The 72,089-nt window shown below is 39.4% G+C and overlaps 1 protein-coding gene and 1 non-coding gene across 4 annotated transcripts; both read left to right on the plus strand.

Annotated features, from left to right (window-relative positions):
• Nucleotides 1-36,104: 36,104 nt before the first annotated feature.
• Nucleotides 36,105-36,172, plus strand: LOC148015864 (small nucleolar RNA SNORD36). The gene has a single exon (XR_015688194.1). It is a non-coding gene; the product is annotated as a small nucleolar RNA SNORD36 (small nucleolar RNA).
• A 23,289-nt stretch (nt 36,173-59,461) lies between these two features.
• Nucleotides 59,462-68,396, plus strand: LOC148015865 (uncharacterized). Of its 3 annotated transcripts, XM_087663837.1 has the most exons (4): nt 59,462-61,112; nt 63,025-63,118; nt 63,368-63,563; nt 65,868-68,396. In XM_087663837.1, exons 1-4 carry the CDS (start codon nt 60,705-60,707, stop codon nt 65,893-65,895), a joined length of 726 nt encoding a protein of 241 aa, XP_087519963.1. In that variant the 5' UTR covers nt 59,462-60,704; the 3' UTR covers nt 65,896-68,396. The 3 variants fall into 3 exon arrangements, 2 of the variants coding, with proteins under 2 accessions (XP_087519963.1, XP_087519962.1); XM_087663836.1 differs by lacking the exon at nt 65,868-68,396 and having other exon boundaries at nt 63,368-65,861; XR_015688045.1 differs by lacking the exon at nt 65,868-68,396 and having other exon boundaries at nt 59,462-62,940; nt 63,025-65,861.
• The last annotated feature ends 3,693 nt before the right edge of the window (nt 68,397-72,089 follow it).

A 72,089-nucleotide genomic window follows, 5' to 3' on the forward strand; every position in this document is an offset into this window, starting at 1 on the left:
GAAGTATCTTTTTACCATTTCAGAAATACAAGATTGAGGGATCCTTCCTCCCACCTATCATAAGGGTGTGTACCTATATCCACCATAGTAAGAGGTGAGTATCTTGTTGCAGTATTCATCTTTGATTCTCAGCCATCCATGGCAATGCCTAGCCACCTTGGCTATGTTTTCTTTGGCATATTTGGTGTATTCATGTATTTTCCAGTTATTTTCTTTGTTATGAGAATTGTCTCTTTTACATTGGTTTTAGAGCATATACTTTGATCCATGGAAAGTGTCATTTTCTTGGAGAATTTAGTCATTGTGGCAGGAACCAATTAACTGGAGCACCAAGATTTGGTCACAGGGTTTGGTACAGTTCAGAGACCGTGACTAGTCAGAGTTCTCTGCAACAAGCCAGGACTAATTTTGATGGCTTCTTTAAGAAGATCTTGAGGGAGATGGAGGTTCTTGGTTGAAATAGCAGGACATGGCCAAATGGAGGTCCATTTTGAAGGCTTTTGACCCTAATTGAAGTCTAAGTGGGGTTACAGTGGTTAAACTAAGATTACTTTTTGGGGCTAGCTTCTCTTTCTTCCTTCTCTCAAGCTTTCTTCAAGCTTTCATGGTGGATCTTGGCTTTGAACTTCTCTCAGTCTCTTCAAGAGTGCAAGTAACCTACAGGGCTATAATCTACATGCTATAAGCTCTTCATAGAGTGGCTATATGCCTTCTGATCAACACAATCATCCAAGAAGGATAGTAGGCCGAATTAGTGCAATTTGCACTGAATTTCCTGCTCCCTTCCTCCATGATTCCATCAGTAAATGGTACCAGCTATGGTTTGCACAATCTATAATCATCAATCTCTGAGCCTTCAATCTGATATACTCAACTGAAGCCATCCTCTTGAGCATTCTTGAGCTTCCAAACCCTAGCTATGGTAGATTTCATGATAGCATTGAATTTCTTGAAATTTCTTCAAGGAACCAAAGGGCTTTTACTCTAACAAGTATTCGGGAGCTTCCTCAACACTCAAGGGACCAACATTGAAGCCCTTTTGGATGTGAAGCTTCAAAATATAATGGCTATAGAGTCAAAACAATGTAGCAGGCTTCAAGAATCCAATTCTTGGATTATCTTCTTCAATTTCATGGGGCTTGGTGCTCTACAACTCAAAGGAGGTTTGATTGAAGCCACTCCATCAACAATCGGTCTACATTGGAGCATTTCATTAAGATTGTGAGCATTTTCACTCTCTTGAATGCTTGAGTGTATGGTATTTTCATCAATTCTTGACTCTATCAAGAATTTGGTTTCTTCAAGGCTCAAAGCATCTTCTCCTACAAGCATTATGGATATTTCTTCAAGAATTGGATTCTCTTGAATCATTGGAACTCTCTATTGGAAGTAATGCCTATGTTATATGGAAGCAACCATTATGGGACAAAATTTTGCTTTAAGCTGGGCTTATACTTTTCAATTTGGACCAATTTTATGATGGATTTTATGGAGTATTGACTGATTGAGTTTCATCTACCATTCTTCAACAACAATCAATAGGTAATTCTTGTTCTCTACTCTTAATTTCCCTATTAATCCACTTGTTCAAGCCTTCCAATTGTTGAAAGGGAAGAAATTAAGAGTAAATCATTGATGTCATGATCATATAGTACATTACCTAGGGCTGATTGATGTAGTTTACTGATTTCTAGCTCTGTCCATTCATAAATTGATGCCCAAATGATTGCATAGAGTGATTCATTACTCATATTTTGCGCCTAACTTGTACTTGACTTGATTGAGCTAACATTGATGGTAAGTGGGATATTGTAAAAGCAGTGAGTCACTGCAAAGGGTATTTCCATATCCTTAGCTCTTCCAATTTTAGCAAATTTTCCCATTTTCCACTTGTATTTCATCAAAGAATCAAAGGTTTTTTCTGTCTATGCATAGCATCACTCTTTTCTTAGCCTAGAATGTACTTGCCATGTCGATACCCATAAGGAAAAGCGGATGCTAGGTGAGTTGGGAAGACAAAAGAGAGGTGACCCTCCCTTCCCGATTATGACCCTGATGGGGTGCACAACCTGGCATGGGAGGAACTTTGCACACCTCCCGTAGTCTTGGAGCCCACGTACTTTTCAAGTTTAGGTGCAGGTGCATGTACATCCATTTGACAGTGATTGGCAGAGACAATTCAGTTAGATCAGGGAATTACAGGTGTTAGAAGTGCTATTGGCACAAATAAGAACAGTGCATTTCATACTCTTTTGATACCTACAAGGTCACAGTTTTCCACAGGTTTATACAGCAAGTACCCACTATTTATAGGTCATTCTTGAGTCTTAACAAGTGCCCCACCACCCTCTCCAAGTATTTATAGGGGTTTACAAGGTTTATTCTTACACAGGAAACTCCTATTGGTCCAAACATGGCATTTACAGGTTGTTGACAGGTTGCAGAAAACTCCAGGACAGCAGTAAAGATCTTATTACAAAAAATTACGTATAGATCCATTATTGGATCTTGATAGCTTGTTGGATAGAGGGCATAATAAGATTTGATTTGAATCAAAAATTTTAGCGATTTGACATTTGTAGCTCAAGATATTTCAATTTTAGTGACAGTGGTACAAATAGATAGCACTTGGACAGCATAACAGGGACTCACTATTTGTCAGTATTTCACCTAAGACCTTCGTCCCAAGTTGAAATGTCTTCAAATCTGACATAAGCTTCCTTTGGAGCTATTAAGCATCGGGATTCAAGCAATAATTTGGGAGATACAAGGGATTTTGTGACTGATAGTCCATTAGTACTACAACCATTTCCAATGGCCAAAGGCAAAAGGAAAGACCAAGTGATGGAGACTATTCAAGAAAACATTAGAGAGTATGCCAATGAACAAAATAACACTGATGAAGCCCAAAATCAAGACCGACATGATGATGGTGTAAGTGTTGGTAATGCCCATAGTGTACAACTTGGAAATGATGAGAACCAAGCATTCCATGAACATTTTGGTGATCCTGTACTTTCAAATGAGTTACATATGATGAGCATTGGAATGCATGATGGATTTGAACAACTTTCTAAGTCAATGGGGAATATGGAAAAAACAACCAATGCAATGAATGAGAGTATTCAACAATTGGTAAAGTTCATGCAATATGGGTTTGAAAATATAGTAGCAAAGACTATGAAAAATGGGTTCGATGAGGTATTATCAGTAATCAAGGTTCAAAATACAACCTCTTCTCCAAATAGACCCACTAATCTTGGTGAAAATGCTTCAGCGCAGCCATCTAATGTGAAACCAATCATGTCCACTTTTGAGAGAGGAGAACCTTCTACATTGAAGAATACCTATGGTTAACCATCAAAGTATTATGGCCATCCACATTTTAATCCAACACATGAGGCAACTTATGTAGGGGATGAAGACTTAAGAGAAATCGAGAATGAAGAGTTCCATGGAAGATTTGAAGAAAGAAAGTCATTTCAAGACATCACTAACAAAGAGAACACAATCTATGGTCAACCCACTAGTGGACAACATCATTCATTTGGATCTAATCAACAAAATCAAGGCGTCAATGCTTCTAGGCTAAATTTCTTTGGAAGGAATTCAATGCATAGAGAATCTTGGAGACAACCATCTTTTGGACAACATTTTAACAATTCTCAACCCACACATAATGAGAGGGAATACAAAGAGAAAATCACCATTTCCAACTTCAAGGGGAATAATGCATCTCCAACGAAGTTAAAAGAATGGGTAAACAAACTAGAGATGTACTTCACTCTTTTTCCTCATCATGATGAATCTAAGTTCTACTTTGTCGCACTCCATCTTAAAGTGTACGCTCATACATGGTAGAGATACATGCAAAGAGTTGGTCATAATTTTGCTTCATGGGAAGATTTAAAAAAGACAATGTTTGAGGTATTTGTTTCTCCAATGGAAAAGGAAAAGTTGCAAAGAAAATGGTATGATCTTCAACAAAGAGGCATGTCCGTGCGCGTGACTACTCCAATATGTTCCTCAACCTCTCTATCTATGTACATTGATGGAATTGATGATATAGCAAAATTAAACAAATATATCTTTTGTTTAGATTCGGCCCTTTCTTCACAAGTAGGTGCAATGCAGCCCAAGAGCATTCATGATGCTATTCAATATCCTGAAAGTTATGGACAGAAATACATGAAAGATTCAATGGATTTTCAGCCTAAAGATGCAAGGTATTCTTCATTAAATCAGTCCTCTAACTTTGGAGCTTATTTCAGCCAACCAAAGGACACTTTTAGGCAAGAAAACGAGGGATATAACAATCCCAACAGTTATAACGGCAAAGTACCAATCTTTCCTATTGTTTATACCTCAAAATAGGGTGAAAATTATGGACAAAAAACATGGGCAAAATTTTAAAAATATGGTTGAAGCACAACAAAATTTTACAAGGACTGAAAATACACAAAAGGGATCTCAAAACAACACTCACAACAAGGTTCTTTCTAATGATCAAATTCGGGACATGCGAGCCAAAGGTTTATGCTTTAAGTATGGAGAGAAGTGGACACAAGACCATAGGCTAAAATGTAAATCTAAAATTAGCAAGCTCAATTTTGTCATCATTAATGAACCGGATGAAGATGAATGACAAGAGAATCAAGAGGCAAATGTGTTTCAAGTGGATGCAAACCCTATGGTCGAAGACATGCATAATGAGGATGATGGAACCAATGATGAGTTTTATGACATTGTGTATAGCTTTCCTTTTGATCCGGGTGGTTCTTTATATGCCATTTCTCATGATACATGGACCGGTTGTAGGGAGAAAACACCCTTCGACTTGAAGAGCTGATCAATGGCAAAGTGGTTCATCTCTTGATAGACATATGTAGCACTCATAGCTTCATAAATACCAAATATTTACATGGGCTGAAATTGTTACCCCAACAAATATAATTGCCATTGAAATTGTTACCCCAACAAATACAAGTGCCATTGAAATTGTTACCCCAACAAATGCAAGTGCCATTGAAGATTCAAATTGTTACACCAAATATGCCAAAGAAACTGTAGCCAAGGTGGCTATGTATGGAAATGTATTGCCATGAATGGTTGAGAATCAAAGATGAATATTGCAACATGATACTCACCTCTTACTATGGTGGACATAGATACACACCCCTATGATAGGTGGGAGAAAGGATCCCTCAATCTTGTATTCTTAAAATGGAAAAAAGATACTTCACATGTTACATCCCCACCGTTTTATACCAAACCCTAGCATATTCTAGACTAAGGTATTTTATGCTTTATTATAGGGGTAATATTAATCCTCGAAAGACCAAGTTGAAAAAATTCAACAAAAAAAAAGGAAGACACAGTCCCAAGGCAATAGAAAGATAGAGGACAAAGAAGCACTCAAAAAAATCATAAGACACAAAGCATAAGAAAAATTCTAAAATATAGAAGGAAGCATATAAGAATAAGTGCACCTTAATATTTTAACAAGACAAGCACCATACTCATTGTAATTCATTTTTAAAAGAGTATTGGGCTTTCTCTCGTACAAGTTGTTAAAAATGAGAGGTGTAAGCTAAAACCAATGCTAATAGGAAGAAGGAGAAAAGAGAATACTAGAACCAAAAAGAGGATGGCCACCCAAGGAGAGGATAGGGCATGTACGAAGTCTAAAAGTGAATGAAGAAGCCCATTCTTGGTATGTGGGTAAACTTATTCTCTTCTTGCTTTCTTCTTGTCCATGAGAGAGAGAGAGAGAGAGAGAGAGAGAGAGAGAGAGAGAGAGAGAGAGAGAGAGAGAGAGAGAGAGAGAGAGAGAGAGAGAGGGAGGGAGGGAGGGAGAGAGAGAGAGAGAGAATGTGAGAGAGGGAGAGAGTGTGTGTGAGAGCAAGGGACTGTGGAGAATCCCTTCTTCTTCTGTCTTCATCTTCACCTTCATCTCTTCTCCTTTCTTGCGTGCATGGCTATGAAGACCAAAGCTTGGATCTTGGAGATAGATATTGCTTGAGAGCACATCTTGGATCATAGAGCTACCAGTAGATTCGTGAGAGAATATAACTTGATCAGATTCAAAGGTAAGTTCACTATATTTTTGTGTGAAGGAGCGCACGGCTATGTGAGAGGTAGCCATAGCTCTTGGCTTGAAATGCTTGAAGCAATAAGCAGTCCATGGGTCTTGGAAATTTGCTCTCAAGAGCGATAACACAAAGATAGTTGTGTCAAGACAACACATGAGGATCTTGCCAATCTCAATCATCTAGTAAAATATGAGTCCTCGTTTTTATAGTTATGGTTTACATCACAGTATAGTGGAAAAGAGTGGGATGTCAAATCATAACCAATGTCAAGATGACTGAATATGTCCCTACTTATGTCTCCCCCACTTCATTTAAATCACTTATCTTAACACATAACCAACCATTAGAATATAATGCAATGCTACAATGATACATGGACTAAATCATTAATGAGGAAGAGCTTCACATACCCAACTAAATAGGTTTAGGTGAAATCCTTTTACAAATGTCTTCATCTATGTCACCCATGTCAGCATTCAACCATCCAATATGGATGATTACGCGACATGGAATACAATCCAAACTTCTATGATTCACTGTTAAAGAAGCAGTTGGACATCTCTTTATATATAAATAAGTGCTCATACACAATAAGGTCATGGTTGAAATACACACTACACTATCTCTTCCATCACCCCTTTTGCATAATCGTAGGAAGTATTGTGATTGATCAGGAAGGGAAGAGACCTTACAAGATGTTGCAAAGTTGATTCTCTTAGGTGCATTTTTTTAGTGCATTAATGTAGGCTTTCATAATGATATGTAAATGTATTTTCTAATAGGTAATTTTCTTAATGTATTCTTCTTAAATTCTCACTACAAGGTGTTGTTAGATTTTGGACATGGTAGGACAAGGAGAAAATGGCATGCAAGAGAAGGTAACAAAATTACTTATAAGCTGAGCATGGAGATCAAAGTGCATTTGAGGAGAGTATTTGCTATCCTATCCTTGAAGCAATTGTATTGAAGGGAGAGTTGAAACAACTATTGGACTAGGGATTCATACTTCTAGTAACACACCCTAGGGTGCTCCTATTCTTTTCCAAAAGAAAAAGGATAGAACCATTTGGCTTTGCATCAATTATGGAAGACAAAATCAGGTAACTAACAAGAATAAGTATCCCATTTCCTAGAATGATAAGTTGTTGGATAAACTGCAAGGTGCTGTAAGATCTAGGTATTATCAAAGCTGAATCATAGAGTAGGACATTCCAAAATAGCTTTTAGCACTAGGAATGGCCATTATAAATTCATTGTAATGTCATTTGGACCAATCAGTGCTCCCAATACATTGAACAATTGGTCCATTATATTTTTAAGCTATACCTTGATAAATTTGTCCTCACATTCTTTGATGATATTTTGACCTATTCCAAAGAAGAGGAAGATCATTCAGATCATCTCTAGATTTTCTTAGAGACTCTCCATGCAAATAATCTCTTTGCCAAGAAGGCATTGGCTTTATCATCTCAAAGGAAAGTCATACCAATTGATCCTACGAAGGTCAAAGATGTCCTAGATTGGCCATCATCCCAAAGTGGAAAAGGAATCTAAGGATTTTTGGGTCTCATAAGATGGTATAAGGTATTCATCAAATGATTATTTATTGATAGTCATACCTCTCACTAAATTGCTTAAGATATAAGGAAGCATAATAAAGACAATTGAAGAGTAGGTAATCTTTGACAAGCTAAAGGAATGCCTTACTATTTCCCTTGTCTTGAAAACCCTAGATCTCTCAAAATATTTTGAGGTCATCTCTAATTGAGAGTTATGCTGCTTAGGTGTATTCTAACCCAAGCAAGTTACTTAGTAGTGTATTCCTCTCATATGCCCAAATTTTATGAGAAAAATTATGCCACACATGATTTGGAGTTTTTAGTAGTCACTCATGTAGTAAAGAACTAGTGTTATACATGCTTGGAAGAAGATTCACTAGTGAGTGATCACAAAAGCCTCAAATAGATTTTCATGCAGCAAGATCTCAAAATGAGACAAAGGAGTTGGATTGAACAAATTTGATTTTGAAATCAAATACTACTCAGAGATGAATAATGTGGTGGTTGATGCTCTCAACTAAAAATCCTTTCTAAATTCTTTACTCTTGAAGGAACCTCTAAGTAGAGGATTTATTGGAAGTTTAATTTCTATGCAAAGTAACCCCATTCTAAAAGCAATAGTTGCCAAAATCCCCCATGATCCTAAATACCTTAGGATAAAGAGGGCTACGCAAGCATGCTAAAAAACTCTTAAGGAAAAGATGAAGTCTAAGGATTAGTACATAAAAGGTGAGATCTTGTACTATCAACATAGATTGTGCATACCTAGCATCTAAGATCTAAAAAAGAAGAGCTTATGGGAAGCACATGACATTCCACACCCTAGCTATACAAAGATGGAGAATGCAGTAACAAGAAAGAGTTAGCACTAGGTGGCCCAGAATGAAACTTGATGTGCTGAGGCATGTGACTCAATGTTTGAGTTACAAGGGTGTCAAAGTTGAAAGAACTAAGTTGCTAAGAGAGATACATTTGCTTGACATCCCTCAAATGAAATGGAAATACATCAACATGGATTTTGTAGTTTGTCTTGGAGGATATGATTTCATCTTAGTGATTGTCAATATGCTAATGAAGGTAGCATGTGTCATCACTACAAAGACTAGCTTCAATGCATTCAATATTGCTAGGTTATTTATCAAGGCAATGTTTTGACTACATGGTTGCCCAATAGAACTGTCAATGATAGGGATTCACTTTTCACCTCAAAGTTTTGGACTTGTCTCTTCCAAGCCATTTGTTTCCAACTCTATTTTAACACATCCTATCATTATCAAATTGATGAGTAGGTTGAAAGAATCAATGAGATTTTAAAGGAAATTCTAAGGGCCTACTATGGTAGAGAGCCAAAGAAGTAGATTGAGTACTTGTCTCTAGTTGAGTTTACCTACAATGCTTATCTCAAAGTAGTGGAATGAACCCCTTCCAAGTGTTGTATTTGAAAGAGTGCCTATCTTCGCTAAAAACCTTGAGAGTCAAAGCTTCCAAGAGAGTACTAGAAGATATGGAGAAGCAAAGCAAGGCAATCCATCAAGACATTAAGGAAGCCCATGATAGGTAGAAGGCTTTGAACCTCCATAGCTCTTGCTTTTGATTGTGCTCCACCTTTCAACTAGAACTAGAGTGGCATTAAGTGTTCATGGGAGCTTATACTTGGAGCAAGAAGCGCGAGGAGCATGAGAAGTGAAGTTTTTTGCAAAGATAGAAGATTCTAGCTTTTTCTTTGACATTGATGCTCATTGTTTGTACATTGATAGATGTATATGGTCAGGATCTAAATCTGAGTTAAGCATGTGCTTGAGCCATTGAGGCTTGATTTTGGGTTGCAATGGCCCATTTATTAGTGGCTATAAATGATCCAGAATATCTTGTCTTTGGATGTTTTTGGAAAGAGGTTTTGGATGCTCAAAGAGATTGAGCAACAGTCAAGCCTTTAAAGAGAAGGAAAATCAACATTATCTTCCATTTTCTTCCTCTCAAATATATGCACAATAGAGGAGAAAGTAAAGATATCTTTCAAGAATTTAGCTTGGAGCCATCTATCCATTTTGAGTGATATAGAGTATGCTCTAGAAGTCATGGACAGTTATGGCAACTTGACAGTACTTTCGTATTTGCACAAAATATCAAATTGAGGTGTTCTATAGCTCCCAAAAAAAAGTGTAATGAGCACTAGAGGTCTAAGCAATCATAGAGTTGATTCTATGTAGATTCACTTCTTTATTTTACACAAAACAAAATAGTTATGATTTGGATAGTAAGCATTCACAATTAATGTCTATCTACTGAATGTCTATATGTTATTAAGGTTTGCTATGTGGATATGTTGATGCATGAAATTGTTATTTATGTCCAAATATGCTTATGATAAGCTCTACATCTTGAATTTGAGTCGGTTGGTTGCATTTGGAAAGCGTCTATTTGGTTCAATGTTTTCCATTTGCAGGCTGCTTAAAGACTTATTGAAGGTATATGCTCTTAGATCTATACGTGATGTATTTAGGGCACCTAGATGGTATGAGTTCTATGCATTGAGATTGCTTTACTACTTTGGATACTTTGGATTTACTCGAGTTGGAGTACTTGGTATCTTTTGTGTAGAGCTTGGTTCATTTAAGTTAGTGGGAGACTCTCTTATGCTCTTTTGTTTATGAATATATTGTCCTTGTAAAGTTTATGACTTTGGTCTAATTTTCCTTTGATTTGGATACCTTGTATTGCTTATTGTCAATGGATTATTAGTGGTGGATACATACTTGGCATACATTATATTATATATGTATGTACACACACACACACACACACATTCATACATACATATATACATATATGTGTGCATACACACACACACATGTTCCCTCTCTCTCTCTCTCTCTCTCTCTCTCTCTCTCTCTCTCTCTCTCTCTCTCTCTCTCTCTCTCTCTCTCTCTCTCTCTCTCTCTCTCTCTCTCTCTCTCTCTCTCTCTCTCTCTCTCTCTCTCTCTCTCTCTCTCTCTCTCTCCTATATTTTATCTCTATCTCTATCTTTCACTCAATTTTGTTAATTCTATCTCTCTCTCTCTCTCTCTCTCCAAATTTTCCTCTATTTGGCCACACCTGCCTAGCTTGATTGCCACCTCCACTTAGTCAATTGATATTGTTGTCCATCTCATGTGCATCCATTAGTGTGGCCGCATCCTGCTACCTGGCTCACCAATGGTGCTACTTGCTTGATTAATATGCTATATATATATATATATATAGGAAAATGGTCTCTCCCTAACAAAGTGATGCATTGAAGACTATTCAACTGTTTGATTTGGGAGGTGGATTCAAAATTAGGCTTTGTACCTAGGTTTGAGATCGTTTTCGTGGTTTGGTAATTAAACCAAATCCACAACCAAAATAATAATATATATTATAGATAAAAAAATTAAGAGAGTAAATATAAAAATTAAGGGAATAAGATACCGGAAAATTATTGCTATGGGATTGGGAAGGATGATAGCAAATTTATCACACAAGGTACTTTTTTTTCAAAAAAATTGAGTGAACACCAATATAATCACAAATAGATTTATCATTAAATGAGGACTCAAAAGGAATTTTATTGAAACAAAAGGGGATAAATCGTAATAGGTGATAGGAAATTTTATTTTATGATCTTTAAAAGAAGAAAAATAATAGTACTAATTAATAGGTGAAGCCCAACACTCTTTAATCTAGACAATTGTATGAACTAAACATCAATGTTTACTTAGAAAATGAGAGTAACCATAGGGATGAATTTTGATAAAAAGGAATGTTGTGTCATATGAAGAATTAGAACAATGCAAGTAGGTTTTTCTAATGATCATCATTAAAGACCTATATATTCTAATTATCATCACTAAGACCTAGACAATCTAGAGATTACATTAGAGGTGAAGTAAGAGCCAAAAGTCCTCAGATTTTCCATTGCACTGTAAAGTACTTTTGTAGAGATAAAAGGAGTAGTATACCTTGTAAAGTTTTAGAAAAGAAAGATTGTAAGACTGTTAGGCGAGGAATATCATGTGTTTGGAAAATAAATCTAGTCCATGCTCTAGATATTGGCTGGAATCAATCATTGTTATGCCTCCCTAAGGGCTTCACCATGGCTCCAATTTTACCTACCTACGAGTCCCTAACCAATGTCTAGGTAGAGGTCATGTACAAAAGGTTTTCCCTTATGGTGAAGTGAGAACCATGCAATCTGGTTTGTTTAGGTAATGCTTGCTATTGATCCTAAGATAGGGAAAAAATCTATACAAGTATGATTAGGGGAGCCTAGAACTACAATGAGGATGATTGCCCTCTAGTAGGGTGGATCTTTTGTATCTATGGCTCTTTATGAGTGGAACTAGTACTGTAAATAATAAAATATAAAAAAACTATTTTGAAAAAGATTGATTTACTTGCCTTTGTGTACATTTATTTAATAAAGATGTGAAACAAAACCATTACTAATGGATAAATAATGAAGTTGCTTGAATATGTCGAACAACGCGCATAGTATGTTGTGTTGAGAAAACTAAAGAATATTGTGTATGTAATGAAAAGTGGGTGAGTGAATTTTCTTAACAAAAAATGTGCAATGTCTAGGTGGACTTGATTAGTTGGACACTTTTCAATTGATGAAGAATAGGACCAAGGCCGAATAATAACTTCATAGGGTCAAGTCTTAGATCTTGAATGAGCATCATTTTAGGGGCCAAAGCTGAGATTGTGCTTTATGGAAAGAGAGGTCAAGACCAGCTCTCCCTTGCTTCTCACTCTCTTGGAATCAAGTATAGTGATTAGTTTTCTCTTAGAAGGTCCACAATACCTTGGGCTTGCTTCTTGAATTTGCCCAAGGATAGCGAACTCTTATTTGGGCAAACACTGAGAAAGGCATATCTCCCTTCTTGAAAATTCATTCCTCTCTTCCAAGAATGGCATAGACCTTTTGAGATCCTTTGTTACTTGAACATCCTATCTTATTTCTTTATATTACTCATACATTCCTTCTAACATCTTCTTGGAATCTTCCACTTTTAGAGTAGGGCTAGAGAAGTTGATCACAATGAGGCAATCTTGCCCTAGAATGGGTCCACCTTGATGCTTTGATAATAAGAACCATTATATGAAAATTCTACTAGGGATAGAGATTACATCCATTTATTAGCTTTTCTATAACAATATGCTCTTAGTATTTCTTCTATGACTTAATTTACTCATTTCATTTGGTCATCAATTTATGGATGGTAAGTTATACTAAAGTAGAGCTAAGTTCCAACAGCCTTGACAAACAAGCTCTTCCAAAATTAAGAAGTAAATAGAGAATATCAATCATTGATGATCCTTTTTGGTAAATCATGAAGCCTAAAGATCTCAAATAATATTGAAATGTTTGAAGCCTTGTAGTTTTTTTTTACATGGAGAATATAAGAAACCTTGGTTAGTATGGCCACAATTATCACGATAGAGTTGTATCCTCCTTAAAATTGAGCGCAACCCTACCATGAGATCCACACTTATGAATTTCCACTTCATTTGACAAATATCGAGTGGTTGAAGCTTGCTTTGCATTTTGACACATGCTTTTACTCTTTGGCACCTTAGGTATTCAAATGACATACTTGAGTATATCACCTCTCCACTTCTCCCATTGTTAGCTCTTCTCGATTGCATTGAGTATTTTGACATAGTTGGGGTGTCCTGAAAATGGAGAATCGTCTACCTTCCAAATCATATTATTCAATTCTTGATTGGATGGGACTCATAATGGAGAAGTAAGGAGAATGGAGATCACGCACACATAGAGGGAGAGAGAAGACATCATGTTTATGGTGCCTCTATGTGTACCTCTAATGTGTACCACACTTGGAATCTTGGTGCCTTTGAGATAACCACTTAGACCCATTTCCCTTTGTAGATAGAACTACATGTTGATATTCAAAGCCAACATACCACCACAAAACCTTAGGCCAAACTCATAGCTATGATGTTACACTTAATCACATTTCAACACCAAAACTAAATGCATTTAAAAATCATAAGGAGGTTGCATTGACTTTAGGACTACTAGTGCAAGGGGGAACCTAAGAAAAACAATACTCAAATAGAAGAAATTTGAGTGCCGAGAGATTACAACAACATGAAGATAGGAATGTTAGAAGAAAAACATGAAAATGAATAGATTCAGTAAATGCACTACCAGTAACATTGCATGAATGTGTAACGACTCTTATACGTGAACTATATCCACTGATGCGGTTAGAAATTCAAACATTCATATTCAAAAGGTTGGGTTTGTAGACATGGACGTGGAAGACAATAAGATATTACCTCCTACCTATCTCAATGTCAAAGTTACAACAAAAAGAGAGCATGTAGTTGACATTCTTATCGACAAGGGCATACACTTCAATATTATGACCCATGAAGCATGGATTAAAATAGATAGTCTACACCAACCAATGAGATCCTCAATCCATATGGAAAAAACCATATTCTCTCCTTAAAAAATGTAGAATCCTCACAACTATCAAGATTGACTATCAATATTGACCATTTTATTCCATGTACTCCTAAATCGTGAAGACATAGAAAGAGAAATACTTTCTTAGTAGAGGTTTTAAATGAGCAACAAAATGCAAACTTGATTATGTAGTGCAACACATACATATGACACTTCCAAATGTAAGGATAACTTTCAGCAAGGGTAATCTTGCCAATCCTCAAGGGAAAACGCAAGGAGGAAATCATTGACTCAAAAGAGAGACCAACTAGTGATGACAGAAGTAGGGAAATGCTTTAGGAGTTGCTTCAAGTGCACAATAAAGAAAGAAACCTGCTTATTCGATCATTCACCAAATGAACAACCTAGGGAGAAATGCCAAGGATATAAGAAGGACCTACAAAACTCATAGAAAGATAGATCAACTAGTGAGAGAAGTAGGGAAATGCTTTAGGAGTTGCTTCAAGTGCACAATAAAGAAAGAAACTTGCTAGTTCAACCATTCACCAAATGAACAACCTAGGGAGAAATATCAAGGATATAAGATGGACCTACAAAACTCATAGAAAACCACAAAAAATACCCAAACTTCATGAGAAAATACATCAAAGGAGAGCTAATACATGCTATGGTTCCACAATTCCTCCTGCTCATTTAAGAGTATTGTGCAAAAAATCATTGGTAGTGGGTGCTCAAACAACCTACAAAACCACCCCCATTGCATCACACACTTGAACAAAAAATGAAGCCTAAAAAGGAACAAACGAGGGAGTCAATGCTAATCGAGATCCCCAAGGACAAGCAACCCACAATCAAATAGTATAAAGTCCTAGAGTTGACAATTAAGTAAGAGCAATCACCAACATCCATAATTGATATGTCAAGAGGGAAATAGTTGAAAAGCTACACTCTTCAAAACAAATGCAATTGGATCATCATAGCCTCACAAGACTTCTTAGCATGGCCCAAGGAAGCCTCATAAAAAGACAAAGATAAAAGAGATCACTATAACAAGTAGCCCAACAACATAATTGCCAAGCCAATTAAGGGTATGGAAATTCTTAAGTCCATATATTCATTATTATCCAAAAAAAAGTAAAGGAAACAAAAGAAACAACAACAACAATGAACAACCACTATAGGAGCCACAAAATAAGAGCTTAGGGAGAAGAGCAAGACAATAATATCCTTAATACACAAACAATCCATAGATGACTCCAATCCTGTTTCTCCCAAAAGTGCTAACCTATAGATGCTCCCAAAAGCTCCACAAATTCCAAGAAAATGGTGCTTCCAACTATTGTAAATAAAACTCAATCTATCAATAACAAAGAGCATGATATCTTATCTAGTTGTGAATACACTTGTTACATTTGACAAAGAATAAGACATGGTAGTCATAAAGTCTTAGGATAAACAATTGAATGCACAAGCAATCAATCCCATGCCCATTCAATCCTGCCCATCTCACACTAAGCCTCCTGCAATGCTAAATTGCAAAGCAATAGTTAGAAGAACCCTAAAAGAAACGGTCACAAAGCAATATTACTTTTGAATTTATTCATACACATTTATGTCCATGTCAACATGGCCACTTTTCCCAAAGAACATGAGGAGTACCTAGAATATTCACTATCATGGGAGGAGCAAGAACATCTTGGCAAGCTACACCAAGGGAGCTTGTGATAGGTACAAAGGGTCCAATCCCTAGCACAGTGACTTCTAAGGGCGAGTCCTAGAGAGCTGGAAACTTTGGAAAGGGAAAATAAGGGATATTTGCATGTGCATGGGCCAATAGTGCAAAAGAGAGGGACGAAAAGTTTGTGAGAAGGAGGGTCAAGTAGTAGATAAATGCACTTCGGGAAATGAGAAATGCACAAAATTCCTTTGACAAGCTTATTCCTAAGGCCCCTTTCCTCAAGCTTGTCAAGGACATTTATGAAAGCTATGGTCTAAGAGTTGGGTGGTAGAGTTCAACTTTTGCATGTCTTCAAGAATCTATAGAAGACTCTTAGACTGATTCCCTTCAAGCTAGTTATGTGTGTGATGAATGTGTCCATAGAGTAGCAATGATGGATAAGGATACGCACACTACCAATTGATTAGTGGCATATTGATCATTACTCCTACTAGAAGGCCTAGAGAATCCAAGGTATCATTTAAAGAAGATGTGCATATTGAAGAGCTGACTTCAAGAAAAAGTATAGAAGAAACTCAAAAGGAAAAGTTGGTTGATAAGGGAAAAGACAATGACAAGTTGGTAGATGCAGAAAAACAAGAGGACAATTTTCCTGCTAACCAAGATGAGGATTACAATAACATTGATGATAAAGAGATAGAGGAAGAAATTTTATTTAATATGCTTGTGGGTCTAGAAAAGGAAAATGGTAGCAATCTCAATGGGGTTCCAAGGTAAGTGGTGATAAATGTTGGATAGCAAGAAGCACAATACCTCTCCACATCACCTAAGGACACAATATTCCTTCATAGGAAGGAAAAAGAGATAAATGACACAATCATTCTAGTTCTACTAAGGTATGTTTCAATCAATTTTGTCATATTTAATATAATTTCTAATATTTCACTTGTGTTAACACCATTTCTTGCTTTCCCCACATTTGTTTCCTTGTTTCAATATATATGGTCTTGGCACCCATCAAAAAGGTATTTGTGGTGAATCCTCTTGTCTTAGCAAAGGCATGTATAAATTCTCTTGAATTTTTCTTGTAGGAAATAAATCCTAATGAGATTCACATGTATAATAAAGCATAAGTCACCTTAGTCTAAACTAGACTAGGGGATTAAGTATAAAAGGGGGAGATGTAACTTGTGAGGGATCTTTTTTTTCCATTTTAAAGCAATACATGCTTTAAGGTTTCTTCCTCCCACCATCTAAGAGAGTGCATGCTCTTAGCCACCAAGATATGGCATGCATACCATGTCCCACCTTGACATGAGGTGAGTATTCATGTTGTAGCTTACATCAATGATTCTCAGCCTTCCATGGCAATACTATTACATGCTTAGCTACATTGGCTATGGCTTCCTTGCAAACATAGTATATTTCTTGTATTTCTTTGCAAGTATGGTGTATTTCATAAATTTCTAGTTATATGTCTTGTTGTAAGAACTAGTATATTACATTAGTATCAGAGCATGGATTTTGATCCATGTGGCAAGTCATTTTCATGGTGGATCTAGTCATAGCATGGTTGCAGGGTAACTGGAAGGCCAAAATTTGGTCACATGCATAGTTTAAACCATGACTAGTGGAAGTTTTCTTCAACAAGTCGAGACCAAGTTGGTGAAATTTGAAGGAGTCTAGAAGGAAAAATGGCAGGCTCAAGGTCATTTTAGCAAGACGTGGTCCATTTAAAGGTCATTTTGAGTCTTTTTGAACAAAAGGATAACCTACAGTGACTAAATGAGGTAAAAGAAGAGTTACTTTTGAGAGGCAAACTTTCTCTCTCCTCTTCTCAAGCTTTTCTCCAAGAATCCATGGCTTCCACTGCTTCAATCTTCTTCCAATGATCATTACCACTGATGAGACACCATGGCTTGATTCCTTATGCCATAAGCTTCATATAAAGTAGCCTATTGCTTAGCTTAAGCAATCTTCATCCTCCAGTACAAGAGAAGCAGTTTGTGCAAATTGCGTTGATTTCAGCCTCTTCTCCTCCACGAGAATTTCAGTTAAGGGCTACTTGCAATGGATTACTCCAAGCTTCTACCAAGATTACTCCATCTCAGCAAGTGATCAGTAACATCTCTCACCTTCTTGATCATTCTTGAGCTTTCCAAACCCTGGCTATGGCAGATTTATGAAAGCATTGAATTTTTCCTGAAATTTCTTCAAAGTATCAAAGGACTTTTGTTCTATCAAGCATCCTTGAGCTTCTTCAGCACTCATTGAACCGACATTAAAGATTTCTTGCAAGATTAGAGCACTTCTTCTCTTGAAATGAGTCAAAATTGGGCTATCACCTAAATTTTCAAAAAATTTGACATTTGAAGAATGTTATCATGGGGCTTTTGGTTCTTCTTGCTTCCTAAAGCTTCTATGCAGGTGATTATATCAAGAATTCATGGTCTTGCATCAATATTGCAAGAATAGGGCTTCTTCTTAGCATTGCAAATGTATGGGTAGCATATGCAAGTTTGTGTGCTACAATGGAAGAGTTCTCTATCAAGGATTGAAGTCTTCTACCCTTTTAGATGCTTATCATTGATTCCCTTTCAAATTTCTAGCCACATTTGGGCTATAAGGATCTCTTATATCAAAGCTTTTGGATATTGGAGCTTTCTTGAAGGAAAAATTGGAATCTACGAGCTACACATTTATAATGGGGATTGAAATTTGAGGATATTCTTGGGTACATCAAGTGGGAGATAAAAAATTTCAAGTATCAAAATAGATTGGAGCTTCCATACTCATCCACTCCAACAATGAAAGAGGTATTTCTAAATTTCACTCTTAATCCCTTTATTATCCAATTGCTTAAGCCATCCAATTGTTAAAAAGGGAGAATTAAGAGTAGTCCCATTTAAGAATTACCATTTGATTGCATTTAGACCCAACTTAGGTCTGAATGATGTTGTGTTGAACTCTTTTCTTCATTCTCAATAATAATTTAAAAGCTAATTGTTAATAATCTTCTCCATTTGTTGGAAACTTTATGCCTAATCCTAACCTTGATTGCTTGATAGATTGAATGCAATTTGGCTGAGAGTAGAATCAAGTGGTAAGTGGAATAAAATTGTAAAGCAGTGAGCCACTGCTATAAGTATTCCTTACCTATTCCCATTTCAATTCCATCCCTATTCCATTCTCGTTATTGCATATCATGAAATGGCAAAATTTTGATTAAGCCATGCATATCGAACATTGATCGTTAGAAAACTAGCCTTGCCATGTATTTTTTGATCGAGGAAAATGGTCGAAGTCGGACGAGATAGCAAGACAAAAGAGAGGTGACCCTCCCTTGCTATTTAAGACTTCATAAGGGCGCACAACCTAGCCCGGAGGAAACTTTACATACCTTTCGGATTTTCAGAGGCAATTTAGGTGCTCATCCTATCGTTTTGTCCCTCACCACAGGTGGTGGACCATGGAAGAAAGAGTGGATGAAGATTTGAACACTAGTGGTATCAAATAGGGCAATTTGTGACATCCTTGAACAGATATATAGGTCTTTCCAACAGGTACATATCAATTGCGGGTGTTTCTTGGATACCTACAGGTGCCCTACAACCCATCACTAATCTATTAGTTGTTTCGGGGGTCTACAAGTACTACATGACCCATTTCAGGGTCAGATAGGGTTTCCACAAGGTGTTTACAAGTTGCAGAAATTCACAAGACATGTTTACAGTTTCTTTTATAGGAATTTCTATCATGATCTGATTTGAAGCTTGATAGCTTGATTTGAAGAGGGGATATCAAGTAATCGGACTCCAGGAGCAAAAGTTATAGCAATTTTCCTGACAAGGGGTCTAGTGGGACTGCACCTAGATAGGCTGATTGGGGTGTACTATTTGAGTTTATTTCACCCATATACCCTATTGTAAGTTGAGATCTTGCTAAATATGGAGCACCCCTACTATATAAGCTTCCTTTGGATCAAGGAAAAACATTGGCATTGGTGCAATACTAAGCAAGTTATTGACAATTTTCTTTCCCATAGTCATTTTGACAATACCTATTCATAATGGCCAAAAACAAAAGAAAAGATCAAGTCATGGAGACCATTCAAGAAGACATCAGAGAATATATCAATGGTCAAAACAAAACTAATGAAACCCCCAATCATGACCAACAAGATGATGTTGTAAGCATTGATAATGCTCATAGTGCAAGAGTGGATAATGATGGAAATCCATTGTCTCACGAACCTTTTGAAGACTCTATGCTTTCAAGAGAGATGTGTATGTTGAACATTGGGATACATGATCATTATGAGCAACCATCCAAATCCTTGGAAAAGGTTAAGAACACATCCAACAAAGTGGATGAAAGACTTTAGCAGCTGGTCAAGTTTATGAAGAGTGGATTTGAAGATGTAGTATCAAGGATTTAAAGTCTCAAACCACATCTTTTCCACCAAATGTAACTCCTTCTCATATTGAAAATGCTTCAACCAACCCTCCAATATGAAAAAGGAAAGGAGATTTATTAGCCTATAATGTCAACCTTTAAGAAGGGAGAGCCATCAATGTTGAAGAGTGCTCGTTATCAGCCACCAATGTCATCCAAGCATCATAGCCGTCCTCAATTTAATTCAAGATGTGAGGTTGCTTATGAAACTCTTTTGGATAGTTTACAACAATCTGTTCCATTTATATGATAATTTTTCATCAATTTCTTCGATCTTCATCAACATGGAGCTAAAATTACAGCATGATTCCAAATGATTCAAGCCATCATAGTAGTCATCTTTATAATTTGTTCCCAATTCAGCTTTGAGGACAAAGCTCTTTTAGGCCGGGATGGCTTATATTAAAGCATAAGTCACCTTAGTCTAAACTAGGCTAGGGGATTAACTATAAAAGGGGAAGATGTAACTTGTGAGGGTTTTTTTTTGCCATTTTGAAGCAATACATGCTTTGAGGTTCCTTCCTCCCACCATCTAAGAGGGTGTATGCTCTTAGCCACCAAGATATGGGGTGCATACAATGTCCCACCTTGACATGAGGTGAGTATTCATGTTGCAGCTTACATCAATAATTTTCAGCCTTCCGTGGCAATACTATTACATGCTTAGCTACATTATGGCTTCCTTGCAAATATAATGTATTTCTTGTATTTCTTTGCAAGTATGGTGTATTTTACAAATTTCCACTTATATGTCTTGCTGTGATAACTAGTATATTACAACATGATCATCATCCCTTATTAGAGAAGAAATTAATGATTGTAAGCGAGTTTCAAATTGCTTACCATAATGGAAAGATGTTTTTATTATCTCTCACATTCCTTCTCTTATTGTTACAATTTACATAGTATTGCTACAAAGGAGATTTTTTTTTGGCTTGTAAGGGCTCTTGCAATCAAAGGTATACTTTAAAGGCATGTTGAGCCCCCTCCAAACCCAAATTTCCCAAAAATTCAAAGAAGTGCCAAAGCTAAGAAGCCTAATGTAACCAAGAAGGATGCTAGTGTAAAGAGGCCAGTTATAGCAAATAAGTCTACTATAACCAAGAATGCTGCTACATCTAAGAAGCTAGCTATGATAAAGAAGCTAGCCTGCAACCGGGAAGCTAGCTAGTATCAAAAAGCTATTTGCAAGAGAAGCTAAGAAGCCTACTACATCTAAGACCAAGAAGCCTACATATAGCAAGGCCAAGAGGACCATTGAGGAAATGGCCTTCTTTACTGCAAGCAAGAAGCCAACTGTCAAGAATCCATTTGCAATAGCAACTAGGAAGCATGCTACATCGAGGCTACATCCAAGACTAAGAAGCCAACATCTAGCAAGAGCAAGAGAACCATTGAGGAAATGGTTGGTGGAGTCAAGGAAAGAGTCAACATAAATTATAAAAAATGTGAAGAAATTGACTCAATGGCTACACAATATGGGATTCACCAAAAAACTCCAAAGAGAGAGCAACAAAGAATGAGCCTAAGGAAAACCTCTCAAAGCTACCACAAAGTTCCCCACAGAGGTCCGACAAGACTCCTCAAACGGCACTAGAAGGTTCCCAACAAATGGTTGACAATACTCCTTAGAATTTCCAACCCCACAAAAGAAAAGTGAAGCCTAGGTCTCCCCTAGAAGAACTCCTAAGACAACAAGTAGGTAGCTAGAGACTAGAGCATCTCCTAAGACACCTAGGAATACCCCAACTAGGGATGTTTCAGAGAACATTTTATGAAGGCTCTTGTACATGTACATAACATCTTGTATTTAAAAAATCAATATTAACTCAAGGATTTTTTGTTATTTATTTATTGTTAGTGGGGAGAATATAATTTGTCACATGAGTGAAGATGGAAAAATGTATCATGTGGTCCTATTGATGTGTGTGATACAATGGTGGCACCACATCCTGGAATTCTAGGAATTTGGGTTTGATCACTAGCATACCCTCTTTCTACCACCACCCACACAAGGCTAATCTTGAGGGTGTGGTCAAAGGAGGTTGACTTGAGCAAGGGGTTGTGGCACCACTCCTCAAGCTACACTATGGTTGGGTCCATAGTTGGCATTGCTGGGGCTTTGAACTTTGGATAGCCACAACTTCCTATGTGAGTCTGGACTTCTCCTATAGATGTCCCTTGGGAGTGCTTGTTCTCCTATCATCAACTCCACACTTTGCTATTTCGATGGATGGCTTCAGCATGGATGCGAAGGTGGCAGATGGTAGGGAACATGGATTATCATGGCTCTTGAGGTTTAGGGTCAGGCTGCTATTGGTGCTTCCTAGACTTTAGATCTTGTGGGATCTTGTGGAAGCCATAACACTTGGTGTGGTGGAATGGGGCAACTGCATTAGGAATCTCCTAGTTCATCAAGGCTACCAAAGGTGGTGGATATGGCAAGTGTGAACCAACTTCATTATTATTATTCCCTTTTGGGGAGGTGGCACATCTACATTAGAAGAGCATGGTGTGGATATGGCAAGTGTGAACCTACTTCATTATTATTATTCCCTTTAGAGGTGCTAGTTGTGACCTAATTTTGAGTGAGGTAATAAAGGAATCTAGCTTCACACCAAGACAAAGTCATCACTATGGAAAAGTCAATGTGCAATGCTAATGGATTTGAAAAATAACTATCCTGTTACCTACAATTAACCCTCTTAACCTTAGATAATATTTTCCCATCATACAACATGTTTATATGGTGTTTCACTCATTTCATTGTTCTTTCACCTCTACAACACATGTTCTTATGGTTTCCCTTCTCAACCCCTACCTTATCTTGGTATAACACATGTGGAAGGTACCCACCAACATTGGCTTTACCATCATCATTAAGGTTGGTTCCAATTTCCATTCTCAAGTGTGGATAATATTCATTTCATCTCATTTTATCTTGGGAATATCAACAAAAAAGACAAACACAAGCACAATTTGTTGCATGTTGGTGTGTCAAATACCATTGAGCAAAGTGATGGGGACATCAACCAAAATCAAGGGTGGATTGAGTGGATCACCTGCACTATTTGTTTAAGTCATGGTGGCACAAGGAAGAGAGCAAAAATGGAGATGAAGATTTCTACTATTTTTGAACGTTGCAATGTATGCACTTGAGGTCATCTACCTCAACTTCACGAAAAGGAGCTGCAATTTCAAACATGCACCTAAAACTCATCATGTATCAAGGGACTGTGCACATTGTGGATTCAGGTCCTCCATCCATGCCATGTGTTAGTGGGGAGGATGTAAAGCAATACTTGAGTGAAGCTAGGAAAATGTATCATGTGGGGGTACGAAAGGTCTTGTTTTTTGCTATAACTATGTAATGTGCTCTCAAGCAATAATATCAATCAATCAACTACCAACTACTTTTTCTTCATCTTTGTGGGGGTACGAAAGGTCTTACTTTTTACTATAACTATGTAATGTGCTCTCAAGCAATAATATCAATCGATCAACTACCAACTACTTTTTCTTCATCTTTGTGTCTCTTTTCTTTCTCTCATGTCTTTGTGTACCTCTTTTGGGGGGAAACCCCTCCTTCCCCCAAACATTTATTTCTTCTCTTATTTCCTCATGAAATATTACTTTTGAGAATCCTCTCTAAGATTGAGTCTAGTTATGTGCAACAGAAGATACCATTCTAAGCATGGTAGTTTTTAATGAAAAAATAAATTGAAGGGCATATGGAAAAAAAATTTATAAAATTGGTACGTTTAAGGCTTTGAAAATCTTTTAATTCCCTCTTGGGGCAGCTCATCACATGTATATGCTTTTTCTTCCCTTCTTCCAATCGATTCATTGTTTATCTCAAATCGAGATAATGTATCCATGGTGTTGATAGACTTTGAAGTGCTTCTCTAACATATGCCAATATCAATTTCTTGTTTACTCATAAACATATTTGATCCTTATCCTCCAAGTAAACAAACTGTCATTGTAAAGTGATCATTTCGTTCCTCAATGTCCAAGGGTATCCATGCACCTTTTCTCTTCTTCCATATCCTCTACTCTAATACGTAAGATGTAGTGTTTGCCATGGAATGTTGTATGATAAGGTACCAAATTCCTTCGAACATTTGCAAAGAAACAAATCACCCTTGTGTACTCTCTCCACCAATATCAAATTTTCTCCAAAGATTTTAATTATTGTGCTAGATGAAATTTTCTTACACAATAGCATTGCTTTCGTTTTGTGCAAATGTGTTCCTTAAAAGATCGATCCAAAAACATGAATTGGGATGAACCAATATAAACTAACTCTCCTTGATATTCTCCCAATCTTCATTGAATTTTGAATATCTTCAATAATCTTTAACTTGAAGCCTTTGATGGTTCCATTGTCACTATAATTTCAATTTATTAGTCCATTGAGATCAGGTGAAGAAAACTCTTCCAACCTTCCAAGTGCATGTGTGTTTGCTAAAACAACATATATTGCAAATAAAAAATATAAATTATTTTCAATAAAGGAGGATGGTGGATGATCAGGGTACATAAGGTTGTTGAATTCAGCATACATGTATTGTAACGAAAGAAGCAATAGAAGAAGAAGCATAAATGTATTGTAACGAAGAAGCAATAGAAGAAGAAGCCATGGAGAAAGAAGGCTAAGATGTTGATAGTAAATGAGGTTGAAATATAATAAAAATTTGCAAAAAGAAGAACTTTGGAGAAGTAGAGGTAATTAAATAATGAGAATACGATATGAATGCACATAAAAAAGGCTCAAACTACAAAAACATTAAATAATTTTTTACTTTGAGATAAAATTAAAAGTAATTTAATTTTTAATTTTGGGATGACTTTAAAGTACCCAATTTTTAGAAAGTCACATCAAGGGTTGACAGTAAGGAAAATGACTTGAAAAAATATCATTATAAAGGACAAATCCTTTGGTTGGAATTGCCTAAAGAGGATAAGTTTGGAGGCCCCTTTTCACCATTTCGTTGGTGTTAGAAGAATTGTTGAATTAGTAGAGAGACAAATGTTACATTGAACCATTGATAGTGTCTCATTGGCCTGTTCACTAATCTTTTCATTAGTGAGTATTAATTATAGGACATGTTTTCCCTTGGAATTGGCCGTAATGTCCCTTGCAATCCAATAGTATGTTAGGAGTTCTATTTATTCACTCTCATAGCATAAGCTAACTCTCTTTGTATGTGAGACAATCCCAATCATTTTAAGACACATTGTCCAAATCAAGGACAAATGGTAATGTAAATGGCCCTAGATCTACACAACAGATGGGGGATCCTATGAATGGACATGGTCATGGAAATGTTGGTTGCAAAAGAGGCTATGAGATGGTAGCATATGTGGCTATATAATGAAGAGTAAACCCACGTTTAATCCAACCATAAAAGAGGAAGTGGAGCATGGCATAATGTGTGTTGTGATTGACAAGAGAGGGGCTAATCACCATCAATCAACAAAATTTCTACCCATTCTCATAGATTGTGGAAGTACTCACTTCTTTATTTCTCTAATGTAAGTCTGAAAACTTATATTAAAGTAAAGGTTAGAAAGTCAATTAGTAGTGAAACTAGCTAATGGAAAAGGGGTAGCATCAGCCCAAACAATAAGAAGAATGAAGGTCAAGTCAAGAGGTGAGCCCATTTCTCCACCAATGAGAAGAAGGCTTTTTTTTTGTTATGTAATTTTTTTTCAAAAATCAATTTAGCATTTTAAAATTATTAGTTTTATTGAAATGGCTCGAGTAATTGCCATTTTCTAACAGTAAAGTGGATTAATTGTTTAATTTTACTGAGATGGGTTGGAGTGATTATCATTTTTCAATAACAATGTTTTCCCATTGTATTTTGACCATTTCTCTTATCAAGGCAAAAAAAAAAAAAAAAGGTGGTGGAATCCTCCTATTTGAAATCCTTCAATGACCATTTCCTCCGTTTAGATCGTGAACCTTGGTCCACTGCCACCACTTGGGTTCATCCAAGAGATCCTTGAGCGGCTTGAGATTGAGTGTGGGTTGTTAGCTAGCTTTTTCATCAGATGCTGTAAGATCTTGTGGAGCTCTTGTTTATTGCTTGGGATATGGAATGTAACAGGGGTGGGTTGACTCTACGAGCTTCTAGCCATCATGCAAACTGGTACTTAGGGTGTGTCACTGGGTTTACCAGTTGCCTTAGTAGCTTGCTCATACTCCTCATTATCCGCGAATGGCATATCGATCGTGGCTAGCACGTGCATCCAATCTCGCTCATCCTCTTAGGATAACAAGGGATATACTTGTGAGCGGCCCGTGCAATTTTCTAACTTGCGCATCACCCTTTAGCATAGTTGACATGGCATCTAAGTCAACTGGCATAGTCTTCTAAGTATACATGTCTACCCTTATCTCTTTCATTCGATTGCCTAGGAAGATCAGACCATTGCCCCAGTCTTCTATGACTCGTGCCTTGTGCATCTAGGTCAGCCTAGCAGGATGTCATAGTCCACTTCTTTCATGACTATGAAGTTTACGGGGAATTGGACTCCCGCGATCTTCAATGGCCAATTCTTTAGTACTCCGAATTGCTTTACTTTCATTCTATTAGCTAGTGCATTGTCGAGAGGTGGGTTACTCCAAGCCTAGAGTACTGCATGGCTAAGCACACTTACTCCTGCCCCCATGTCTACAATTCCCTTTCTTATGGTATTGCCTAGAGCTAGGATCGAAAAGACTGCATGCATTTCTAAAAAAGCATTAACGTGCAAGGACTTGGGCATTGACTTTAGTGTTAGACTTGGTATCTGCATTACTACATCATGCTCATGTAAGTGAGTTTAACAGCTTGCTCTATCAATCCTTCCACGCACTACTATAGTTCTTGCCATAGCGTCGGATGCTGCCTAAGCAAGTCTCCTGAGTTTAGAGTCACCAGAGTGGTTACTAGCATTCTAAGGAGATTGCTAACTTCTTTCTTTTCTCCTGATTCTACGTTTCTTGGCCAATGGCCTTGGCTGATTTGCTGGCCCATAGCATTCAAACTCCGTCTAAGTGGCACTGCTTGTGGTGTAGTTGCATCTCTCGATTTTGGTTATGGAGGCAAACCTGGTGTGCTTATGCTTGAGAGATCATCGATCTCATCCTCCAAGATGGGCTCAGTGTCCTTTAGGTGTTCTTGGCTTCTAGTTGGTGCTTCAGGTTGGGGTACTCCCCTACCTTGGCACTCCCCTTCTCAGTAGTCTTTGGAGCGGATGTCTTTGTCTCTACATCTGTCGGTTTTTTTTTCTTCATCTACAACTTTTCTTTTTGATTGAGGATGCGTCTAAGTTGCTAGGCCTTGGCAGTGATATGCCGGCCTACTTTGTCTGTGCTCAGGTCATGACATGCAACGGGATGGGCGCGGCCTCACCATTGAGTGTTTTGACACTGAAAAACCCCAATGGGACTGATGGCACGATTGCCAAACTAGAGGTTGGTTTTTGTCTAGGGCAACTTGCAAAGAGATGTGTGATTCCACACTCAGCATATCTAAGATCAGCCTTGTCTTGATTGGTTTGTTCCCTTTCAGGGCAACATGAGGAGATGTGTCCTGGGTGACCGCAAGTCCAATCGGCTCTTGGGTCTACCCTCCTAAGCCTGTGCCTCTACCTCTACCTAGTGCCATCACCGATGCTGGTCAATAATCCATGAGGATAGGATTTCCCTCTTCGTCGTACGAGACGTAAGGGTTCACATAGGACTCGTCGTCATTTGGCTCCTCCACATAATGGACTGGAGTGTTGCTTAGTGGACGGGCTACTAAAGGTCCAGATGGCCGGGGTATGCCTGTGGGATTTATCTCCATCCTAGGAATGGCTGGTTTAATTTCATTAGGTGCCAAGAGAGCCAATGGGGCTCCCCTGTCGAAGAAATTTGATGGCCTATTCCCAAGGTAAGGCTAGTTGTAAGGTTGCGAGTATGGGAGTCTCCTCAACGGTCTACAATACATGGAATCATGGCCGAACCTATTGCAATTGGTGCATGGTGGTCGGGACCTAGGGTCCTAAGACACATCTTGCATGTGGTTTTTTCCACAATATACACACTGAATCTATGGGCACATAGGTCTCCTCATCTTCTCTTGTAGTCTCGCCTAGCTCCCTCTTCATCTCCGATAGCTCCTGGTTTTGGTGGTCAATACTCTTTCCCTTATCTTGGCCACTTGGGACCGAACGTTCACTAGATGTGGTTGCCCTTTTTGAGATTCTAGGGCTAGCCTTGTCTCGGTTTGAGCTCCTGGAGCTCCTCTCCTTGGGCTGGTTATCCACTCGAATGGCCTCTTTAAAGACCCTAGTCAGTGCATCTCACTACAAACTTGAGTTGCTAGCCAAGGCCCTGTAGAGCTCTTCATTGTGTATTCCATTGATAAAGATGGTTGACACCGCTCTCTCAATCTATTAGAAATCTCTCAAAGAGACTCCGCACATGGGTCACATAATCCCTCATATCTTCCTTGGGGCTGTTCCCTTACAGTTTTCCTTCATTCCCCGATTTTGCGGTCCTGCCATGTGCATGCATCCTACGTTCCCCAAAGTCCACATCCAGCCTCATAGCCCTATTCCTCTCTTTGCCCTGACCATTTTTCCTTTTTACCTACCCCTGTTCCGGTGCACGGTTTTTGAGTTATTAATTTTTGAAGCATTTTGCACAAATTAGCCGGTTTCCCATGTGAACGTGCTTTGCTTGCTTCGGAACCGTGATATGCCATCATAGCCCTACCAAGCATTTTTCCCCTGACCTTTTTCCTTTTTACTCCGAGTCATTCTGATACACGGTTTGTCCATGATTAATTTTCCGGTTTTTTACGACTTTTTCGTGCGTCTTTTTGACATTTTTCCATGAGAACTTGCCCTGTTTGCATCGGAATTTCAATTTGGTTTGGCAACCGTGTCCCTGTGTCTTCCCCCACCTTTTTCCTTTTTCCTCCCCCCTCTTTCGACTTCCGGATTTTTACTTATTAATTTTTAAATGAGTTTTCAGGCGTATTTTTGGAGTTTTTTGCATATGAACCCCTCCTACTTCCACCGGAACTGCGGTTTAACATGCCAACCCGGTGCAACTCCTTCTTACAGACATTTTTCCTTCTTACTGCCTGACATTCCGGCGAACGGTTCGTCCGATATTAATTTTCGATCCCATTTTTGGGTTTTTTTTTGGGTTTTTTCCACATGAACATGTCTTATCTCAGTCGGAATTATGTTTTGACGTGATAGGATTGTTGCGCCCATCTTTTTGCTTTGTTTTCCTTTTTCTTGCACCTCATTCCGATGTACGGATTTTCCGATATTAATTTTTAATTGCATTTTTTTGTTCATTTTTTGTGTTTTTTGCACATGACCACCCTTTACCCCTCCCGGAATCTCTGTCGCATATTTTTCTTGTTTTCCCCCTATCGTCATGCCCATTTTTTGCTTTTACGCTATTTCGTTTTGACGTTCGAATTGGGAGTTATTAATTTTTCTTTATTTTTATGTGTTTTTACGCACGCTGTCCCGCGAGTGAACGCGCCCGTTTATGATTTTACGCGTCTTAACGCGCCTCTGTCGCCTCCACGTGCCCCGCCGCGGCGTTCCGGTGCCTTTTCCATCTTGTCACGGCAAATTTTTTTACCCTCGCCCCGCGCACGCGCGCGGGACGAGGGGGTATGCCCCTTGCATGGGCCCCTGCCCATTAACCTTTCCCTCTTCCCTTTGGGCAACCCCCTTATACCCTCCCTTTCCCTACCCCCCTATGGACACTATGCCCACCCCCAACCCTTGGGCGCCCCTTGGGCATCCCACCCCCCCACCCTTCCCTATCCCCCCCTACCCCCACCCTTCTCCCTCCCCGACCCAATCCCCCCCAACCACCTCTCTTCCTCTCCCTTCCCCTGCGGGTCTCCCTCCATCCCCTCTCCATCTCCACCTCAGTCTCCATCTTTTCCACCTTCATCTTCTTCTTCACCTTCCCCTCCTCCTCCATTCCCTCCCTCCTCCTCCTTTCCTCCTTCCTCTCTCCTCCCCTCTGACGCCGCCGGACGCCCAACCGCCTGCCGTCGACACACTGGACGTCCTCCCCGCCGCTCACTGCAGTCCCGTGGCCGCTCGCTGCCGTCCAATGGCCGCTTGCGCAGTCCCGTGGCCGCTTGCTGTCGTCCCCGCCTCCCTGACGCTCGCTGTCGTCCCCGCCGTCAGCGCGCCCTCCGCCGCCCCCCGCCGTCAGTGCGGCCGTCCACCTCCCTCCCACACGCAGCGCCCGCCCCGCCTCCGCTCGAGCCTGCCGCGCCGTCCCCGTCGCCTGTCCAGCAGCCCCAGTCGCCGGAGCCCGCCAGTCGCCCTGATCGCCGTCGACCCGCTCGCTGCCGCCGCCTGCGCGCGCCGTCCAGTGGCCGCCTGCGCCGTCTCGTGGCCACTCGCTGTCGTCCAGTGGCCGTCACCCCGCCACATCCGCCACCTTCCCTCCTCCTCTTCCCCCTCCTCCTCCCTCACTAACTTGAGGTCAGTTAACTAACTTAACCTAAGTCCACTAACCTAACCTTAGGTTAATTAACTAACCCAACCTCCCACTAATTAACGCTAGTTAGGTTAATTAACTAACCCTAACACCCCCCCCAATTAACCTTAGGTTAGTTACCATTAACCTTAGGTTAGTTACCACTAACCCTGGTTCGGTTAACTCACTTAAACCTAACCCCCTTACTTACCCCTAGTTAGGTTAGTTCTAACTACCCCTAGTTAGTACCTAACCCTCACCCTAACCCTAGTTAGGCCCACTAACCCTAATCCTAACCTTAACCCTAACCCTAACCCTAACCCACCTTAGGTTAACTAACCCCCTTTAGCTTAGTTTTTACTAACTTGCTTTATCTGACTTATCTAACTTCCTCTAGACTAACCTGACTTGATTTAGTTAGACTAACATGACTTACCCAGACTAACCAGACTTAACTGCCTTACTTCTAACTTACTTATCAGATTAACATGATTTACCTGATTTAATTAATTTCTAAATTAATTTTCCCATCAAAATAATTCAGAAAATTTTCTAACAATTCCCTTTGCTTTTTGCCAATTTTTGGGAGTTTGTCCGCTGGAAATTACCCACCCTAAAATTTTTGAAAATTACACATTTCCCAATTTATCCCCCAACTTACCAACAAATGTAGAAAATTCATTTAAAAATAGTAAAAAAATTCTTTTAAAATTCTAAAAATTATAAAAAATTCCCCTCAACCCCCTTAACCATTTTTCATTTATTTTTCACTTTAAAAAAATTATCATACATGGTACTCCTATTGTATTAAATTTAAAGAAGAAAAAAAAAACACAAACAAACCAACAAACCAACACATGGAAATTAACCATACAAGTCTCTATTTTATTTGTATACACTCCATTGTGGATATTTCCTCCCTATTCATGTGTTGACTATATTGATTTCCCTATTCTTATTTTTATTCTTATTTATTTCACAAAAAAAAAACAAACAAACAAACCACAAACTACACAAACAAAAAAAAAAAACAACAAAACACATACACACAACATAATAACCTCACAAACAAAAACCAACCCTAAATAATCAACAATTACCAAAAAAAAAAAAAAAACACCAACAACAAACAAACTCCACACATCCGCTAAGGTGTTGTCTTTGTTGTTTCGTCAGTGATCTTTACTTTTCCTTTACTGGATTCACTTCTTTTGGGGGACTCTTCCATGCGCATTTCTGCATTACATACACACCCCTTCCAGGTATTTATTTTATGTGTTTTATTTACTTTCATTTTCCTCTTAATCACACCTTAATTGTTAAAATGAACTTTTTATTCACCCATAGTTCCACGCGCATTTGCGCTCAACACACATATACTTTTTAATAAAAATAAACCCGCCGTTCACTTTGCACGCACTACGTGCGCTACAGAGGCACTTTAATTTTTAATTAAAATGAACCCGCCGTCCATGAGCACGCACTGGCAAAAAAAAGTGCTCCACATCACTTTAATTTGTAATAAATGAATTTGCATTTAGAGACCCAGTCGGGTATCGAAGTCCGGGATTCGAATAAAAGCACCGTTTTAACCTAATAATTGGTAATTTAATTTATAATAAAGAACCACCGTTTTCTTGCTAAGGTTTATCACCTAATAAAAATTCACCCATTCTTAATAATTTATTAAAATGAATCATTCATGAAATTAATTCCCCCCTCACTGCACTTAATTCCCCTTTTTAATGAACCGGTTCGTGGGATGGGTATGCGCAGTCATTAGAGTTGTTTTCCTCGTCCAATCCTGGTTTATCACCGATGTAGTCTTGATATGTGTCGAATGTGGTATTATTTTGGTTTATTGTCTTTGGTACGGTTAAGGGTACGGTATGCAGTTTTTTCTTTTCTTGCCTGATACGGGGTTCAGGGTGTTTGTCTGATGCATCGCATGAAGCTTTCGGTCGCATTTGTCTCAAGGTCATGTTGAATTTTTTCTAGGTTGTGGTTTGCTTGGGGTTAGTTGGTCGTGTCATGTTTTATTGGTTGTTCTCTTATCCTTGGTTTTTTGTCTGTTGCTTTGCAGGCATTCTCCTTGATTGTCTGTGTTTGTGGTGTGTGTGTACCCATCTGAATGGCGCCTTCTCATGCTCCTCCCCCTATCCAGTACGTCCCATGCCGCTCACGAAGGCGGGACTCGCTGCTTTTGTGGCTACTTCCTTTCCATTGCTTCCAGAGGATCCGTCGTTATGTGATGAGTTTCTGGCCTCTTACAGCAAGAATACAGGACTAGTCTAGGGAATTTCTATGACTTTGACACCTCACGGCTTAGGGAAGGCTCTGTCTCTACCCTCCAAAGATGAACCTTTTGTGACCACTCGTCAGCTCTTCTCTAATGACGAGATTCTGAAGCTGTTGCAAAAGCAGACAAGGGAAATGCTGGATGTTAAGAAGGTGATCAACTCTTCAGGAGTTTCCTTTTCTATGATCACTGATCCCGTATGGAAGATGATCTGTCAGTTTCTCCAGGACAGGTTTATGCCTGCCAAAACGCCATCCCAGTACTTGTCCAAAGAGCTTTTCACAGCTTCCAGGATGGTGTTAAAAGGAGTTGCTATTGATTGGAGCACTTACCTCCTCACTAAAATGGATCAGCATTTCGTTAAAGTCACCAGGGGTAATGTTACCAATGTCACATATGGATCATATTTGTCTGCCTTCTTGACCTATTCAGGTTTACAGAAGACTGTGCCTCCACCTCCTCCATCAGATCCAGTACCTCCTCCCCCACCTTCAGATGAGTCAGAACCCATTAACATAGAGAATGATGATTCTCCGTCTCCCCTGGTTATCCAGCGCAAACGCTTGAAGAGGGTAGCGGATAAAGCTCCTTCCGTACTTCCTTCAGTGCCCATTCCTGCTACCTCTCGCAGTGAACTCCCTGGGTATCTCACTTGCAATAACCTGTTCAGAGCACATCGAGAAGGCTCATTGGACATATCATTTCCCTCCCTGAACAGTCTCGTTTCAGGAGATGCAATTCCTTTTCTCTGTAAGGATATTCAAAGCTCCATTGAGTTGTCAGTGACAGCTTGTGTTCAACAGCTGTACTCGTCTTTTTATGAAGAACTCATGCAGTCTAAGGACCAGTTGCCTAAGACAACATCTGAGTTAGCTTCTGTTAAGGATACCCTAGCAGATTTATTTAAGCAAATGGAACAACAAACCCAACTGGTTGCCACACAAAGCGATGAGATTTTTTCTTTGAAGATCCAGTTACTAGAGGCTCAATCACAGGTTACTAGCCTTTCAGAGGAAAAGGAGAGGATGTCCAGAGAAGCGCAGGAATTCCATGTTATCTTAGATGATAAACTTTCAGCTTTACAAATTGCTACTGACATAGTGGCCAACCAAGCCTCCCAAATCCAGCAGTTGCAATATCAACTGGCAAAGTCCTGGTCTGTTCCTCCAAGCCCTCATGTTCCATTGATTCCTTCTCTTTCACAGCGGGACTTGGCTGCTCTTCAGAGACAGGCTACTTTGTGCCCTCTATTCCAAGATAAAGTGGAAAGATTGCAGTCCCGAATGGACTTATTATGGTCTACCTTTGAGCAGTTTCAGGAATATGTCTCACCAGACCATTCTTTCTTTGTCCACTACCACTTACAGAAGTTGGTTTTCTATATGAAGCTTTCCACGATGGATTTGCCTCTTCCAGAGGATGGATGGAGTGGGGCTTGGTCTGCTGAGTTGTTGACAGAGATAGTCAGGATGGTCTTTGAAGATTCTGTCACGCCAGATACCATGTTGATGTCATACATGTATCTACGAGGAGACTTGTTAATTCCAGATGAGGTGGATATGGCATGGTATGTGGGGGATGTGGTCTTACAGGCTATTTTGTATGTCAATCATTTGGAGTTGCGCATATCTGACATGTTCCAGAGTTATTCCTCCAAAGTAGCTGATTGTCATGATAATTCGTGGCATCCCATGATTGATTCGATGGTCCTAAATCAAAGACAAAACATAGCTCCTACCTCTGCCCAGAGTACTAACCAACTAAGGATGGATCTCTTAGCCTATCTTTCCAAACATAATCCATTTGATGCTACCTTCTTTGATGCTTATCATAGGCGATCTCTCTTGGGACCTTCTATTCCTACCCTCCTCTATTACCAACAAATGGCTCACCGCTATGCTATATATCTTTCCCTTTGTCAATCTAATTCCACCACTATTTTACCCCTTCTTTTCCAACCTTCATCTTTCCCTCAAATTCCCATTTTTACATACTGTTCCTTTATTGAGGATAGGGTATTTTCCCCTTCTCCACCCTGTTCTTCTTCACCCATTAATGTACCCTCCACATTTCCTATTTATCAGTTAACACCCTTCCTTAGTGATTCCCTCCAAATTTCTGCCACTCCTTCTTTAACCTTTTCTTCTTTTTATGATTTTTCCTATCCCTCCCTACATCCACTCTTCCTTATTCAATTACCCTCTCCTAACACTTTTATATCTCAACCACCTCAGTTGGTTAGTGACTGTGACGGGTTTGATAATTAGATTTCCAGAAGAAGGGGATGGAGTTCGGATGATTGCCTTACCGGACCTCAGATCAATTAGCCAGTCATTCCAGGAGAATGGACAGCTTCCAGTCAAGCTTATCAGAACTATGTTCATTTTGCTCAGCAGTATTCACAGTCTGCAGATCCCTCAGTGAGATTAACTGCTCACTTTGCTTGGTACATGGCGTATATGCATAGACACTCTCATAATGATTCCAAGCCTATTCCAAAGTTGTGCATGAATGTCAATGTGAGCATTGATTCCCAGCAACTGGATATTTTGTATTTTCATGCCCTTTGTTTGCCTAGCAGATACTTGGTCTTGTTGGAAAGGATGTGCTGTCTCCAGTTTTTTCAAAATCCTCCTAAAAACTTTGTAGATGAATCCTTGTCTATGGATCGTTTCCGACAACATCAATCTTTTAAGAGGGATCATCTTCATTGATACCTTTCCAATCTATGGTGGAAGCTTTCTAATGAAAACCTTTCTTTTTGAAGGAGTCATTCAGATGGTTGTGTTGTGTGTAGTGTTTGTGTTGTGAGTTCATTTATGTCAAACTAGCGTGGTGGTTTTCTATTGGATTGGATTTTGTGTACGAGCTACATTATTGGAGATTTGTGGTGATGGGGTCGTGGATGGAGAGTTGAAGCTGACGCTGATGAAGAAGAAGAAAACTCTTATATCCTTTATAAGTTTTTTGTCATTTTTAGTTCGATCAGAAGTGTTAATGTATAAAGGGTTTTCCTTTCTTTGTATTTTTATATCAGAAACAGGTTATAAGTTGGGGTCGTGGTGGATGGATTCTTTTTGAGAAGATATTGAAGATCAAAATTGAGCTTTTCCCTGAACTTATATTCCCTTTTTCCTAGGTCGCGAGGACGCTTCCTTATTAAGTGTGGGGATATGTTGTGTTGAAATGACTTGTTTTTTTGGCTGATTTTTGTTGTTTTTGAGAGCTGAATGGTTGATTTTATGAGATGATTGATTGATTTGGAAGTGGTTTGAGAGTGTTTTGGATGATATTGATTGGGTTTTGGAAGATCATGATGTTTATTGATGGTTCTGTGATGTTCTGATAGGTTCTGATTGGTTCTGTATACCTTCTGTTTTGCTCTGTTTTGGTCTATTTTGTTCTGATTGTCTTCTGTAAGGAGGGATAGAGTATTAATTGATGAAGATTGAGATCTTGTGAAAGCTTATTGAATGGTTCGTGAGAGTTTGGAATGGTTTAAGTATGAGTTATGTGGTTTTGATGACCTTCTGTAACCTTCTGTAGGTCTTCTGTAGAGCTTCTGTCTCTGTTCTGTTCTGTTCTGTTTCTGTAGCTGTTCTGGTACTGTTTTGTGACTGTTCTGTATGTGTTTTGATGGATGAGAGTGTAGCTTGGGAAAGTTTTCTAGCCTTGGAAAGAGGTGAATACAAGTGCAAAAGAGCTGAAAGAAGTGGAAGAAGTAGCTGCTGAAGACTCAAGTAAAGACTAGAGTGAAGTGACAGTAGTGAGCTATGAAAAGACACTGTAGTGGCTCTGGTGACTCTTCATATCAGACATACCTCTTGGGAGGGGTATCCACGACCTAAGAAGGATTATTGAGAGTGATTTTGAGAGATTGTAGTGAGGATATGATGTATTATTGATGGAGTGAGAGAGAGAGAGTCAGAGATAGCCAATTCTATTCAACCAGAGTGATTGTATATGAGAGATTGAGAGAGAAGACTATGAAGATTTTGAAGTTGAATACTATGTGATGTATTTCCATTCAAAGATGGTGTATTCCTTTGCTTTCTTTGTTCTATTGATGGATTTTATGAAGATATTGAAGAATATGGTTGATTCTAGTAAATCCGTGGGAGATCTACATGATGCTGCATGAAGATTTGTTGTGCCTGGTGTTCTTTTCTTCATTGTGATCATATGAAACATGATAAACAAGCTTGTTGATGATACAAGATAGATTTTCTTGCAAGAGAATTCCCTTTTCCTTGGTGTTCCTCTCGGGGCTTCACTTTCATTATGCAATTCATGACATTGTGGCCTTATGTGGCCTTTCTTTCAACAATGATGACAAGTCAGATTTGCATTTCTCCCATGAGACTTACTACATGACTTGCCACGCGACTTGGACCGAGATTTTTGCAAATCTCATCCACAACCATTACTACGGTCATTCTTTGCATTTCCATCATGTCAGTCTCTAACTGTCAAAGCATGAGACACACGAGAGACATCCAAATTCTTACAGTTTATTTGTTCCTGCACATAAGAGAGCTCTCAACATCAAATAGCTCCAAAGTAGTGGCAAAAGCACATAAGGCAGTGCAGAATACATCCCAAGTCTCATTAAGAGTTCCAAGAAAGAACAACGGAGTGACATCCTCTTTGAAGTCAATGCCCTGCAAAACCAAGTTCTTGAGAATAACATGAAATTGGCTTAGATGAGGTGACATGGTCACATTCAGAGATCCATAAGCTGTTTTAGCCAATATATTTGATTTGCAAGACTTTGCTTGTCATAGAGGTTCTTGATCTTATCCCAAAGCTACCAAGCACTCTATGCTTCCTCAACCACATTGTAATGCACCTATTCAATGAGAGACAAGATGAGGGTGGACTTGCATAACTCATCAAGCTCCATCCATTCGCCATTAGTCATAGTTTCATGTTGCTCCCCACTCAACCTTAGTAGCTTTATCTACGATTTCTGCACCAATACATACCTGCCAAACTTGGATCTTTCAATAGGCATCATTTGTACCATCAAGCTTAGTGATGTTGAAGATAGCACTGTCGGTGGAAGAAGATGCCATACTACAAGCTGAAACAGTATAGACAATTCAAAAGTGCTTGCTTGCTATAAACTGCAGAAAATGACAAAAAAAACCAAGGTAAAATGGTGAGAAATGGGCATCAACAAGCATGTAACAATCAAACTAGCATGAGCCAATACCCAAGCATGTCAAACAAAGTCCATCAGTAAAGTCAATACACCCCCAATCAACATGGCAAAATGCACATACCACTGCCAAGACTTGACACAAGTCGGTATTTGCTCAATGAATACAAAGCCAAATCAGCCCAAGTACATCTACACGGACCAAAGCATATCAACCATACATCATCCACAAGGAGATGCCAGTCTCAAGCATCCAAAAGCTCAAGTACATAACCCGCGTGGTCAATGTCTGTCAAATGACAATGTACATAAACTCTCCCACTAGCACAAAAGCCATAATAGTCAAGCATCCAAGCTTAAACAAGGCATGTAAGAGCACCAATGACAAAGTATCCAAGGTCATACATCAAGAAGACATCCGAAGCATATGAGCGGTCAAGGATCCAATGATAGCATCCAATGTCATGAAGACAATCCCAATCAATCTCTGACAAGCCAAAGCAAGACTAAAAAATAAGCTCCAAAGTATCCAAAGTCAAGTCCAAACAATGTAACTAGCATGTGTAGGTGACATAAGTATCAAGCATGTCAAAGGTGGTCAAAGCATAGACAAAGTACATCCAAATGGAGATCCAAAATGCTAACCAAAGTGGAGCTCAAGCTCAACAATACATCCAGGAGCAATGCCAATCTCTATGTCGATCCCAAAGCATCAATACATCATGTAAATCTTCCAAGTCATAACCATATTGCAATAGGTATAAGAAACCTCTAACGAAACCACTTCAACCCTGAAGTTTCCAACATACATTTGATGCATAAAATTGAGTATTTTTCAGCTCAAAATGATGGCAAATCAATAGGCATACATTCTTTAAACATCTGACATTAACCATAGGCATTCGGGCATCAAATAGCCAATGCTATCCAAGCATAAACACAAAGTGATGATATAACACTATTTGTGGCTGCTTGTGGACTATGAAAAATAGTCCTAGACTAAGGTCAATCAGTCCACAAATCAATGCTAATGATAAACCACCAATGCTGACCATCAAGGGGGTGTTCTCCAAGTGCCAAATGAAGTGTTTTCAAGCTACCAATGAGTGCCAAGGGAGGGCTGAAGTAAAAAACGAATTTTTTTTGTAGGTCTTCAAGCTGGCACAAACAAGGTTGATGTTGCTGGGTATGCTGTTGGTCCACGTTGCATTAATGGGGTGGAAGGGGGGCTCAAGTAGGGCCTAAAGAAGGCCTACACAAAGCCTTGTCAAGCCTAATCAGGCAGGAGCCAAGATATGAAATGGGGGAGCTATGGCTATCCCTTCTTGGTATACCTTGCAAACTGAAATAGACACTCAAAAGAAGGCTTCAATACCTCTGAAGGAATGCCCTAAGGGTGCCCAAATGGGTCGGATAGGTGCTCGGGAAGCCGGAGTGATCAGAGCTTGAAGGAATTGGATATGGCTGCCAAGAGAATGCACCAATGATGTAGGGATTCAATGGGATGCTAATGGAGCCACAAACCACGCTCGAGTGCTCAAGCAACCATTCTCTAATACCAGTTGAAAGGTGAGAAGAATCGAAGCTTGTATGGGAGAGCAAGAGCAAGAGAGAGAGAGAGACTCACAATGTGGGAACTCCAACAGTCACAATGTGTGACTGGCCTTCCCTTTATTCATCTCTCACTAAAAGAATAAATAATAAAGTGATGGTGACGGACGCCCGTCATCTGTAGTGTGTAGGCACGGGTACGCTTAGTGTAGTAATACACAGGTGGCTAGGCAGAGGCACCTTTACCCCCAACAACTCCATGATGATTGTGTTTAGGCATGAAGATTCCTTCTCTTAAAAATGGAAAGGCCAAGATTTGGTAACCACTCCATACTCTTCTATGCATGATGAGGTTATTTGACTCTTTATTTTTATTATTCTTTTACTTTGTTGAAAATGAAACTGCTTCCTACTACTTACTTCTAGTTGTTTATTGATCCTTGTTGGGAATCTGATGGTAGTAATTCTTGAGAGGCCAAAATCTAAAATTATGGTAGAAAACTTCACATTGTAGTGATATTTAAACTCTAGAAAAGACCAAGGGCATCTCTATGCCAAACCAATGCATTGGGATGAGAGGTATGATCTTATGTCTTCAGACCATATGCCATGAGGCAAGGTCCATAACCACAAAACCACAACAAGAACATGCTTGATCCCATTGCTACTCATTTTTCATTTGTCAAAAATTGGAAGCTCATCACCTATGCTACAAAGGTAAGTTCTCAACCTATGAAAAGGTCCTTATTATGGACTTATTTTCATGCACATATCTTACACTAGTAGGTCAAAATCCCCTAAAGGAAAATGCCTATCCAATGATTTTTAATTATGATGGCTGAGAATCCTTATGCTAACATTGGGTGCTTTTAAGCCTATTGAACGCTTATGGAGGAATTTGAGCATCTCAAATATAGTGGTTATTCTCCCTAATCATGGGTATGATAATACTAACATTGCTATCCTATTGCAAGGGCATACCTTTGGTTTGCTATATCTCAACCTCTAGGGAAATTCCCTAAATTTTGTGAACAAGTATTATGATACTATGTGATCCAAGTATGTCATTCTACCTAGTTTCATATGCATCCACTTCAAGGATGTTTGTATGCTAAATTGAAGTGACACATGAAATTGAATCATTATCACTTTCTCTCACAATTTTACTTGGTGTGTACGATGGGACTACCTCTATTTTGAGAAGTGGTCCCCTTTGGTTCCACCTCCCCTAGACATAGTTCCCAAAAACAAAAATGGTATGAGACGGTTTGGTAGGGTTACCTTCTCTACACAAATATTATGTGAAGAGTAATGATTTGTAATTTTATACTTGGGTACATGATTATTTCCACTACTTGATTTGCTATTGTATGGATTCTCTTATAGTGGATATATTTGAGGACTTTCTAACCCTTGTACAACATTTAAGTTGGATTTACATCATGTGATAAAGGATCTCCTAATATGCGATACAATGCTTGTTGCCTTTACATTTTATTTTCATGGCCATCCTAAGCCTTCTGGCTACTTACACACTAGCTCATCTTTGATGTGTAGGGCCATAAGGCCTTTCACAAATTGCATATTGTAGGATGGAAAATGTGGTTCCTTCCATAGTAGCTATATCATGGATTGACTTCCATTGATTGGGAGGTAAGCTCTGTGTGTGTGTGTGTGTGTGTGTGTGTGTGTGTGTGTGTGTGTGTGTGTGTGTGTGTGTGTGTGTGTGTGTGTGTGTGTGTGTGTGCGTGCGTGCGTGCGTGCGTGCGTGCGTGCGTGCGTGCGTGCGTGCGCGCGCGCGCGCGAGTGTGTGTGTGTGTGTTGTCTTTGGGCTTATGCAATGGTGGCCATGGCTTTTGTTAGCACATATATATCTTAATCTCGATCACCAATAGCAAAAGATAGGGGAAAAGAGTACTAAGAAATTCAATGGACCTTTGCATAGATCACAGAAAGACTCACTCACTTAAAGACATGCCCACTTGTAATATGTACTCAATGATGGACAAATATCCATGCCCAAAAGGCTTTACTAGTTGAATAAGCCATTCGAATGGACAATGAAGACCAACACATAGAAGAACCATCTCTTTCAAGCTCGAGGCTTGTTCGAAGGGAGGAAGACTCACTAGAAGAATCGATTGAACACTGCATCATTGAGGAGCATGTACCTCACTCAAGTTTGAGTTAGATCTCTTTAGCAAAAATCCAAGTAGGCCTAGTAAGTATTCCATTTCAAATGTGCACATTTTCATTTGGTCAATGATAGCTACATCACATGTTGGCTAGCTTAGTAATTGGCATACCATGTTTCATCAGCACTCAAGTGGCTACAATCTCTTCAATAGGCATCTTTCTTTGCATTGCAATCCTTTGGAAGGGTATTTCCTTCCTAGGGCCATCACAAATGCATTGCTTGACATTACTTACGGTTTGTCATGTGGTATAGTAGAGAAAGATGGCACATTCTAAGTTGGAAGACAAACAATCAATGGGAGATCTTTTTAGAATACTCCATAACCTGGCATGATGTGTTACACTAGTGGTTGTGTAGACATGTAGTAGCATGATACTTTGGAAAAGTATAGATCTTGCTAGTGGCTTTTAATCATTCAACATGCTTAGGTAGGGAAGCGAGATGTGTTTTAAGCAATAGAATTTGATCAACACTTTGCAAAACCATAGACATGAGAAGAAAATAGAGTAACACTTGTATCATTACATACTAGAATGAGGGTTAGGATCACATCATATTATTAACAACTACCTTTTCTCAATGTTGCTTGAATGTGGAAGCTTGCAAGGTGTTGAATAGGCTTTTGATAGCTTGGTTTTTCATGATAGGAACCACTACTTGAGTTCTCTGATTTCTAATTACATCAAACATGGAGAGACATAATACACTCTCCAATTGTACTAGATAGATGGAGGAAAAACCTACATGCAACCTACCGCAATGGCCTATCTTTAAAGCCTCCCCAATGCATGTGCTAGGTTGAGAGATATAGAAACAATCCAAAACTTGCATGTGGACTTAGTCCAACATGGATTAGAAAATGGTGTTTTCATGGACATCATTGTTGTGGGAAACACATTGTGGTTTGCTCATAGAGGCACACCAAGAGTTTCGGAGATGGCCCATTCAAGATACAATGTCATGGTATGATTTGATTGTAGGATATTCCAAACATGGCATTATTGTAGAAGTCGGTGACTCTTTTTGGCTAATGTAGATGGAGAGCATAGCTTCTCCTATTATCACATTCATTTGCACATTGAAATCTTGTGCCACCATGCAAGATTCAAAATTGGGCTAACAAATTCATGCTAAAACCATCCAAAGAGGGTTGGAAATAAAGGTCTACATGGGCCACACAATTGTAAACATGTACATGGCATGTGGTTCAACTATTGAATCCTATCTAGTATTTGAAAGATTGTTTGTTCAAGACGCGGTTTCACGGAATGCACTATTTGTAGGATATGTTGAACATGGGCTTGGAAGGAAGGCAAAGACTATGTTTCAACAAATGCTATTGAAGGGCATGTGCCCTCAATTCTGCCACCTTTGTCTCTTGCTTGAAAGCATGCTGCTCTTCAGACATTGCATCTTGAATGCTTCAATTGTAGGATATGCAACACATGGAGTTAAGGCATGAGTTGGTGTCTCTTTCTGAGAGGGCATAGCTCCTACTATTCTCACATTTATTTGCACCTTGAAAACTTGTGCTACCATGCAAGATTTAGAATCAAGAAAACAACTTCATGCTAAAACCATTAAAAGAGGATTGGAAATAAAGGTATGTCAGGATTGTGGGAGAGAAGGAAGGAGTCTCGCTTGAAGCTTTCTTGCTTGCACAATGGGGGAAGACACACAAGGGTGGAGGCTGAAAACAGTTTTCCTCTTCTTAGTTGTGTAAGCCAAAAGAACTCAAGTACAAAGAAATAGAAGAACCCTCTATATGGGTCTCAAACCAAACTCAACTAACTAAGGTGGCATACTAACTGAGCCACGAACTAGAGTAGATAAGGATAGCTATCATGTAGCTATTATTCAGGGGCGGTGTACCAACCGCATCTGCAACTGACAAGTCGGTGACATAAATACACAACGGTCACCCTGGCGTATCACGAGTGGAGCTCGATATCTCAACACTCCCCCTCGAGCTCAATCCCAATTCCTGCACACCAAGCAGGTCTCTGAACTTGCGCAGCTTCTCTGCGCCCAATGCCTTCGTGAATATGTCAGCTACCTGATCCTCTGTGCTGACATAAACTAGATCAATAAGACCTAGTAAAACCCTCTCTCGCACATAGTGATAATGCACCTCAATGTGCTTTGTTCTAGCATGATAGACTGGGTTATTTGCCAAGTGTATACTACTCATGTTGTCACAATAAATGACAACTGGCCCATCTGTAGACTGATGCATATCATAAAGTAGCTTATGCAACCAAGCTACCTCACATGCAGCCATTGCTGCACCCCTGTACTCAGCCTCTGTGCTCGACAAGGCAACTGTAGGCTGTTTCTTGCTGCTCCAAGTGACTGCAGCACTCCCAAAAGAGAACACATATCCACTGGTAGATCGTCTATCAGAAATGCTACCAGCCCAATCAGCATCAGTGTATCCATGCAACTGTATCCGAACCCCAGTCTCATAAAATAGTCCATACTGCAATGTGGACTTCACATACCTGAGTATGCGTCTAGCCGCATCCAAATGCGGTTTCCTTGGAGCCTGCATAAACTGACTTACCAATCCAACAGCATAGCTCAAATCTGGCCTGGTAATAGTCATATAAATCAAGCTTCCTACTATGCGTCTGTACATAGTAGGGTCTTCCAGAAGCTCACCTGTATCTGCGCTCAGCTTCACATTCTGCTCCAAAGGAACTGAAATAGGCTTACAGCCTGTCATCCCATATTTGGACAACATGTCCAATCCATACTGCCTTTGCAAGAGCTGTATCCCACTTGGTGATCTAATCACCTCAATGCCCAAGAAATAACGTAGCTCTCCCAAATCCTTCATCTCAAACTTCTGCTTCAATAGCATTTTCACATGAAGGATATCTTCATCACTGTCACCTGTCATAATCAAATCATCAACATAAATGACAAGTAGCATAATACCTTTCTCTGTTTTTCTCACATAAAGTGAGAAATCTGCCTTGGAAATCTGAAAGCCAATAGTGACAAGATACTGTCCTATCTTGTCAGACCATGCTCTAGGTGCTTGCTTCAAGCCATACAAAGCTTTCTTCAACCTGCAAACAAACTCAGGATGAACAGTATGCACATAACCTGGTGGCTGCTCCATATATACCTCTTCTTGCAAATCACCATGCAAGAAGGCATTCTTTACATCCATCTGATGTAAAGACCATCCCTTTGATGCAGCCATAGCAATGACTGCTCTTACGGTTGCCATCCTTGCAACCGGACTGAATGTTTCTTCATAGTCAATGCCATATGTTTGTGCATACCCCTTGACTACTAATCTTGCCTTGTATCTGTTCACAGAACCATCTGCATTGTGCTTCACCTTATAAACCCACTTACAGCCAATTGCATTCTTACCTTTAGGCAAAGGTACCAATTCCCATGTAGCATTTGCTTCCAAGGCATCCATTTCTTCATCCATGGCTTTCTCCCATTTTTCTTTTCCCATGGCTTGCTCAAAAGAAGTGGGTTCTGGTTCCTGTATCACTTTGACCATATATGCATAGTGAATGGCTGTAAATCCATCATATTTCAGCCTATCCACAGGATACCTAACTCTGGTAGACCTGCGCAAAGTGGGTTCACTCCCAGGTGCTCTCAAAACATCCCTGGTCTTCCTTACTCCAGGTGTAACAATAGAAGGAATACCCAACTCATCATCAATGCTCTGTTCTGAGCCACTGGATTCACCATCCACATAAGAGTGACCTGCATTCACATCAAACATGGGCTGATCAACCTTCTCTTTTCCTTTTCGTGATACCTGCATACCACTATCTGCATTACTTTGAGAAGATTCTCCTGATCTCAATCTGCCTGTCCATGGCGAAGAGTGTGAACCACTACTAGAGGATGCTCCAGGTCCACTAATATTTTGTGACTGCTGCTGTGAATTCTGTGCAGCATTACCATTTTGTGCATCTACATCATCAATCACATTTACTGGTTTATACCAGCTACTCATCTCATCAAAAACAACATCTCTGCTCACTGTAAACTTACGAGTAGAAGGGTTATAGCATCTATACCCTTTTTGCTGCAGAGAGTAACCAATAAAGATGCACTTCTCAGCTTTTGGATCCAACTTGGATCTCAACTCATCTGGCACATGTACATAGGCAATGCAACCAAAAATTTTCAAATGAGAAATATCTGGTTTCCTACCAGTATACCTCTCCTCTGGAGTCATTCCATGTATTGCTGCAGTGGGAGTCCTGTTCATTATGTAGACTGCTGTAGCAACTGCTTCAGCCCAATAAAAATCTGGCAGGTCTTTTTCATTGAGCATGGCACGAGACACCTCTCCAATATGTCTGTTTTTTCTTTCTGCAATTCCATTTTGCTGTGGGGTATGACTGCATGAATATTGCTGCTTTATGCCATGCTCCTGTAGGAACCTTGCAAACTCATTTGAGAGGTACTCTCCCCCTCCATCTGACCTTAGGCATTTTACTTGCAGACCTGTTTCTTTTTCAACCATAGCTTTAAGAGTTTTGAAATGCCCAAAAACTTCACTTTTCTTTTTCATAAAATACACCCAAACTTTTCTGCTATAGTCATCAATAAAACTGACAAAATAATGACAGCCTCCAAGAGATGCAGCTTTAGTAGTCCACACATCAGAGTGGATTAATTCCAATGGCTTCTTACTCTCTTGAACATGTCTAGGAAATGGTTTCCTTGCCTGTTTTCCAAACTGACAGGCTTCACATACCTTATGCATTTCTACAACCTTGAATTTAGGCAATCCTGCAACAATATTTTGGGCATGCATTGATTTAAGTCGCTGTACATTAACATGACCAATGCGTTTATGCCAGATATCAATATCTGCAACTACACCGGTCCCATGTGCAAACATTGCTGCACTCAATTCAGACATGTCTGCATCCAATGTAAACATTCTGCCCTTCTTCTTTCCTTTTGCTATCAAGCGACCTTTATTTTTCATATCCTCAACAAAGCATCCATGAGGATTAAATCTGACCTGCAAGCCCTGCTCAACCATTTGACCAACAGAAACCAGATTCTTGGTGATATTTGGGACATGAAATACATCGGACAGGTATTTCTTTTTCCCATCTTGCATAGACAAGGGAATTTTTCCAATCTGCACAATAGGATGTGCAGTATCATCACCAGTCTCCACAAATCCTGGTTTTTCCATTTTCCTTGCATCCTCCATCCATTCTGCATGACCTGTCATGTGGTTTGATGCACCTGAGTCAACATACCATACATCGTTGCTTTCTTCTGCACTTGTCACAGAATTGTTCATGTGCTGCACCATGAACAAATGCTCATTTCTGTCATCACCCTGTCTACTAGAAGATGCATAATTCCCTTGTTGCAGTTTTCCATTCATGATGTCATTCTGCTTTTTATAGCAGTCTTTAGCCATATGACCCATTTTACCACAGTAGTAGCATTCAATATTACTGTTTGCATTTTGACCTCTTTGCCATCCACCACGACCTCTTTGGCTCCCCCTGCCTCTAGAGTTACCACGTCCTCCTCCATAGGACTGGTTTTCTTGAGTTTGCTGCATATTCTGATTTCTACCACGGCCTCCAAATCGGCCTCCTCTACCTCTGCCTCTACCTCTTCCAGCATTTGAGTAGAAGACAGCTTCTTTTGAAGTTCCTCCTGAAGAAGATGCACCACCATTTCTCTGCTCCTCAGAAATTAGAAGAGCAATCAACTCCTCAAAATCAGGAAATCTTTCACGAACTGAAATGGATGTCCGAAACTGTGCATAATCCTTTCCTAGACCATTCAAGGTCACGGAAACTAAATCATCATCTTCCACTGGCGACCCAATGGAAGCAAGTGCATCTGCAATCTTCTTCACCTTCATGTGGTAGTCATTGATGCTCATATTTTCTCTTTGCACATTGTGCAACTCTTGCTTGAGCTGCATTTTCCTGGCTTGTGTATTTGTGCTATACATCTTTGACAGAGTATCCCATGCCTCCTTTGGCGTACTTGCATCTTGAATATGCACAATCATAGAGTCTGAAATGCTGATAGACAGCCAATACATAACTTTCATGGCTCTCTCATGCCATGCTTTAAATGCATGCATTTGCTGTTGATTGGGAACATCAGGAAGAACTGGTTCTTCTTCATTTCCTGCAACAAATTCCCAATATCCTTTTCCCATAAGGAAATTCGTCATTCTAAACTTCCATGCTTGGAAGTTGTTCTTGTCAAGCTTTTCAGTGACAATCTGTGAGAGAGAATCAGACGCCATTACAGAATACTGCAAAAAGTTCTGTCACTGCAAAGAACACAGCTTCAGCCTCACAAGGGCAAATCTGCAAAACTGGCGAAAGTGGTATTTGACCACACAGTCACTTCCTAGTGACGATTTTGCATAAACAGAAACCAAGGATGATTCTGTAACTCCCAATGTCTCTGCGCACAAGCATACGATGCAATTTCTGTGGTAACTTTTCACTGACCTGTAGAACAGTGGTTGCACATCATAAAACAGGGCTTTTTCCTGAGTGCGTGCAGAAAACTTCCGCCTCCAAAACAGGCCCCGAAATGGCCTCAAATAAAAAAAACAGGGTCGCCGAGAGCTAAAGCTCTCGCCCGCAGCATATACTGCCCTCTTGCTGCAGCGCGAAGGGCGTCTCAACCTGAGACAATGCACTCCTGCAATTTCCGGCTGTGCTGCCTGCAGAGATCTACTCCCAAAACAGAAAATGAAAGCAACACTGCTCCTCTTACCAGACCACCGCGAGCTTGGCTTGCTTTCTTGAGCTCCTTACCACGAACAAGGCTCTGATACCATGTCAGGATTGTGGGAGAGAAGGAAGGAGTCTCGCTTGAAGCTTTCTTGCTTGCACAATGGGGGAAGACACACAAGGGTGGAGGCTGAAAAACAGTTTTCCTCTTCTTAGTTGTGTAAGCCAAAAGAACTCAAGTACAAAGAAATAGAAGAACCCTCTATATGGGTCTCAAACCAAACTCAACTAACTAAGGTGGCATACTAACTGAGCCACGAACTAGAGTAGATAAGGATAGCTATCATGTAGCTATTATTCAGGGGCGGTGTACCAACCGCATCTGCAACTGACAAGTCGGTGACATAAATACACAACGGTCACCCTGGCGTATCACGAGTGGAGCTCGATATCTCAACAAGGTATACATGGGCAAAACCATTGTAGACATATATGTGGCATGTGGATTGAATATAGAATCCTACTTGGTATTTGAAAGATTGCTGGTTCAAGATCTGGTTTCATGGAATGCAATATTTGTAGGATATGTCAAATATGGGCTTGGAAAGGAGGTAGAGATTCCATTTCAACAAATGCTATGGGAGAGCATGTGCCCTGATTCTACTACCTTGGTCTCTTGCTTGAAAGCATGTTGCTCTACAGACACTACAACTTGAATGCTTTGATTGTAGGATATGCAACACATGGAGTTAGTGCAAGAGTTGGTGACTCTTTCTAACTAATGTAGTTAGAGGGCATAGCTCTTGCTATTTTCACATTTATTTGTTTCTTGAAAGCTTGTGCCACCATGAAAGATTCAAAATTAGGCAAACAAATTCATGCTAAAACCATCAAACAGGGTTGGAAATAAAGGCCTATGTGGACAACACCATTGTAAGCATGTACATGGCATGTGGTTTGACTATAGAATCCTACTTGGTATTTGAAAGTTTGCTTATTGAGGTTCAAGATGTGGTTTCATGGAATGCACTACTTACAAGATGTTGAATATGGGCTTAGAAAGGAGGTAGAGACTATGTTTCAACATATGCTATTGGAGGGTATGTGCCATGGTTCTGGTACCTTTGCCTCTTGCTTGAAAGCATGTTGTTCTACAAAGAAATTGGAAATCGGTCATGGAGTACATGTTGAAACAATCAAAAGAGCATTGGACAGAGACCTTCATGTGGGCGGCACTTTGTTAACTAGTAGAGAGATGCATAGTGAAATTGCTAAATTAGGTTCAAAGGTAGCATCCTAGTTTATATGTATGTTGATTGGTGATATGTAAGGCAAAAAAAGGCTTGATGGTTGAAGCATACCAGCTCTTTGATAGGTTGCTAGCGTAGCACAAAGTAGAGTGTCATTGAATGCTCTAGGATTAGATAGAGATCTCTACATAAGAAGCTCATTGGTGGATATATATGTATGCTGAATGCGAGTCAATTTCAAAAGCTCAAATAGCCTTTGATAGGATGTTAGGTTGAATGCAATTTTATATAGTTCACTAATTGCATTGGTACATTAAAGAAGGGCAACATGAGGAAGTGGAAAGATATATTGAAATGATGTGGTGAATTTGACAAGGAGTCTCATGTGGATGATTGTGGATCACTTCTAAAAGCACATTCAATTTCTAGTAGGTTGCTAGGTTAAAATATATATGCTTGGAATGCATTAATCCTAGGGTAAAATGAATATGGGCTAACTGAGGAAGTAAACTAAGCAAATTTTCCATAATAATGAAAAGAGGATTTGACAAGGAGTCTCATGTGGTAGTAAGTTAGTAGCCATGTACAATGATTCACTTCTGAAAGCACATCCTATTTCTGGTAGGCTGCCAGGTCAAACTACAGATTCTTGGAATGCACTAATCCTAGGGTACAATGAATATGTGCTAAGTGAGAAAGTTGTTGACTACCTTCAAAAAATGCTCTTGTAGGACACTTATCTTGATTCTATCTCTTTTATTCAATTTTTGAAAGTTGTTGCTACTAGTAAAAATTTAGAAATAGGCCAGGAAAAACATGATGGTGTAAGTAGACAAGGGTTTAAACAAGAGTTACATGTGGTTAGTGCATTGTTGAGTATCTATTTTGAGTGTGACTTACTTGCAAAAGGCATGTCAAGTGACTTTACTACCTACCTATGTGTGACTCCTTGGAACTCATTAAGCATATGATATGTTCAACGTAGGCTTGGTGAGAAAGCTATAATATGTTGTTAGCACATGTTGCTCAAGCGGATTTTTCCTAATTGTGTTACATTTATTTGTACTTTGAAATCTTTTCGCTCTATTTAAGCTATTGAGACAAGGAAAACCATAGATACTGAAATAGCCAAAAGGGGATTAGATAGAGCAGTGCATAGAAAACATGTTGGTGATATGTATGGAATGTGTGGTTCACTTGCTACAGCATAGCAAGTATTTCAAGGGTTGCCCCTTCAAGGTGAAATCTCATGGGCCAGATCGAGTGCCACATATATAGAGCTTGGGTGTGATAAGGAGACATCAAACTTCTTTCAATAAATGTAAGAAGGTCTTTCTCTTGATTTTGTCACTTATTATGCACCTTGAAGGCTTGTGGTAGTGTAGGACCCATAGATTCGCAAGCTGAATCATAGATTCTTAGTGACAAAAATGGGATTAGAAATGGAGATATTTTTAGGAATACTTTAGCAAATGTGTATGGTAAATTAGATTGACTTGTTGAAGCATGCCATGTGTTTGCTACCTAGTTGTGGTGTAATATCATGGAGGACAACAACAATCAAGGCATATGGAACAAGCCACAAGGGAATCTTAACTGTCGAATGATTCGAGGACATGCAAAGTTTGGGTGTGAAGCCAAGTTTGAACACATTGACTTGTTTATTTATTTCTTACATTCTAGCCTGGTTATCAAGTGTTGGAAATATTTTTGGGCAATGAGAGATCCTTGCATGGAACTAACCTCAAATCACTCTACTTGCTTGGTGGATCTTTTGTCAAGGTTATGCAGTTGTGGCAATCAATAAGATAAAGCAAACATCTTGTAATTTACTTGGATATACATGGACCCCTATGGAGATCTAAGACACACAATGTGACTTTGAACATCTATGGATAACACCTATTTCACAAAAGTGAAATACCATGAAACAAATAATAGAAATTGATGTTCTAAACATAAAGATTGTTGTTAACAAATGAGTGATTTTTATCATTACACATCTTTGTTGTAATTTACAAAGTTTTATGCTCAGAATATGTTGTTGTCAAAAAATGAGTGATTTTGATCATTACACATCTTTGGTGTAATTTACATAGTTTTACGTGTAGAATATGTTGTTGTCAAAAAATGAGTGATTTTGATTATTACACATCTTTGTTGTAATTTACATAGTTTTACACTTAGAATATGTTGTTTATAATAAACATTCTATTTTCTACTTCCAAATAAGAATCTATAAATGATTGATGCTATCAGTTGTGACTTGAGTTTGAATGCACAATCAAATCTTTTACCTTTTTCACAATGCATTTTTAGATAATAGAAGAATATGCCTATAGGCCCACAACTCCCCAATGTAAACAAGACCTAAGAATCCAACTATTATTTTTTGTCAATCATTTTATATCTAAATTATAAACCGTCTTGTCCAAGACCTCTATGATACATGTTCACATGGTGTGAGACTTGGTTGGGTTATAATGAATTTTTGCACCATAAGCACTAAAATTATTAAATAGTTGAGGCTTTTTTGGACAAGGATTTTCAACAAGTGTTTAAAAACTTGTATTAGGGAAAACCATTTGTGTTTTGCAAATGATTATTGAGAGCTCACTTTGACATTAGCATTGCATGTCTTCTGTGCTAGACTTTACTCTTTGTGGCTAACTTTCCAAATTGCAATGGTTGTCTTCTAGAGATCATGTTGAAGGGGTGATTGTTTGGGGAGGTACCACTCTTGCATCAATATGGAGGCTTAGGAAATGTTTATAATGATATGTGATACCAATTCTATCATTTGCTTCATTGTTAGTTGATGTGCTCATTTCAAAATTATTGCTATTGTAATTAGTGGTATGCATTGTGCTTGTAAGCAACATTGTTTGATCTAAAGATGCATAATCCCATCAAGTGATCATGACCACTTTGTGATACAACACTTCAAATCAAAGCCAATATTGTTTCCCCTTAAAGTATTACATAGATGTTGCAAAGAAGAACCATGTAAGGAGTAAAGAGAATTTCATATTTGTTCTACAACTTTAAGTAGGATTATGAGCTCTCATTTTATGATAAACCTTTTAGGCAAAGTTTTCACTGATCACTTGTAAATTTTAGCTGATTTTTTAACATTAGGTGAGCCTTTCTAAGACCAGAAAATATTTTGTACAAGCATTGATACCTAAACACTTTTTTAAAGAGCAAAATAGTTTTTATACATATCTTAAAACCAAATATATTTTGTACAAGCATTAAGGCCCAAATCTTAGTCTTACAATGCATCCTCTACTTGGATATTCAAAGCATTGTAATACATATGCAACAAGGCCTTAAGTGAAGAAAAGACTAAAAATTAACATTTGAAAGAGGCAAAGGCAACTGTAAGGCATTTGGACTTTAGACTTGAGAATCCTTATCAAATATCTAACAATACTATTGATATAGTGACAATAGGCTAATCACACCAAAACATATAATTTACAATTGAGCCAATGCTTGTCAGTGAACTCTTTAATCGAAGGCTTAAAGCCCTATAATAAGGTTGACCAAGATGAAAGCTAGCAATCACCATCCTATTGGGGGGTAAAGGCGCATGTGCCTAGCCGCCTGTTGGATCCACACAATCTATTTCACTTGGTTGAAATGCAAATGCCTTCCCATGTCTAGACAACATCTGCATAAAACAGTTTCTCTCAGCAGGCAAAAGAAACCCTTTTGCACCAACTTTCAATTCCTGTAATGTTTCAGATGTAAATTGATGACCTATATCTTTATGATCCCATAAGCTTGGCTGTCTTGACACATTTTCATACAAACCCTCACTCTCTGGTGGAAGTGGTAAAGCAATTGGTTTCGCCTTTTTGTCAACTGTCTTGTACTTTGTCTCCACAAGTGCTTCAGCCCATTGTAATCCTTCCTGCTGAGCAAACAATGCTATAACATCATACATATCCAAAGAACATACTAACAACACTCTGTTTTCAGCCTCATTTTCTTCTTGTATGGTTGCTGAAATTTTAGCCATAGTGTTAGTAACATTCAACCCATAAAAGATGCCTGAAATGCCATCATTTTCAGCTAACAGCCCCAATGATCTCAATTTCTTAATAGCCCGTTTCATAGATATGCGTTCAGCCCTACACATAGCTTCCATAGGCTTAAACCAACATGAACTGTTTGCTGTAAACTGATTATTACCAATGGTAAATACATGCTTCATTTCATCAAGAGGCGAGTACACCCTCTGAACAGCACTATTGTAGCCCTACATTACAACAGTGCTTAATGAAAATCCAAGTCTTTGAATTCCCTTGCATTTGGAACCAAAGGAGACTCTCGAAGCGTATCATGATTTCTAGGATGATTAACACAAACAATAAGAAATTGGACTACTTTCCTCCCATCTTTACTTCTGACTCTTGCATAAGCAGAACCATCATCAAGTACCTTTGTTTCCATACGCACTCCTGTAATATAGGGCTATCCCAAAATCACTGCATATGAGGAATTATCTTGCACAAAGAAGTGTTGCTCTTCCTGTACATCACCAATCGTCACTTTTACATTAGGACATGCAGCATAGAGCTCCCCTGAAGAATTATTTGCAGCCCTCATTCGCCAACCATGATCAATGTCTACAGGCCATGCACCATTTTTATACAATCCACGCTCAATGACATTTATCTCAGACCCATGGTCAAGTAAAGCAACACAAGGAGTTTCACGCTCCCCTATTTTCACTACCGTTTCAGTGGTAGCTCTAGCCCAATGATTTCTTGTGTAGTGACTTCAAGGAACAAATCCTAGAGTCTCTTACTCATATTGTTGCATTTGCCTTACTCCACCATGCATATTGCTACAAGACAATGCATTTTCAGCTACTTTCCTCTCTTTTCCACATGTTGTCCACTGATTAGTAGCATCTTGCATAGATAATCCTATACTTCCTTCATGCTCATATTCAGCTCGAATACCCAACAAACCAGTTTCCTCTTCAAATTGCAGCAATGCACTAGTGGTATCACCAAGAAACTGACGCTTCCTTTTAATTATGTCAATGATCTCATCATAAAATTCTTGCTTGGCAATGCCAAGCACCTCTCCCAAGGTAAATTCCACCCGACTGTTTAAGATCCGTTCTTCAAGAACCTTCTTAAGATCTCTAGCTGTCTCAATATCAGATTGCAACTTATATACTGGCTGCTTGCCCTTCTTTTTGCCCTCTTGTTTGGTATCATGTTTTTGCTTCTGACTTACCTCTACCATAACATGCTCGGGAGGAGGCTGATTTGCAGCTTTAGGCTGATCCACAATTCTTCTTGTCATTCTTTTAGATGTTCCTGCAATATCTTCATCTCTTTTTCGTTTTTCTTCCACAAGTACATCTGTGTTTTGTACCTTTGCTAAATATGCATACACTGAATATGCATCTACCGGAGATTCCCAACCAGTTATGCCACGAATGTCTTGCCCTGCATAAGACATTTCACTATCAGTGACCTTTCTCTTTTCAACTGCATGTAAAGCATGTGTCCATATTTTAGCCTTTGGACCAACCATCACTTGGCCATGCATTCTATCCAACTGTAGACCAAAAGTAGAAGCATGTACCACCACATAAGCATTTCGGACAGCCAAGTCTTCCAACAACTTCTGCATACCTCCCTTTCCAAAATTCAAAGCAAGAGGCAATCTCATTTCTTGTGCATGGATCTTGCCATCTTTCCAAAAGATAAGCTGTCGTGCCAAGGCCTCCTGATAGGTAGCACAATCCTTTCTCTCGTGTTGCAAACTGTCACACCACATACATCTTTTTCCAGGCTTAGGGGCTACTGCCCATCCCCTTTCCTCTTGTCCTTTTTCGTCCAATTTTGCAACCTTCAATTGAAGATCCCACATCCCTTTGACCAATTCATCCGAGATATCTTCCCTAATAGAGGGAACAATAGCAGGTATAGCCATAGGGTTAGCCACAGAAGTAGGTGGCTTACTGGATACATCAACTGTCTTGCTCGTAACAGTGGGCAAGCTAGAGACATGCAATCTTTCTCTTCTTCTATGCTTCTTCACAAGTGCAAAAACAGCTTTCTTGACATGTCTCCACTCTGTTTTCAAACCTATCTCTGTAGTTTGATCCTCCAGCAAATCATCAAGCTTCTCTTGAAGCTCAGGATCAGCTGCCTATAGAAACAATTCAATTTTCTGACTTGCAAGAGCTTGCTGTTTTGCAAGATCCATCTACTCAAATCTACTTTCAAATTCTCTTAACAATTCTGTAGCCACAAGATCCTTATTGGGTTGTATAACCCACTCTTGAAAAGTCTTACGCGTAATCAAACTGGTGTCCTCAATGTAAAATTCTTCCCTAAGTGTTTTCTTGAAGGCTACCTAGTCAGCATCCTGCAAGTATAATTCAATAATCCATGCTTTCACTTCATAAACAATAACACGTATAAAATATTGGCTCCATGCAAATTGAGCCACTCCAAAGAATTCCATCTTCTGGAGCATAGGTATGTACATATGCAGATACATTCCTGCCGTTGAATAACTGGTTGCAAAGCATTCATCACAACACTTTCTGTTTGAGTTGAAGCTTGTATCACCTATTGTTGTTGTTGTACTTGCATAAGCATATTCATATTTTGCACCAATTGTTGCAAAACATCACTGGAGATTGAATTCGAAGGTTCTCCCATATTATCTTTCCTTCTTCTGTGACGACCTATCACGTCGGGTTCACCAATGTCGAAGGGGTTTTTGTTGAAAGGTCGAATCCACCGGGGATCAAAAGTAGAAGGAAGTAGAGATAGGAGATGGAAAAGAAGATAGAGAATACCCAAGTTGTAAACACGACAAAAATAAATCACAATGAATTGAATCAATATGTATTGAAAGAACCTGGAATCTTTGCACTACTCAGAAGCAATCTCCATGCATTAGTTCTCATGGAGCTCCTTCCTAGACTAAAAACGTGGACCAGAAAAATCAGCTCTTTCTCTATTGTCCGGAACCCATATCCGATGGCTCCGTTGGCTCCGAAAGGAGGGTAAAACTACAGGACACCTGCTCACGGATCTCCCAGATCCCTCCTTCTTCTTCTTTCAGTTCAATCTGCAATTTTCAGCATGTTTACAGCGATCGCGACATGCGCGATTTCGTCAATCTGTCTTTTTTATGAAAAATCTCCTAATTGGTTGAAAAAGCAACTAGCTTTTTGCATGCCATCCTAATCTATAAGTTTTTTCTAACTTTTTTGGATTTTTATAATAAATAATATTAAAAATAGACTAAAATTATCCAAAAATCTAGTATTTTCAGATAATCCATGCAACTCACACTAGTACTAATGGCTCAAATCACATTGACTCTCTAGATCAATAGAGAAGCCGGATGATGATGCATTCCATACTTTTTCACACTATGTCCTCATAACATCACGACAACGATGATATGGATCTGTGTTTATACAGAAGAAGGCTAGTGATGGTAACCTTATGATTTTGATCCTCTATGTGGATAATATATTGATTACTGGCAATGCTCATGATGAGTTGGTTGCCTTGAAAGGTTAGCTTAAGAAGAGATTTAAGATGAAGGAAATGGGATAGACCTCACATATTCTTGGGATGTGCATTACGTACGATCACTCTAAGGGGCTCCTCTACTTATCATAGAAGTAGTATATCCAAAAGGTCCTTGAGTAGTTTCATCTATAAGATATTAAGCATATTGGATGTCCTCTACCTTTGCATGTGAAGGTTAGTCAAGTCAATTGTTCGCAGTAGTCTGATGAGTAGAAGGTTGAGATGGCTAAGATCCCTTGTGCATGTGTAGTGGGCAATTTGATGTATGCCATGATAGCCACTCATCCTAACATAGCATTTACAGTGGGAGTTGTGACATGTTATATGGCTACCCTTGGCCATTGCATTGAGATGCCGTCAAGGATACCATGTGGTACCTAAAGGGCACAACAACTATGTGCATATGTTATGGTGGCTAGGATACAGGAGTCATGGGATACACTGACTCTGATTATGCAGGACATACAAACAGTTGGAAATCCACTTCTAGCTATGTCTTCAACTTTGCTTGAGGTGTTGTTTCTTGGATGTCTAAGGTGTAGAAATGCACGGCCCTATCTACTATACAAAGGCAAAATATGTTGCAGCCATTAAGGCTTGCAAGGAGGCTCTTTGATTATGCCATCTAGTGGCAAACCTTAGCATTACCGATGTGGTCTCTATACTACATTCAAATTCTACGAGTGCTATTCAGTTGGCCAAGAATCTAGTCTTCCATACGAAGAGGAAGCACATTGACGTGCATTACTACTTTATTCAAGAGGTCGTTGAGGATAAGTCCATTGAGCTTGTCAAGATCTCAACTAACCAAAATTCTGTAGATTTGCTCAAAGTTTCTCGATGGAGCGCTTTGCCCTCCTAAGGAAGTTAACGGGCATTGGATAAGATGATGTCTTTCCTCATCCTGTTGTACTTATGTACATTTGTACTTTGTTATTTTTTTTCTTGTTCTCTCCTCCTCACTAGGGACACTTAGCCTTTAAGTGAGAGGTTGTTGGAGGTAAAGGTGCATGTACCTAGCTACATGTGTATTAGTTACACTGACAATACTCACAAACCCACACACCTATACATTGTAGGTGGTGGATATCCATCACTGTCACTTTATTATTTATTCTTTAAGTGACATTTGAATTAAGGGAAGCTCGATCACACATTGTGACTGTTGGAATTTCCACATCTTTTCTCTCTCTCTCTCTCTATCTCTCTCTCTCTCCCTCGCTTCCACTTCATGGCTCACCTCCCTTCACATTCGTGTAGGGTGTCTACCCACCATCAATGCCATTTCTTCTCCACTCTCCTATTTAACACAACCATGACTTGTCCTAGAGATGAAAGGAGAAGGAGTTGAAGTAAGATAAGAGGAGGAGGAAAAGTCAAAGGAAGAGGGAAGGGCAGATTAAAGAGAGGAGTAAGAGAAGGAGGAGAAGGAAAACCATAGCAAGTTGGGGGATGGGACAAGAGAAATAAATCCAAGAAAAAAGTATCATCAAGAAGGAGGTCAAGAGATGTAATTGTGTTTCTTCTCTAAGAGAGAGAGAGAGAGAGAGAGAGAGAGATGGTTATAACAATAGACATCAACATACACTTCTTGTTTACTTTTGAGAGAGATTGTTGCAACAATTCAAATCGCTGGGTTCTAAAAAAAAAAATTTATACTTTTTATTTAGATTTTTCCTATTTTATGCGCTAAGAAAAAATGTCACCAAAAGTGACCACTATGGGCATTTGGCAGGCCCAAAAAAAGTAATGCAACCCAACACTCAGTGTGGTTATAACTTATGGCTACGACGGTCGGTGCAAATTTGCGAAAGGTGGACCGACCAGGTCAATTTTAATTATTATTCTTCTCCAATTATTCAAGGAGTTAAGAAAAAAAATCGATCCAGTCATTATTACACTACAGTTAGTAATATTACTCTTCAAATCAGCGTACTCGTTAGATCAGCACACATCGACAGTACGCGTGGATGGACGCGATACTCAATGGCACTCGCAGAATGAAAGCAGCACTTGTGGAATGAAATAGCACTCGTGGAACGAACGTATTCGTTGGAGCAGCACACCTTAACAACACTCGCAGAACAAAACATGCCGATTGAAGATCAGATATGGTAGATTGCTTGGCTGCCTACCAATACATGCCGTCACTTTTTCGGCCCCCTTACCCTAATCAGATCAGCAACGAGGAGAAGGAAAGCATAGCAAGCAACAAATGAGAGAAGATGATTCACAAACATTAAAAAGAGCAGCGTCAACGGGAGACATAGCATTAAAAAGGACTTGAGTCTTCTCCTTTACGGGGAAAAAAAGATAACGATAGCGTTCCATCTTGTTTAAATCAAAATAGTAGCATTCTGACAAAGAATCCGATTCAAAAGGGAGTTCTTATGAAGAAGAAGAAGAAGAGAAGGAAAACAGGATGATCCTACTTGTCCACACGGGTCTCTGAATAGGGAGTGAAAGGGCGAGAAAGTTGCTAGCGCCTTCGTGGTACTCTTCCTGGTCTAACGCAGGCCAAGCGTGGCAGGGAGATAGACTCAACAGGTGAACCTGCAAAGGTCCTGTGGACGAGCGGCGATGTAATGGAAATAGAGTCATATGCAGCGTATGCAAAGGATAAAGGACGGAAGGTACAAGTTGTGGCTCAAGCATTTACCAGCGATATGGAGAAGATTAGTACTGCTAAGAAACAAGCTCTCTTAGCTAGTGCAAAGAAGGTATTTAAGATTGATATGGAGCTGCCCTTGGAAAGTTTGTGTCAGAGGTACTATGATTTTTCTACAGCTGGTCTTTATCTCTACTTCATGGGAAGGGTTCCCAATCATGATGAGTTTGCAAGTTGGTTTCTGTCCACGTATCAACAAGCGCATTGTAATTTGCTATATCATAGGTTTGTTGGTAAGGGATTTTATCAAGTGCTAGTTGGATCACAGGCAGAGAGAAACTGGTTGCTCTCTTGCTCTGTTGGATTTAAGGGAAATCTTGTTCACTGTTTGCCCTAGTCGATGACCTTTTCTCTAGAGGATTTCTTACTTACTGAATGTACAGTATGGGTGGCATTTCTTAACCTGCATCCAGTGCATCAGCTCTCGGTAAGGTGCTTTATGTTCCTCCCCTTCCTGCTAATCCAAAAGGTGAAAGGAGAGCATGTATTCTGTGGCATTGAAGGTTGAGCCCCCGGATGTGCTTGAAATCCACGATAAAAGATGGCTTAATATTATTTGTGAAGTGTGCTTCTCAAACTTCCCTGATGTCTGCTATATCTATCAGAAGTCTGGACACTTTGCAAAGGCATGCCCACAAAAAGGGAATAAAGGAAATAATCAAAAGGATGTTCAGGAGAAGATGCCTCAATTGGATGTGGTTGACAAGAAGGGTGAGAACAAAATCGAGAATTCTGACAAGGTGGTTCCTAATGTTGCTTCAACTAAAGAAGGCAAAGGCATTATTGCTGGGCTGGCAGGTGGTTCTGAACAGAAGAAAGAAGCCGTGCAAGCAAATAGGATCCTCCAGCCTCTTGACCCCAACAAGGAGAGACCCAACAAGCTGGAGAAGGAAGGAGGAAAGGAGAATCAGGATGGGGATAAAGGTACTGAAACTACAAGCAAGGGGTCTAACTAAAGGATATTTATTAAGCAACTTGCTTGGGGTAGGCATGAATTCACTAATCTTTATGCCCCCCTTGCTGATGTTGAGATATCACTCTAGTGATCTGATGGACAGAGTCTCACTCAGAATATCCATCCTTACTTGGAATGCTCAGGGTCTCTGTTCCAAGGATAGGCAGATGATAATGAGGGATATACTGTTTATATGTAAACCGGACATTGCTCAGGTGTAGGATGTGAAGCTTGATCCAACTAGTGCTGCTATGATTAAGGTACCAGGTTGTGATTGTTTCTATAATCTTTGTGAAAGAGGAAAAGGTGGTATGCTGGTAATGGTGAAACAATGTCTGTAGGCGAATGTAATAGATAATGATCAGATTGGTAATGCACTGGGTATAAGAGTTAGGGTATCTGGTGAGGAGATGGACTGCATTTCGGTTTGCACTCCGAACATTTCTCGTGCAAGAGCAAACACATGGAAATGGATGGCTGCGCATGTAGATAGTGATTCTTCACTCCTATCTGGAGATTGAAACATGACTATCTCTCCAGATGATCGTCTCATGGCACAAGTAATATGATTGAGGAGGAGAGGAGTGCTTGGAATGATTTTTCCTCATCCCTCAGTTTGATCGATGCTGCCTTATTAAGCAATGGAAAGACAGACAAATGGATCACCTGGCATAATAGGCACAAGGAGGAGACTTGGAGGGGGGCCCCGTCTAGACTGGTTTCACATATCACTCAATGGTATATGGATAGTGCCTGGGCCTAAGCACAGGATGTTGGCAGAGTGCATGGACTCTGATCATATTCCAATTATACTCACAATTAGATTAATTTGTTCTGGTAGACTTAATAAAGGCACTCCCCCTTTTCTGTTCAATCTGAGCTCCCTGGCTGATAAGTGGTTTGTACACAATGCCAAAGAAGTATGGCGTGCCAGCTCTCTACAAGTATGCTCTGCTGTGCTGATCAATGGGATCATAGCATGGTAGAAGTGACTTAAGTTTTGTAAACAGTTTGGTAGGCAACAAGCCAAATGGAGGAGGAGATATCTTGCAGCTGCGGAAAAGTTTAGGGAGGCTATGCTGTCTATTGGTGGTCTCTCCTGAAGACCCCATTTCACTCCACCTCCTTCAAGAGGTTGAAAGTTTTATTAAAGCAATGGAAAACCATAGGAGGAATGGTATCAGGATACACTTGAGAGAGAATTCTCTCCTGGTCCAGGAAGCCCCTACTTCAGCATTTTTGGGCACCCTAAAGAGTGAAACAAAAGGAAAATATTTGCTGCATTCAAGATGGTGAAGGGAATTGGCACCATGATGAGGCTTCGATTGCGGAGGTGTTCAAACGGCACTTATCTGCGATAGTCATTATGCCATTCATACCACCGCAGAGCTGGGAGGGAAGAATGCATGACTTCTTGCAGCACATTGATCAGTTAGTGGATCCTAACCTAGTGTTATCTTTAGCAAGACCATTTATGAGTGAAGAGCTTCTCTTTGTGGCCAGGCAGATGAAAAGAGGCCGTGCCCCTGGACCTGATGGATTTCCAGTTGAGTATTTTATTGGAAGTTGGGATGTATGTGGGGATGATTTATGCAGGATGTTGAATCAATTCAGAAGCTCTGGTAGGACAACTAAAATAGTAAATGAAGGAATCATCAAGCTGGTGCCCAAATCTGCAAAATGAATTAAGCCTAGTCACTGGAGACTGTTAACAATGCTGAATGTTCCTTACAAGCTGATGGCAAAAGTGCTTGCTTTAAGAATTAAGCATGTGTTGAATAGATATGTTCATTGCAGGTAATATGATTTTGTTCACGGTAGGCACATACATGATGCAGTTCTGAATATCATATTAGGTATTGATCTTGCATTGACTTCCAGGGAAACTACATCCTTCTGAATATGGACTTTGAGAAGGCGTATGATAGAGTTTACTGGGAGTTTATACTGGCAGTTCTGGAAAGATCAGGCTTTGGTAAGCAGTTTGTTCGTATGGTATAGGTGTTATTTTCCAATGCTTCAGCAATAGTCTCTCTCAACGGCTTCAGGTTAGGTAGCTTTGCTCTACATTGTAGTATAAGGCAAGGATGTCCCGTTGCCCCACTGCTATTTGCTATGGTTACTCACCCTCTATTTTGCTGCATTGATCATGCTATTCGTGCACAAACAATAAGGCCACTTGGCCTTCCTGATGGTGGTTACTTATGCGTGCATATGTTTGCAGATGATAATTCAAATATTGTTCATGCTGATCCCTTGTCTGTTAACACACTTCTCAGCATTTATGATGAGTTTTTTGGATTATCAGGATCCAAGATCAGCAACCAAAAGTCTGAATTGATCTTCCTATCTTGGGAGGATATACCTATTTGGATTGCACAATTTGGTTTTCATGAGATCCCTAAAGGGCAGGTTATAAGGTATTTGGGTGTTCCTATAGGTGCTGGTTTAACTCTTAAAACATGCTTTGATTGGTTCTATAGGTGGCTCAGAAAAAATAAACAGGGTTCTGTTTGCCTTAGGGTTGGCTGGAAGATTGGTGCTTTTGAGGAATGTCCTCTCACCCATGATGATCTTTGCAGCTTCAATTTACTCGTTTAATAAGTTACACTGGGATAAAATTGAAGTAATGTTAAGGAGGATCTTGTGGTCCTTTGGTGACTCTAAATGCCGGACTGATGTTCCTTGGCAACAAGTTCTAGCTCTGATTGATGAAGGGGGGCTTGGTTTTGAACCCCTAAAGGAAAGGGCCCAAAGACTCTTGATCAAGTTGCTTCAAAGAATTGAGGATCAACAGCTGTGGGCGGTCGTGATTAGCAGTTGGCCACTAGCATCACAATGAATGGTAAACAACTTAGAGAAGTTAGGGCAAACAAGGATGGGGGCGGAAGTAAGTGCTTTCTTTAATTGTTTGAAGCTATGATCAGCGGTGGCATCCCAAAAGAATGACTCCTTTTTTAAACAATCAGTCAAAAGTGTTGCAATGGTGGCATAATGCTTAATAAAGTGTCTATAGAAGGAAGAAAGAGCTACGAATAATGCTTGGAGAGACCGTTGAAGCATAACTCTTCATGATGCCCGATTGCTCCATCGATCAAGTCTGGTTGGTTGGGGCATCCATGGAAAAAAAAATTAGCATTCGAATGCTCCTACTGCTGAGGATGGCTCCCATGCTTCTCCCCGAGCTTGAGCTTCAGAGAGGGAAAGCTTCAAGTGAAGCTTTCATGGCTACCCACAAAGCTCCCATTATGCATGCTGAACTCCATGTCTTCATCCGGGTAAAAGAAATCATTCATGGTCTGAAGAGCTTGTGGGGGTTGAGCTCTCAAGGTCAGAGATGGCTTCTGTTGAAGAATCCATGGCTGCCCAACTGTCCCAAATTGTTCAGCTCTACTGATGTCCACCTTGGAGACTGATTCCTGGGGTCAAGAGTGCCAAGGTTGGAGGGAGAAGTGTGTTGAATGAGTGCCTAAGAATGACAGGGAGTGGTAAGGCAGTAGGAGGGGAAGGGTAGGAGGGCTGAGGGAGGCAGGGCCGCCATCGCAAAATGTGCCGCAAATTGTGGGGGCTGTCGTGTAGGCCTACTGGGCAGTAACTCCCCCAAGCCACTACTTGATCGGTAGCTTGCGGGGTCAGTGATAGTGTTCCGGGGCTGGTTGATGTTGGGGAGCAACCTCATGCTAGATCTTGGGTTTTTTTTGGACTGGAAGCCATGGCAGCTTGTAGGAGAAGAGAGAGAAGAAGGGCTGGAGCAAAAAGTAACTAATATTTTTGCCCTCTTCCAACTCATGGAACTCTAAACTTGGTCTGGAACCCCTAAAGAGGGAAGAGAACTGGTTGCAGATGGTTCTATTATTTAAGGCCACCTTCTTGAAATATTTATGTAATGTTCATGGCAGGTCATTAAGTATTGCAAAACGAAGAGTAGACTTTAGGATGCCTAATGCAAGATGGTTGCTAAGAACCATGGAGTCTTGGAAAAGAGATGAACCTAGAGGAGGTTTCAGAACCTGGAAGAAGCGCCTCAAGAAGGCACTGAGAGCTACTCCCTCCCATAAAGTCAATAAAGCTATGGAGAGTTGTTGCTGATAAGGTGGCAACTAAGGACAAGCTGTCCAAGTTTAGTGTTGTTTCCCCTCGAAGTGTCTTTTGCAGGAGAGAGGAAATGGTAAGGCATGTTTTTTGGGACTGCTTTGAAACCCAGGCTTTATGGAAGAAGATTAAGAAGAAGATGGAAGAATTGAAATCGCATCATGTAGTTGGATGAAAGCAAATGCTACTTAGAGATAGAGGGAATCTTAATGAAGTATCTAAGAAGATTTGGAATGGGCTTAAAGGTTCTACAATCCTTTGTTTGTGGAACCTTAGGAATAGTATCACATTTGGTCAGACCAAACAAGTGTATGTATCCCCTGCCAATATGTGTAATGGCATTTTTGTTGATGCTGCTATTTTGATTAATAGGATGTCTGGAAGGAGGGTTGACCTATTGTTAAACTCTTCAAAAGAGTGACAATCTGTAGCTAAATTCCCTCTGGTTAGGGGCGATGTAAACATCTTACTTGAAGCAATATCTCGCATTATAAAAAGAATAGCATTCCATGACATTCTAATTCAATAAATTTAGAAAAAGATAAATCAGAAACCTTCAATAGCTGCACATGTAAAAAGGGCATGTCACATCGTGCAAACTCAACTTATTTGACATATAAAAGCTCTGGCAGGTCTGCACGTGACCCTACCCTTCGCTGATTTGAGGGCTGCAAGAAGCTGAAGGTTCTACGCATGGCAATGCTGCAGGGATGAAGGTGGTGGTTGAACTCATTTAGGTTCACCATGCAAGGAAGTCTGTTGCCTGGTGAAGGCCATGGACGCTGGGTTCATTCTGGTCTGTTTAAGAGTTCCCTTGGACAAATATCACAAATGTGATATCTGCGTAAATGCATCATGCATCATATTAGGTGTTTTGGAAAAGGTTGTCATCTGATTCTTACATACTTTTCTTTGAGTACAGGTGCTTGTGAAATGAATGTCCTTTGTGGGTGCCCTATTTGGAGAGAGAGATACGAGTAGCCAAAACTTGATGATCACATATGAATCAAAGTTGCAATACATTACTGAAAGGCATATTGATACGAATGCAAAAATAGGTCCACATATGCTTTATGTCAACAAAGAGGAAGACCATCATTGTTGTTTTCAGAAGTGATTTGCACGTAGAAGTCTCTCACTTCAAATATGAATCTGCCATTTCTCAATAAGAATGTAAGCTTTTAATGGTATTGAAAGTATGCTTCAGCTCGAATCACTGCTTGTTTAAAATGAGCCTCAAACTATACAGGGTGTTGAAGATCATCACTTTTTCAAAACAAGCTTCAAATTTCCATGATTACAAACTACAAGAGAGCTGCAAAAAGGAGACCCAGAATTCAACGTAAACATGAAGGCAGTTACAAACTAGATCAGACATGACAGGTCAGTGAAATGGTGAGTTTTAAATCTTTGAGGTAAATACAATAGCAATGAAACACAAGCCCAAGTCAGGACGGGCTTCTTTTGTGGAGTGTATCAGCCTGAACATGCAAGACCCTAGGCATAGACTCAATTTCTCACAGCTGCAAATAAATAATTGCCACAACATACGTGTCTCAGCATTTGAAAATTGGAAAAACCTTACTACTAAACCCCTGCATTGCCTCAGACAAAAGGCAGAAAAACACCGGCTATTATTGAAGCAAGCAACAATTTTTTTTCCTCATTTGCATATGTGCTCAACCGCTGTCACAATTTGGTGTGGCTGCACAACAGTCAACTCTTCCAAAGGTCCAGCATACAGTATTGGTACATCCTGAGAAGACAGGCACATAATAGGGGCGTCCAGGTAGTCCCAGAAGTTGTCCACTATATGGAGGCTCTTAGACTAGAACCTATTCCTCCTGTCCTCATGCACTTTTCAACAATGAGCACCCTGTGTGTCTTCTTTATCGAGTTCCCAATTGTGTAGAGATCAAAAGGCTTTAAAGAGATTATATCTATGATTTCTGGGTCATAGCCTTTATTGATTAGATTCTTGGATGCTTGCAAGACATGATGCCGCTTCCGAGAATATGTAAGGATAGTCACATCATTTCCTGGACGAACAAGTTCTGCTTGCTCTAGACAGCATATGTATTCTTCATTGGGAATCCTTTCCTTCAGATTGTAGAGCAGTACATGTGCATACAAAATTACAGGGTTTTCACTTCGAATTGCAGCTTTCATCAAGCCTTTCGCATTATATGGGGTGGAGCAAGCAACCATCGGTAATCCAGGAACAGATTGGAAGTATGATTCTTAACGCTGTGAATGCTCTGCCCCAAGTTGTCTACCCACTCCACCAGGGCCTCGGATGACAACAGGAATGGTGAACTGGCCGCAGAAGTGTAATGTAGCATACCACAATTATTGGAAATCTGATTGTATTGTAAGCCAATAACAAGAAACCCATATTCATACCCTCAACAACAGGTCTTAGACCTGTCATGGCAGCCCCAACAGCCATTCCTGTGAAAGAGTTCTCAGATATCAGAGTGTCCAACACCCTAAGATCACCAAACTTTTCTGCAAAGCCCTTGGTCACTTTGTAATGCCCAACATCCTCTCCCATGACACAAACCCAAGGATCTCTTTCCATCTCCTCCTCTAGACCCTCCCGAAGGGCCTCAAACATAAGTGGTTCATGCCTGTGTCAAGATAAAAGTTAAAACAATGAAACTTTACAAAAAATAAGTTGACAATGCACATAAAATTGTGCATGCCACATGAGCAAGCAAACAGAAATGCAGGCAGTAAACAGAGCAAAATCAATCCCAGACATACCCGGTCTTGCCAGTGACAGTGCTTGGGGCTGCTGTACCCATACAAGTGAAAATAGATCATATGTACAGTATATCAGAATGTCAAATGCTCATCCAACAAGAATAGCAGGAAGTACTCACACTAGGACACAAAGTAAACAATATGTTGCGCACATAAAATTAGAACATCAAAGAACCAAGAGAAGTGGCACTGCATGCCAACAACAGCTTGAGAAAGCATTTGGCTGATATCAAATAAGGTAGGCTTTGTCAAGCAACTAGCTACCCTTACACAAGGTTAAAATGTCCAAGAAATGGCAAGGAACAGAACCTCTATGCAGGTTCAGTATTTGTCCTCCAAAGGTGATTAATGACAATTTTTTCACCTACTTAGCAGTGCTCTTGTTGAGGGGGTGTCAAAACCATGGGAAAATCAACTTTTACACTGAAAAGCTCAAAGGGCACATGAACTTGTATGAAGGAAGAGTACACTTTTGAGAAGACATTAAATCAACGGTATAGAACAAGCTTTAATGAAGTAATGCAAGCTTTGCTAGTAGGCATTTAAGGATTCCATTCAACAATGTAAGCAAGGTGATCCCTAGAAAGTCAAAAGTTTGTCAATTTGTTGGGCAACCAAAAGTAAGGCTAGCATTACATACTAATTTACATGCATTAACGCCTGGCCTCATTAATGCTTCTCAATTCAGGCCCAAAGAGTTTTATTTATGATTAAATGGCTTTTGTTTACACAATAAGATAGACAAATGCAGGAATCCTTGTCCTTGCTCGGAGTTTCCTTGTCCTTGTCTTGAGAAATCTCCTATAAAAGAACATGTTACAAGCATTCCTATTCTCTCTCACTTCAGGGCACTCTCAGAGCATCCTCATTCACTCTTCTTCTCCTAGCCACTCTGCTTCTTCTTTGAGTGTTACCCCCTCCTCGTACACACCTAATGGATGCTATCACAACAAAGTTGCTATTGCCCCATTTGGTGCCTCTCAAAGCTTCTGTCATCTTTGATTGGTTGCCACCTAGCAGCTGCCCATCATTGCTGGTGTAACCAGCCTTTCTCCTCGGATAGGGTGGTAAATAACCTGATTTAGCACATACAGCAAGCATAAAATTCACATAAACTGAAAATGCATACTTTACCACTTTAATCTTGGACATTGGACACTTGGTTGGCCCCAAAACTGGTGCCCCTTTCGGTATTTCTTTATTTTATATTGCAAATGAAAAGAGTACAACTCAGATCCTCTGATCTCCTCTACTTATTCAAGTACCTCTTGCTATCAAAACTGACCAACAAACCTCCAAACCAATTTGCCCCTTGGTTTGCTTGGGGATTGGCTTTCACCTTGCTCGTTGAAAGACACATTCAGATATTGGATGATTGACCTCTTAAATCTCCCTAAAATTCCTCAATTTTAGTTGTTGGAATTCAAGTCCTATGCCCTCAATTTTGAGCACACATCCTGAGGTGATTGTCAAACCCTAATTTTTATTGTAAATTAGGGTTTATAGTTTAGATTGACCGAAATCTCTTTCTCAAATGGCTCAAACTACTAGAAAATGCTGAGATAACTTGAGAAATGAATGGGATATGAGAGAGAATTCTGTAGAGAGAGAAATTTCAGAGTTTCATCGCGAGAAATGATGGAAAGCTATTGCTGCCCTGCTCGAACAATCATAGAAATTGTCATCTATAGTCAGGACCACCAAAAAGACTGTTGCTACATCCTATATGCTATTATCTACACTACAAGGACCTTGGATTGTTATCACCTGCTCTTGGAGGGCTCTAAACTACTATCCATGCTGTAGAACTAATCCCTGGTGGTTGTAAATCACATCAACAGTCTCTCCTTACTCTCTAACAATCTCCTTTTTTCTTATAATGATTGGAATAGACTCCATCAGTCCCTAAAAACGTTTTTTCCACTTGCATGGGTAAGTTTTGCCAAGTAGGAGTATTCTAATCCCATTTTTCGGCATTATCTAACTTATTAATTTAATTTTAAAATATTAATTTTAAAAAATAATTTAATAATTATTCTAGTACTAAAAATTTTACTTTCACCAGCCAGTAATTAATTGGCTAGGCCAATTTGTCTTTCAAGTATCCCTGAGCAGTTATTGATCCTTAGATTGGCATTAATTACTTGATCAATGCATAGTCTCTAATATCACCTTTAACATTAGTAGCCAATAAATACGTCTAGGCCAAAATCTGACATTGGGTACCACCTACTACTTGTCAGGTATAACTTATTACAACTTTTGCCTTTGGTATCAACAATTGATATCTTGGGATCCTAGGTTTCACACTATGAAATAATTAAATTGTATCTCACATGTGCAAGTTACATTACCACAATTGATTAACTTTTAATCAAATGCTAAGCAAAACAATAAAATTTTATATCCTCGTGAGACAGACCTTTCCCATAAAATCCCTACAATCGTCCTCAAATGCACTGTATTGTACCAAAAGAAAAGCATACTACACTGGAATTTCCATAAGGCATCATAGTTACAATATTAGCCACTATTATCTAACCATGTCACATGCCCCAAACCTTGTTGAAAATTTTCAACCAGCATAAACTTGATATAAATCTGAAATACACTCTAAAACTGTTGCTAGAAACCCATTGGATGCATCTATAACTCATATTTCTTAATTGTTCTAACTTCATAACCATAGTAAAGCATATTCTCAGCATAAACCATGGCTAAAATTGTCAATGGCATTTACTAACATGTTGATGTCCATGGAATCAACTATAAGCCATTGAAAATTAAGCATTAATTGATCACTTGCTGATTTCAAAACCGATCATAAACTACTACAAATGTGACCTCAAACTGATCACAAACTGATTACAAAAACTGATCATCTATTGATGTAAAATTAATCCCAAAAGTGACCATAAAAGGTTTTCAAATTAATCAAAAACTGAGCTAAAACTTATTAGAATTTTTCTCGCGAGACTGATCATAAACTGATGCAAAAGTATAGTTTCAATGCTTGGGTAAAACTCAGGGTTCTTGAATTGATAAAAAATTGAGCTGAAACTTCTTAGAAAATTTGTCTTAAAACTAAGATAAAAACTCATGCCAAACTGATCATAAATTGATGCAAAAGTATAGTTTTAGTGCATGGGTGAAACTCATACTCATCTACATACATCTCGTCTCACCCTCAATTTTTGAGCACACATCCTGAGATGGTTGTCAAACCCTAAATTTTGCTATAAATTAGGGTTTATAGTTGAGATTGATTAAAATCTCTTTCTCTAATGGCTCAATTGAAAAATGCTAAGATAACTTGAGAAATGACTAGGATATAAGAGAGAATGCTATAGAGAGAGAAATTTTAGAGTTAATAACAAGAAACCTTGAAAAGCTATTGCGCCCTACTCAAACAGTCATCACGGAAGCTATCATCTATAACTTAGGACCACCAATAATACTGTTGCCCCATTCTATATGCTGTCATCTATACTAGAAGGACCTTGGGTTGCTATCATATGCTCATGGAGGGCTCCAAATTGTTGTGCTGTAGAATTGATCCTTGGTGGCTACAAATCACATCAGCAGCCTCTCCTTGCTCTCTAATAGTCTCCTCTCTCACAATGGCTGGAATAGACTCCACCGGTCCCTAAAAACGTTTTTCTCACTTGCATGGGCAAGTTTTGCCAAGTGATAGCTTTTAATCCCATTTTTCAACATTATTCAACTTAATAAATTATTTTTTATACTATTTTCTAAAAATTAATTTAATAATTATTCTAATGCTCAAAGAATTACTTTCACCAGGTAATAATTAAATTGGATAGGCCAATTTGTCTTTCAAGTATCCTTAATCAGTTATTGACCCTTGGACTGATATTGATTACTTAATTAATGCCTAGTCTCTTATGTCACCATTGACATTAGTAGTCAATAAATTGGTCTAGGCCAAAATCTGACACCTAGTACTACCTAGTAGCATAACTTATTACAACTTTTTTCTTTGGCACCAAACTGATATCTCGGAGTCCTAGGTCCCACATTATAAAATAATTAAATTGCATCTCACATGTACAAGTCACATTAGCACA

This window comes from Lygodium microphyllum, chromosome 23 (assembly GCF_053477565.2).
Source record: "Lygodium microphyllum isolate KBCC chromosome 23, Lygodium_microphyllum_v1.1.10, whole genome shotgun sequence".
Lineage (NCBI taxonomy): Eukaryota > Viridiplantae > Streptophyta > Polypodiopsida > Schizaeales > Lygodiaceae > Lygodium > Lygodium microphyllum.

Excerpts from the sequence above, each read along its gene's own strand:
- LOC148015865 (XM_087663836.1), top strand. The coding sequence starts at position 60,705 with ATGTGCTTGAAATCCACGATAAAAGATGGCTTAATATTATTTGTGAAG. Across the intron at positions 61,113-63,024 it reads GAATCAGGATGGGGATAAAG|GGAAACTACATCCTTCTGAA; the intron begins GTACTGAAACTA and ends ATTGACTTCCAG. Across the intron at positions 63,119-63,367 it reads TCTGGAAAGATCAGGCTTTG|ATGATAATTCAAATATTGTT; the intron begins GTAAGCAGTTTG and ends ATATGTTTGCAG.